This window comes from Homo sapiens, chromosome 8 (assembly GCF_000001405.40).
Source record: "Homo sapiens chromosome 8, GRCh38.p14 Primary Assembly".
NCBI lineage: Eukaryota > Metazoa > Chordata > Mammalia > Primates > Hominidae > Homo > Homo sapiens.
Genome location: NC_000008.11, coordinates 56,955,628 through 57,027,716, shown reverse-complemented (window position 1 = coordinate 57,027,716; position 72,089 = coordinate 56,955,628). Strand labels below are relative to the sequence as shown.

The window sequence follows — 72,089 nt, the reverse complement described above, 5'->3', positions numbered from 1 at the left end:
ACTAAAACAGTGTTGACACATAGCAACAAGTACTATATCTTTGTTGAATGAATAAAAATAGTGTAATCCCTTTAACACTGTGGAAGAGAAAAGGGTGGCTTTGAGGGTATAAAATCCATACATTATATAAACTTTTTTATTTTAAATAATAATTACACTGGGTGATGTAATATGGCCAGAGCTGTGGTGCTGTCAGGAGACTGTTGTATTTGGCAAATCTAGATAATTGACAATATGTATGTATAGAGTCTAATTATAAACTTCTAGGAGAATAGGGATCACGTCTGTTTTACTCAATTTTCCTAGCTTTTGCAGAGATAGGTCCGAGAGCCTCCTAACGGTGGTAAGGAGGACATCATTGTTACATGGCTGAACAGCAAATACTTCTTCAATACTTAAATTAAGTCGTTTTCCCTGAAAATACACACTGAAACTGAATCAGGAAATATACAGATCTGCGTAAAGAAAACATCTAGATGTTCTCCAGTTGAAACTGAATGAAGTTTCTATCGGAAAGCTATTTTATCAGATGAAAACATGTCAAAAAAAAAAAAAGAAAGCTATTTTAAATACGTTTTATGTTTATATCATATAAGCATAGACAAGTAATTTTTGTCTTTATGTACTAACAGGCCATCAACTTTTGTTCTATATGAAACACAATACATACTTATAGCATCTCCTGCACTAACTCAAACTGAACACTGTCTTCATCACATTTTCCAAAATTATGTATAGTGAATAGTAAGGTACAGTATTATGATTTTCTTTCTAAATTCTGAGTCAAATGTAATATTTACATAGTACTTATGGTGCTTATACATCACATCCTTTCATTTTAGCAATTAGTAGCAACATTGCTTAAGAAATAGAACCAAAACTCTGGTTTAGATCTTTGTGATTTTACTGGGAGCATTTTCACTGAAAAAACAACCTCATAGCCATTAAAACAGCATTAGAATTCTCTCAAGTTCAGGCATTGACCTCAGAAATAGTAATGGGAGAGTAGGATAAATTAACTGAGTTGTAGATCACTGGACTTCAAATCCTCTTCTGCAGAACTTGACAAGATGTCCCTGGGTTGCTGGAGTGGAGCCTCACCCTTTCACTCCATTTCAGCCAGGACAACTCCACTTTCTTCCATTTCAAACTTTGGTATGTCATGTATGATTTGGTGCTGAATTTTTTAACATTGAAAATCTCTGTTTTCACTGTTAAATGCCTATGACAAGGTTAAGTGAAAGCCACAAATAGAATGAAGTGGAGGAGATAAAGAGTGTTTTCTGATATGCTCTTTTCCTTATGGATTTCAGAATAAAGACATTTATTCCAGCATTCATTCCTTGATTCATAAATATTTGTTGAGCATAAACTATAAACTTGGCACTCTGAGCATCCTTAGTATTAGCAAAAATAGAAAAGAAAATCTGAATGTTCATCAACATGGAGATGGTTGAATACGTTGTGGTACAACCAGTCTCTGGAAAGCTATGCAACTTTAAAAAATTGTAAGTTGAATTTGTTAATATTAACTTAAACTTTTTTATTTTAAATAATAATTACATTGCATGTGCTCACATGCTAGCTCAAGTCTCTCTTCCTTTCTTAATATAAATGGATGTTTGTATGTGTTGACATAACAGGGAGAGGGTATGGCAGAACACATAGAAAATTGCTTCTGTTGTTTTTCTAAAAGTTTGGGAATGAAGAGGGAGGGTTGGACACACATACAGGAGAGTTAGGGACTATTTATATATGTACACATTTCTGTATTGTTTGGCTTGTCATGATGAGCACACATTATTATATTAAATCCACAATGCAGATGCCAACTTTTAAACTAGTTTATTGTTTAGTGTTGTCATGTGAAGCTTTAAAAATTAACCGTGTGACCTTAAATAATAGATAAGAATTACTAAATAAACTTACAGTCTTTATGCTGAGGACATCAATGCATCCAATATAAAGAAAAAGTGTGATCATGTTCTCTCCACTTACTGAGCTCTAATCAGATTTGTTTGCTTGTCTTGATTAAATATTTTAAAACATTGAAAACAGTATCTACTTCTGTTTTAAATAAAATATGAGATATAGTTTACATATGATAAAATGTGATTATTTTAGGTTTACAGTTCAATGATTTTTTAAATAAAATATGTATACTCATAGAACCTTAACATGTAGCACTTTTTTTTTTATACTTTAAGTTTAGGGTACATGTGCACAACGTGCAGGTTAGTTACATATGTAAACATGTGCCATGTTGGTGTGCTGCACCCATTAACTCGTCATTTAACATTATGTATGTCTCCTAATGCTATCCCTCCCCTCTCCCTACACCCTACAACAGGCCCTGGTGTGTGATGTTCCCCTTCCTGTGTCCATGTGTTCTCATTGTTCAATTCCCACCTACGAGTGAGAACATGGAGTGTTTTGTTTTTTGTCCTTGTGATAGTTTGCTGAGAATGATGATTTCCAGCTTCATCCATGTCCCTACAAAGAATATGAACTCATCATTTTTTATGGCTGTATAGTATTCCATGGTGTATATGTGCCACATTTTCTTAATCCAGTCTATCATTGTTGGACATTTGGGTTGGTTCCAAGTCTTTGCTATTGTGAATAGTGCCGCAATAAACATATGTGTGCATGTGTCTTTATAGCAGCATGATTTATAATCCTTTGGGTATATACCCAGTAATGGGATTGCTGGGTCAAAAGGTATTTCTAGTTCTAGATCCCTGAGGAATTGCCACACCGACTTCCACAATGGTTGAACTAGTTTACAGTCCCACCAACAGTGTAAAAGTGTTCCTATTTCTCCACATCCTCTCCAGCACCTGTTGTTTCCTGACTTTTTAATGATCGCCATTCTAACTGGTGTGAGATGCTGTCTCATTGTGGTTTTGATTTGCATTTCTCTGATGGCCAGTGATGATGAGCATTTTTTCATGTGTCTTTTGGCTGCATAAATGTCTTCTTTTGAGAAGTGTCTGTTCATATCCTTTGCCCACTTTTTGATGGGGTTGTTTTTTTTTTTTCTTGTAATTTTGAGTTCATTTTAGATTCTGGACATTAGCCCTTTGTCAGATGAGTAGATTGCAAAAATTTTCTCCCATTCTGTACGTTGCCTGTTCACTCTGATGGTAGTTTCTTTTGCTGTGCAGAAGCTCTTCAGTTTAATTAGATCCTATTTGTCAATTTTGGCTTTTGTTGCCATTGCTTTTGGTGTTTTAGACATGAAGTCCTTGTCAATGCCTATGTCCTGACTGGTATTGCCTAGGTTTTCTTCTAGAGTTTTTATGGTTTTAGTTCTAACATTTAAGTCTTTAATCCATCTTGAATTAATTTTTTTATAAGGTGTAAGGAAGGGATCCAGTTTCAGCTTTCTACATATGGCACCATTTATTAAATAGGGAATTAATAAATGGCACCATTTATTAAGTAGGGAATTAATAAATGGTGCCATTTATTAAATAGGGAATCATTTCCCCATTTCTTGTTTTTGTCAAGTTTGTCAAAGATCAGATGGTTGTAGATATGCGGCATTATTTCTGAGGGCTCTGTTCTGTTCCATTGGTCTATGTCTCTGTTTTGGTACCAGTACCATGCTGTTTTGGTTACTGTAGCCTTGTAGTGTAGTTTGAAGTCAGGTAGCGTGATGCCTCCAGCTTTGTTCTTTTGGCTTAGGATTGACTTGGCAATGTGGGCTCTTTTTTGGTTCCATATGAACTTTCAAGTAGTTTTTTCCAATTCTGTGAAGAAAGTCATTGGAAGCTTGCTGGGGATGGCATTGAATCTATAAATTACCTTGGGTAGTATGGCAATTTTCACGATATTGATTCTTCCTACCCATGAGCATGGAATGTTCTTCCATTTGTTTGTGTTCTCTTTTATTTAATCGAGCAGTGGTTTGTAGTTCTCCTTGAAGAGGTCTTTCACGTCCCTTGCAAGTTGGATTCCTAGGTATTTCTACAACTCCAAAAGTTCCTTTTGTGCCCCTTTGCAGACAATAACCCTCTACTCTCAGATCTAAGCAATCACTGATCTGATTTCTACCATCATGGATTACTACTGCCTGTTCTATAATGCCATATAAATGAAATGATACACTATACAATCTATTGTTTCTGGCTTTTTGCTCAGTATAATGTTTTTGAAACTCATTCATATTGTGATGCCATTTCTTTTTATTTCTGAGTAGTGGTCCATTGTGTAAATATATCATAATTTTTATCCATTCACCAGTTAATGGATATTTGTATTATTTTCAGTTACTAGTTAGTATGAATAAAATGGCTATAAATTTTTGTGTCCATGTCTTTCGATGTCAACATAAGTTTTTACTTATTTTGGGCAAATATCTAGGAGTGAAATTACTGGTAAGTATATATTTAACTTTGTAAGAATCTGCCAAACTCTTGTCCAAGGTGGTTATAACATTTTACACTTCTACCAGCAGTGTATGAGTCCTAGTTGCTCCACATCTTTTCCAACACTTAGTATTATCATTTTCTATTTCTTTTTTTTTTTTAATTTTATTTATTTATTTATTTTTATTGATCATTCTTGGGTGTTTCTCACAGAGGGGGATTTGGCAGGGTCATAGGACACTAGTGGAGGGAAGGTCAGCAGACAAACAAGTGAACAAAGGTCTCTGGTTTTCCTAGGCAGAGTGTTTGTGTCCCTGGGTACTTGAGATTAGGGAGTGGTGATGACTCTTAAGGAGCCTGCTGCATTCAAGCATCTGTTTAACAAAGCACATCTTGCACCGCCCTTAATCCATTTAACCCTGAGTGGACACAGCACATATTTCAGAGAGCACAGGGTTGGGGGTAAGGTCATAGATCAACAGGATCCCAAGGCAGAAGACTTTTTCTTAGTACTTGTACAGAACAAAATGAAAAGTCTCCCATGTCTACTTCTTTCTACACAGACACGGCAACCATCCGATTTCTCAATCTTTTCCCCCCCTTTCCTGCCTTTCTATTCCACAAAACCGCCATTGTCATCATGGCCCGTTCTCAATGAGCTGTTGGGTACACCTCCCAGATGGGGTGGTGGCCGGGCAGAGAGGCTCCTCACTTCCCAGTAGGGGCGGCCGGGCAGAGGAGCCTCTCAGCTCCCGGACCGGGTGGCTGGCCGGGCGGGGGGCTGACCTCCCCACCTCCCTCCCTGACGGAGTGGCTGGCCAGGTGGCCCCCACCTCCCTCCAGATGGGGCGGCTGGCTGAGCCCCCCACCTCCCTCCCGGATGGGGCGGCTGGCCGGGCGGGGGGCTGACCCCCCCACCTCCCTCCCAGATGGGGTGGCTGGCCGGGAGGGGGCGCTGACCCCCCCCACCTCCCTCCCGGACGGGGCGGCTGGCCGGGCAGAGGGGCTCTTCACTTCCCAGTAGGGGCGGCCGGGCAGAGGCACCCCTCACCTCCCGGACGGGGCGGCTGGCCGGGCAGAGGGGCTCCTGGCTGGGCAGAGGGGCTCCTCACTTCCCAGCAGGGGTGGCCGGGCAGAGGCGCCCCCCACCTCCCGGACGGGGCGGCTGGCCGGGTGGGGGGCTGAGCCCCCCACCTCCCTCCCAGACGGGGCAGCTGGCCGGGCAGGGGGCTGACCCCCCCACCTCCCTCCCGGACGGGGTGGATGCCAGGCGGAGACGCTCCTCATTTCCCAGACGGGGTGGCAGCCAGGTGGAGGGGCTCCTCACTTCTCAGACGGGGCAGTTGCTGGGCGGAGGGTCTCCTCACTTCTCAGACGGGGCGGCCGGGCAGAGACACTCCTCACCTCCCAGACGGGGTCGCGGCCGGGCAGAGGCGCTCCTCACATCCCAGACAGGGCGGCGGGGCAGAGGCTCTCCCCACATCTCAGACGATGGGCTGCCAGGCAGAGACGCTCCTCACTTCCTAGATGGGATGGTGGCCGGGACGAGGCGCTCCTCACTTCCCAGGTGGGATGGCGGCCGGTTAGAGACGCTCCTCACTTTCCAGACTGGGCAGCCAGGCAGAAGGGCTCCTCACATCCCAGACAATGGGCAGCCAGGCAGAGACGCTCCTCACTTCCCAGACGGGGTGGCGGCCGGGCAGAGGCTGCAATCTCCGCACTTTGGGGGGCCAAGGCAGGCGGCTGGGAGGTGGAGGCCGTAGCGAGCCGAGATCACGCCACTGCACTCCAGCCTGGGCACCATTGAGCACTGAGTGAATGAGACTCGGTCTGCAATCCCGGCACCTCGGGAGACCGAGGCTGGCGGATCACTCGCGGCTAGGAGCTGGAGACCAGTCCGGCCAACACAGCGAAACCCCGTCCCCACCAGAAAAACACGACAACCAGTCAGGCGTGGCGGCGCGCGCCTGCAATCGCAGGCACTCGGCAGGCTGAGGCAGGAGAATCAGGCAGGGAGGCTGCAGCGAGCCGAGATGGCAGCAGTACAGTCCAGCTTTGGCCCGGCATGAGAGGGAGACCGTGGAAAGGAGAGGGAGACGGGAGAGGGAGAGGGAGAGGGAGACGGGAGAGGGAGAGGGAGACGGGAGAGGGAGAGGGAGACGGGAGAGCGAGAGGGAGACGGGAGATTCTATTTCTTTTTAATATTGCCCAGTCTAGAGAGCCTATAGCGAGTCTAGACAGTGTCTCATGGAAGTTTGAATTTGCATTTCTCTAATGACTAATGCTATTAAACATCTTTTCATGAGCTTTTGGGCATTCTCTTCTTTTGTAAAATTGCTACTCAAATATTTTATATATTTTTAAAAAAATTGGTTTGTAATCTGAATTGAATTGAATTACTGGAGTTTTTTATATATTCAGAATATAAGAACTTCATCAGATATATGTATTTCAAATATTAATGATTGTTTCTCTAGGTGTGTGGCTTGCTTTTCTGTTTTTTTAACATTCTGCTTTGCAGAGCAGGTTTTAGTTTTGATAAAATTTATCAATGTATTTGTTTTATGGTTTGTGTTTATTGTGTCATAAGAAATCATTGCCTGTCATAAGAAATCATTGCCTTTCATAAGATAGTGAAAATTTATTCCAGGAATTTTCTAGTTTTAGTTTTTGTGTGTAAGACTATGATTTACGTCAAATTTATTTCTTTGTATGGCATTCCATACAATTCAGTTGTTTTAGCACCATTTGTTGAAAGACTATTTTGCCCCATTAAATTATTTTGGCAATTTTGTAAAAATTTGATTGACAAAGTAGTGTAGATCAACTTAAAAATTCTTTATTCTGATTCATTGGCCTATATATTTACTATAATGACCATATCACAGTGACCTGATTATTGTAGCCATATAAGAAGTCTTGAAGTCAGGAAATCACAGTCCTAAATTTTGTTATTATGTTCTTTCTTCTTTTTTCAAAACTCTTTTAGCTTTATTAGGTTCTTTGCATTTTCTACATAAATTTTAAAATCAGCTTGTCAATTTCTATGAAAATATTCCATTGAGAGTTTGATTGAGATTGCACTGAATCTATAGATCAATTTAGAAAACATTGACATTAGAACAATGCCAAGACTTCCAATTAATGAGCATGGTATATCTCTCCATTTGTTTAGATCTTTCATAATTTTTCTCAGGAATATTTTGGCTGGGTGCAGTGGCTCATGCCTGTAATCCCAGCATTTTGGGAGGCCAAGGTGGGCAGATGACCTGAGGTCAGGAGTTCAAGACCAGCTTGGCCAACATGGTGAAACCCTGCCTCTACTAAAAATACAAAAATTAGTCAGGCATGGTGGCGCATGCCTGTAGTCTCAGCTACTCAGGAGGCTGAGGCAGGAGAATTGCTTGAACCAGGGAGGTGGAGGTTGCAGTGAGCTGAGATGCGCCACTGCACTTCAGCCTAGGCGACAAGAGCAAGACTGTCTCAAAAAAAAAAAAAGAAAAAATAAATATTTTGTAGATTTTAGCATACGGATCTTGACCATATTTTGTTAAATTTATGTAAATTTATGTTGATTTTTTGAAGTTACTGAGAATGTTATTTCTTAAATTTTTTTCCCAATCATTTCCAGTATATAGGCATACAATTAATTTTTCTGTATATTGATGTTTCTGTAAAGTTGCTAAATTCATTAATTAGATATAGTTGTTGTTTTGTAGATTCTTTAGAATTTTCTAATATATAATTATATCACCTGCCAATAGCTTTTTTTTTCTTTATTTTTCATCTATAAGTCTTTTATTTATTCTCTTTGCCATATTTAACTGGCCAAGAACCCTAGGACAATATTTATTAGAAGTGTTTAGTAGACATTCTTGTTTTGTTCCCAATTTTAGAGGAAAAAATATATTTTACCAAGAAGTGCTTTTTTAAAAATTTTAATTTAGAGATGGGGTTTTGCTATTTTGGCCAGTCTGGTCTCAAACTCCTGGCCTCAAGTGATCTGCCTGCCTCAGCCTACCAAGAAGTATTATTTCAGCTGCAGATTTTTCATATATGGTCTTCATCAATTTGAAATTGCTTGGGTTTTTGACAGTTTGTGACGTAAGTAGGAAATTAATTTTACCAAATGCATTTTCTTCCTATATTGAAACAATCATATGATTTTCTTTATATTTCATTAATATATAAATTATATTGCTTGATTTTCCAATGTTATAGCAACCTCTCACTTCTTTCACAAATTCTACTTAGTTATAATATATAATCATCTATACATATTACTGGATTCTCCATGACAACTTTGTTAAGGGCTATTTTGTCCATGTTCATCAGTGGTATTGTTCATAGTTTTCTTTTCTTGCAATGCCTTTGTCTGATTTTGCTATCAGAGTCATGATGGATTCATAAAATGAGTTGGAAAGTATCAACTTATATTTTCTGAAGGAGTTTACAGAATTATATTATTTCAATTTAAAAATTTTACTGATTTTAGCTTCTACATTTATTAGTTCCTTCTTTTACTTATTATTAAATTCAAATTGTTGTTTTTTCTAGTTTATGAAGTCAGAAGCTTAGATTATTAATGTTAGTCTTTTTTCTAACAGTAATTTAAAGCTTTACATTTTGCTTTATGCTCTGCTCTACTTATGTCTCACATGTTTTGATATATTGTGCTTTCTTATCATTCAGTTTGAAATTTTTTTAATGTTTCTTGTGATTATTTGACCCATGTGTTATTAAGGTGTGTGTGTGTGTGTGTGTGTGTGTGTGTAACGTTCTAGTGTTTGGATATATTCCATGTATCTTTTGGTTATTGATTTTTAACTTGAATCTGGTATAGTCAGAAAACATTGCCTGTTTAATTTCAATCTTCTTAAATTTAGTGAAAATTTTATTTCTTTCTTCATTATTTTAATGTTTCCTTTAGACTGCTAATTCTGTCACCTATGTCATTCTTAGTCTGACTCTATTAACTGATTTTTCTCCTCTGTATGTGACATTTTTCTGCTTCTTCACCTCTGTACTAATTTTAATTGGGTGCTTATTATTGTTAATATAATGTTGTTTGTCTAGTTTTGTTAACTTCTTTTAAAAATTGTCACATTTTCTTCCGGTAGGCAGTTAATTTAATTGCAGAACAACTTGACCCTTTTGAAACTTGTTTTTAGGTTTGTTAGGATGAGTTTGGATTAGCCTTTACTCTAAAACTACTTTGGTTCTCCTCTTAAGTAATGACAGCTCTTTGGTCTCTACTGAATGTTCTGGTTGTTCAGCATGGTTGCTTTAGCTGGTTGGCTAGAACTCAATATCCACAACCAGCCCAATGTTATCTACAGTAATGTTCTGCCCTGTATAATGTTTCCTTTCTCATTCACTTGGGGTCACTCTATACCTGCAGAACTGAATAATCAGTCAGAAAGTCAAGAGTACTCAATGCAGGTATCTGGAACTGTTTTTCTGCATCATCCCTTTTACTTTGGACTCTTTCTTATGAATTCCTGTCACCTAACCTTCCCCAGCTCAAGGAGGACTCCACATTCTTCTTCCTCTGGGCTAATTCTGTGCCTGCACGGCCCTGGCAGCAAACATCTCTCTAAATTTTGCATCTTCTGGATCTCACTGGACTTTCCCTCATATGGCCCTGTTCCTGCTTCACTCCTTCCTGTGCCAAAATTCACTAAATGCCTGCAGCAGAAAACAGAGATGACCGCAAGCCTCACCTTGCTTACTTCCCTTCTTTTGGGAGTCAGGATCATGAGCTTCCTGTTGTTGAATGTCTGAGAAGTATTGTTTTTATATATTTTGTCCAGGTTTTTTGTTGTTTAGGCAGGAGTGTGAATTAGTCCCTGTTATTCAATCTTGGCCAGAATAAATGTCTCCTAAACCCTATCTTAAAAATCTAAATAAATGATCCAAAGATTTTTCAAATGATGTTAATAAAATCTACAAAAGCAAAATACAAAAGCATCAATAGAAACTCAAGCAATCACGAAACAAGATAAATTCTTCAAACTTATCCCCAATCAGTAATATATAAATTTTTGTTTTAAATCCTTAATGTATTTAAACATATATTTAATAGCAAAATTATGCAGGCATAGTTTTATCTATTTTATAACTTTATTTTATGTAGCTGTTATGATACTCGTATAGTCTAATTTCAGTGCACTTTAACATTTGTTACTTCTTGTGATCCTAATATAAAACCCATGAGATAGGTAGAGTATCGCTAAACCTGGAAAATAGGTATCTTAATTCCAAATCATTATCAGACTAAACAAATACAATAGATTTAAAAGGCTCTAAAGTCTTTCTGGTTCATATAAATTACCATACTTTGCAGAAACTGCAAATAATAGGGAAGACCAGTAAAACTGAAAGAGGCAGCTGAGGGTTTACATTGAAATAATACTTGAATATCTGCCCGTCTAGGGGGTTTGTCACTTTTCAAATATAAATATAAATGCAGGACATGAGAGTAGATGAGCCTTTACAGGGAAAAACAAAAAGAGGAGTTGTCTAACACCTTAATTCATCTTTTGCAATATTCCTAAGTCAGAAAACACAATAAACATAATAAAAATAATGGTAGCTTTTAATTAGGTACCTGCTGTATGATCAGCTCTGTATTAAGCACTCGTTATAGAATTTAATTCTCACATCAATGCATGTGGTAGCTATTATTACTAGCCACTTTTACAGATGCACAAACTAAAGCTTAGAGGGATTAAGAACCCAACTGAAGTTTATGTAGTTTAAAACTGAGTGAGCCTTCATATGATCCAACTTGAATTTCTGACTTTAAAGCCCACACTCTTAACCATAATTATATCACTACCTCATTAGAAACAAAACAAAACAAAACCCTGCCTTATGGCTTCATGTTGAGACAGAGGTTCTTAATTTTTTCTTTGCCACATTCCTGTTTATGTTAATGATCATAGGGTTTATCATGAAGCTCATATGACCCAAGCAATATTAAGTTGATTTTAAAAACTATCTCATGGAAAACTTGGCAAAGGGTGAAAGAAAAGTAGCCAATTCAAATGCATAAGGATATATGTTTCACAGATTTGAAAAAAATCAAAGTGATTTCTGGTTTCAATAATTTCTGAGCATGCCAATTCCCGAACCCTTATATTGTAAAGCCCCCCAGTGTTGAATAAAATATAACAATGACCTTTAATGCATATCTGAGATAGCAGGAGTTAAAGGAAATAGCCAGAAAGGAAGATCAATATGCCAGATTATATATGTCTATCAAGATATTAAAATCAGTATGAACTGTTGGTTCTCTATTTGAAAATCAAACCTAAAGAAACAATAGAAAGGAAAAAGAAGAGGAGTTGAGAAATTAAAAAAAAAAAGGGCTGAAATCAGTCTGGACTTGTGAGTGGATGGGCAGCTACATCTTGGTTGAAGGATGGCCTCAGTCTCACAGTCTGTACCTTGGTGACAGCAGTGAGAGGAAAGCTTAGAGAAAGGCTTTAAGCTATAGTCTGGTCTCTTCCTGAGCTGTCTAGGGGCAAGCGTCACTTTCTGCACTCAACAGAAATTAAAGACAAAAGCCCCAGATTACTGGTGTTCATAGAGTAATACCAGGGCAGTGCAAAGCCTGAGATCACAGGTGAGCCACATCAGGCATTCTCTCCTCTAAGCTCTCTTTTCAAATCCCCAGGGAGGGTGAATCAAAACCCAGGAGATTGTATTCCCTCCATCCATCTTCCTTATGTGTTGTCAGTGGAGTGATTGCAAATCAGAATTGCAAAGAGTGGTTCTGCGGTTCTTGGGGCTCTTTGCCCTGGCACTGATCCCCTCCTCTCTCCTTAATCTCAATGGAAGGGATCCAGACTGGGGTTTGGTCTCCTGTCCTTCCTCAAGAAACTTTGCCAGACATAGTAGCTGATACATCATATTATCATGTATCAGAATATGACTTTGTGAGCTAAAATATCTAAATACCAGATGGATACAAATACTATAAAAGAAAGACAACAAGTTGAACTACATATAATACACAAAGCAGAATTCTGATCAATCCTAATAAATAATTATCAATATGCTTAAGGCAATAAACAAAGAAGTTAGTACTATGAAGAAAGAATATGAGCAGTTAGTACAGAAGCTAATTATGCAGAGACTGGTGGAGCATTATTAGACTAGAAAATGGGTGGGCATTGATATTTACATACACACAAGCGCCCTCTCATCGAGGGCTGCACTTTTGTGGCTGAGAAAAACAGTTCACTAAACTCAGGGAAATGTTTTCTTTCTGAGTTAGGGTAGAAAAAAGTTACCTTTTAAAAATTCCAGAAATGAGTATCCATACTCTGCATGATGTGAGAAATTCCAAGCTGAAAAATCAACGAAAAAAATGTTCCTTTATTAGTGATACTGATGGCAGCAGGGGCCATCTGGAGCGGCCACTGCCATCATGCCAGCTGTAGCAAGGAGGCACAGCTGGGGCTGCACACTCCGTGGAGCTGGCAACAAGTGGGAGCCCCACCCCTTCCAAGTTGGTGGAGCAGGAGCTCCCAAGGTGCAGCCGCAGCCGCTCCAAACACAGCTGCTGACCCAGGCCTCCCACTCCGTAGAGCTGGCAGGACTGCTGCAGCTGCCCGAACCTCAGCTGCAGACCCAGGCCTCCTGCTCCACAGAGCAGGCAGGACCCCCATCCCCCCAGGCATAGCGGCAGCTGCCCAAATTGTGGCTGCAAACCCAGGCATGCCTGCACTCTTGGGAGCTCGGGAAGGACCCCTGCCCTCGCTGGCTCAGAAATGCCTGTTCCCACTGCCTGGCTTCTCCCTGCTGTCAGCACCTGTTCTGATGTCAGAGCAAAGTCAGGGCTGATCTTGGGCACTGTGACAGCCCCATGGGGTGTGCACATGCTCAGGGCAGAGCTGACATGCCAGTCCCTGCCGCCTTGTCCCCCTCCAGATTTTGGGCGCCAATGAGCATAGGAGGGAAGCCGCGGAGGGTCTGAGGGCAGCTCACACTGGCCTGCAGGCGCCCCTTGGCACCTACAGCCTCGGCACCATGAACAGCAGCAGGAGATAGACAGGTTCCTGGGTAGAAGGGGGCAGGTCCCCAGTGAGCCTCCACCTTCAGGCCAGGGAGGGCCTGAAAGCTGGGGGCTGGGCTGCCAGTGCCACAGACCAGTGTGGAGATATGTGGTGCCTTTTCCAGGCCTGCCCATGACCACCCATGGGCCAATCAGTGTGCACTTCCTCCCCTCTGAGGCCCAGAGAAGCCCCAGCTCAGCCAGAGCTGGTCAGACGACAGGATGAGCTGGGGCAGAGAGGAGCTACCAACTCCAGGGCCTCCTCTCTGCTGAGAGCTGCAGAGATGACTGGATGACCTCCCTGCAGAGAGGATCTTCCCACTCCAAGTCTCCTCTCTGCTAGGAGCTGAACACTCATCAGGACATCCTGTCTGCGGAAAGGAGCTGCCCCCTGTGGGAGGCTGAGCTGTTCCATTGCTCAATAAATCTCCTCTTCGTCTTGGTCACCCTCCACTTGGCTGCATACCTCATTCTTCCTGGGTGCAAAACAAGAACTTGGGACCATCGAATGGCAGGACTAAAAGAGCTGTAACACAAACAGGGCTGGAACATGTTCCTTGCTCACCATGTTGCAGGTGAAGAGGAGAGAAGAGCTGTGGTCCTTCAGGGACCCCAGACCCGGGGGCTCCCGAAGCCAGGGCTGTGATTCCCTCTTTGGGGCCCTATGGTTCCTGGCATCTCCAAGCTTCTGGGTGCCACCGGGTTTCCAATGCCAGTCGTGGAAGCTGCTTCCAGTGCACCTAGTCTGGCTGCATCCTTGCAGAGAGCCTGAGCCCATGCTAGCACCTGGAGTTGCCTGCCCCGCTGCAGCAGCTGGCATGTCTGACTGCACAGTGGCCAGACCCCATGCTTGCTCACACACCCGTCACAACTCCATGCCTGACTCACCCTTGGCAGGTGTGGGACCCAGGCCAGTAGTATAAGCCAAGCACGGCCTGACAGGCCAAGTGGGCGAAAAAAGCCCAGGGGGCTTGAGCAAAACTTGGGCAAAGGCACCACGGGTCACAAAGGTTTCTAGCCAGAAAAATGACACCTCGAAGATCCTGTAACAACACCCCTGAAGAATCTGGCAGAAGTGAATGTAAAACTCCTCCTATAGTCCAGAGTACATGAGAATCTAATAGACAAACCTCTACTGAAGATACACTTAAGATAAAATATTATTAAAAACTTGAGGAAACAGTCACCATGAGCAAGAGTCAGCAGACTTACCACCTCAAGGGCGTGTAACTACAGAAACAAACTAAAAAGATGATTTTAAAAGCCTATGTTGAAAATAATTTAAAATAACAGAAATATTCGAGACCTAAGAAATATTTTATTCTTTCTTATGAGATAGTTTTTAAAGTCAACTTACCAAAGTATAAAAAAGGGGAAAAAGAATAGAATGCTAGTAATAAAACATATAGCTAGTAAAATTAAAAAATAAATGGATTTATTAATAGCAGATTGGGTTATAAATTGATGGAATTATCCAAAATATAACCCAAGATTTATTAGAATGAAACTATTACAGAAAGGTAGAGACTAGGTAGAGATAAGATCTATCATATATATGTATAACTAGAGCCCCAGAAGAAGAGGCTGTAAATCATTGAGAAAACAGATGTATTTGAAGATAGAATGTCAAATAAATACTTTTCAAAAGTTACTGGAAGACAATCCTTAGATTCAAGAAACACACAGTTTTTTTTTCTAAAATCTTTTTATTATTATTATTTTTGTTTTTATTATTATACTTAAAGTTCTAGGGTACATGTGCACAACATGCAGGTTTCTTACACATGTATACATGTGCCATGTTGGTGTGCTGCACCCATTAACTCGTCATTTACATCAGGTATATCTCCTAATGCTATCCCTCCCCGCTCCCCCAACCCCACGACAGGCCCCAGTGTGTGATGTTCCCCATCCTGTGTCCAAGTGTTCTCATTGTTCAATTCCCACCTATGAGTGAGAGCATGCAGAAGAAACACGCAGTTTTAAACAAGATGAAAATAATCCACATTTGGTGGTACTTATACACCATGGAATACTAGGCAGTCATAAAAAGAACAAGATCATGTCTTTTGTGGGAACATGGATGGAGCTGGAGGCCATTATCTTTAGCAAACTAATGCAGGAACAGAAAACCAAATACCACATGTTCTCTCTTATCAGTGGGAGCTACATAATGAGAAACTCATGGGCACAAAGGACAGAACAGACACTGGGCCCACCTTAAGGGTGGAGGGTGGGAGGAGGGAGAGGAGCGGAAAAAATAACTATTGAGTACTAGGCTTAGTACCTGGAAGATAAAATAATCTGTAAAACAAACCCCTGTCACATGAGTTTACCTATATAAAAAACCTGCACATGTACCTCCAAACCTAAAATAAAAATAAAATAAAAAAGAAAGCAAGATTAAAGAAAAAAAAGAAGGAAAAAAAATCCACATTTAGAATATGATGAAACTACAGGACAACAAAGAAGAAAAATATTAAAGAAACCAGAGTGAAAAAATAGCTTACTTATAAAGGACAAAATATTATACTTTACATAGGGCTGACTTCACAGTTTTGAGCAAGGTCTTCAAACTACTGAGGAAAAATGTCTTCCACATAGAATTTTATACCTATATTCATTTGCTAGAGCTGCCATTGAAAAATACCAGTCTGGTGAATTAACCTCTCTATCGGCATCTCTCTAAGCTTGCCTGTGCTAAACAGAGTTTAAAAAATGGATTATTAGCAAATTCAGCTATTTAACAAATATTTGATTGCCTGTTACAGACCAGATACTACTAGTTATAAGTATCACAAAGATAAATAAGAAACGTTCCTATTCTGAAGAGATTACTGGTTTAAAAGGAGAAAAATGTTATCAGAAAAGGGCTTCTTTTTCCCTTTGTACCTTTCACTCACTGGTAGTAGACTAAGTATTCTAAGCTAGTGCCCCTCAAACTCTAGCAGGGATAAGAATCACCTAAAGTTCAAACTCTAAATTAGAAGGTCTGCATTTCTAACTGGCTCCCAAATGATGCTGATGCTGTTGGGTCTGTGGACCATGCTGGAATACAAAGTTCTAGGCCAGGCGCAGTGGCTCACGCCTGTAATCCCAGCACTCTGGGAGGCCGAGGTGGGCGGATCATGAGGTCAGAAGATCGAGACCATCCTGGTTAACACTGTGAAACGCCGTCTCTACTAAAAATACAAAAAAAATTAGCCAGGCGTAGTGGTGGACGCCTGTAGTTCCAGCTACTCGGGAGGCTGAGGCAGGAGAATGGCGTGAACCCAGGAGGCAGAGCTTGCAGTGAGCCAAGATCGCGTCACTGCACTCCAGCCTGTGCAACAGAGTGAGACTCTGTCTCAAAAAAATAAAAAGTGTCTAGCAGGTACTCTTTCAAGTTGCAGAGAATTTCTTTGGTATTGTGGTATTCTGATTCAAACATTTTAAAATGCTCCACTTTAGGAATCTAGTTACATATGCTATATTTTCTAAATTGACAGTTCTGTTTGTTTTATAAAAGTATGTCTGTTAACTTTAACAGTTCACATATCCAATCGAATCGACACAATCCACAATTGGATTAACACAATGTGGATTGTGTCAGTTTGACTGGAAAGGTTAAGACATTTTCTGGAAACTGTACTGTTGGCTAACAAAGAGCAAGTGATCATCTCGGCCTCAGAGTATAGTGTGCTTTCCTAATTACAATGCAGGCCCAAGCTACAGCAAGTGTCGCTTCAATAACAACGTTAAATCGGAAGGATGTCAGGCGTATGCCAAACACATTGCAATGAAAAAAACTGTTTTGCAAAAATTGCTCTATCCCTCTTCCTCTCAACTTTTCTGTCTTTCCTTTTTTTTCTTTTTTGGCAAACCCTTAGAGCCAGAGTGTCTTTTCTTAATAGCCTCTGTTTTAGAGTCTTATTCATCTTCCTCCATTAAGAGCTTACTGGGAAGGAAATGCAGGCACTTTAAATCTTATTTGAATTGTTATTCACTTATTTTTAAAAATCTTGTTATAAAACAAAAGCCACATTCAATGTTATTCACTTATGACCATATTATAGTACCAAACCAGAATGTTTATTTTCTGCTTGCCTCCATACTCAGAATATTCTGGAATTACCTTTTTCCTACACATTTCCTATTGTTTTCCTCTAGGCTAAACCAGCTATTTAGCAGTGAATTTTAGTGACAAATTTGGCTTATGACTCATATTGTTTGGTTAAAATGTAATCTGTATATTCCATTGTATGGAAGGTTAAATTATGTGTTAATATGCTTTCAAATGTAAGCTAAGCTGTAACAATCACATTGTCTAGTAGGAACTTTCCCAAAGGATGAGTACATCTTCAACAAAAGAGTACTAAATTTGTTTCTATCTAGCTTTCTGTATTTTGACTCTGTCCTATATCCATGCAGCGTCTATATAAGCATAGTAATAACACATACATTGAATAAAAGACAGTGTTGCTCCACAAATAGAGCAGGACTGAGTGGGGTCTGGCTTACCTAGGGAAGAGCTCAGATTGATGCAGATTAGAGGAGATGCAGATCAGAGGATACAAAGGAACAGATATGGAGGATAAACAAGTCTAGAGATCTAATGTACGACTTAAAGGCTTTAAGTAATCAAATACACAGTTTTAGGTTTCATACTAAATGAGTAGATTTTAGCTATTCTTGCCACATAAACGAAGGGTAACTATGTGAGATGATAATCTGCTCCACTATAATAATGGTTTTACCATCTACATGTAATCCACAGCATCATGTTGTATACCTTAAATATATACAATAAAATGTATTATAAATAATTAATGCAAATTAATGGAAGCCACCTGACTAATGTATAGTGACTCTAGTTTGTAACAACTCATAAATAATTAAGAATTTAGGCTGGATGTGGTAGCTCACACCTGTAATGCCAGCACTTGGGGAGGCTCAGGTAGGAAGATTGAGTCCAGGGGTTCAAGACCAGCCTGGGCAACATGGCAAGACCCCCATCTGCACAAAAAATTTAAAAATTAGCCAGGTATGATGGCTTGTGCTTATGGTCCCAGTTACTTGGGAGGCTGAGGTGGGAGGATCACTTGAGCCCAGGAGGTTGAGGCTATAGTGAGCTATGATCATGCTGCTGTACTCTAGCCTGAGTGACAAAGTGAGACTCTGTCTCAAAAAAAAAAAAAAATTAGAAAGAATTTTAAGAGAAAATAACTTTCAACCCAATCAAGCTGTTATGTATAAGAGTTCAAAGCTGAAAAAAGCAAGATTAAATACTTCAATAATTCAGAAATCTTAGAAGTTACCCTTTTATTAAAAGCTACAAAGCTTTTATTAAATGAGATAATTTCTCTTACGTTCTTATCCAAGGTCTAGGTATGAATTAAATGCTCAATAAACGATAGCATTATTTATAACTAGCTAAATGCTTTTCTTCCTTTTTCTATTTAGTATCTTATGTTTTAAGATAATGTATTTTTTCATCATATATTTTTATTATATATGAAATTATAAATATTTAATAAGCATCAATGGAATTAGACCATATAATTCCCACGATTCCTAGATTTCTATGCATAAGCCTCTTACCTTTCTTTTTTTTAAGAAAAAGAAACTCATTAATAACCTAAGAGCCTGGTAACAAGAAGTAAAAGTAAAGATCTAGTCTATAGCAAAACTAACCTCATGAAGCTATAACCCAAATCTTTGAGCCATGGCTGTCATGATGCACATGTAATTAAAAAGTGACGAGTGGTAGTGGCTTGAGTGATTTTTTTACATTTTGAAGAAACAGCTTCAAAATGGACTATCTATCTATCTATCAAGATATATTCTAGATCCATAACCCATGAGCTTATCCCTTCTGTGTACACACACACACAGGTGCACACACACACACACACACAAACACACATATATATATAGATATATGTAGATATCTGTATCCCAGTTCCATCTGAGATTTTCATTAGAATGGCCTTTACTGACCATATTTCTATCTGCATTTTGGTATGACCACTTAACCAATCTCTAAGGAATTCCAAACTTTCCCTAGTCTTCTTGCCTTCTAAGGATCTTTCCAGAACCCTCTTTAATGTTCCATTTACAGAAATATAGGGTTTTTCTAGCCTGCTTTCCCAAATTCTTCCAGCCTCACCCCATTATCTGGTTCCAAAGCTGCTTCCATGTTTTCAGGTATTCATTACCATCAACACCACATTTCTCAGTACCAATTTTCTATCTTAGTTTTCTGTTGCTTCTAACAGAACACTGAAACAGAATAATTTATAAGGGACAAAATTTATTTATTACAGTTCTGCCAGCTGGGAAATCCAAGGTTGAGGGGCTGCATCTGGTGACAGCCTTCTTGCTGGTGGGGACACTCTGCAGAGTCTTGAGGGGGAGCAGGTAAGCAGGATGAGCATGCTAATATGCTAGCTCAGGTCTCTCTTCCTCTTCTTACAAAGCCACCAGCTCCACTCTCATGATAGCCCATTAATCTATTAATTTATTAATTCATAAGTGGATTAATTCATTCTCCCCTTAAAGGCTTCACCACTCAAAACTATCACTATGGGGATTAAACTTCAACATGAGTTTTGAAGAAGACAAACATGTGAAACATAGCATTCTGCTTCTTGCCTTGATCCCCTTTTTTCCTTCCCTCTTTCTTTTTTCTTTTTTCTTTTTTACTTTTTCTTTCTTTCTTCTAAAAAATCAGGTTTCTCAAGGTTTCCTTTATATGCAAAAATTCACCGATTTTAAGTGCTCAATCTGATAATTTTTGGTAAGTGTATAGAGTCACATAGCTACCCCACAGTCATGATGTAGAACACTCCTGCCACTCCAGATGTCCCTTCAGAGGCCCTTGAAGTCAATCCCCTTCTCCTAGCCTTGTCCCTGGGAAACTTGTTTCCTATCTGAAATATGAAGAGGAATGTTGACAGTCTAAAAAACAGCTTGGTAATGTAAATGTTCCCTATGGCATCTTGTTCTTAATCTACAGTGATTGCACGTTGTTGGTCATTTCCTAATTGGCATCCGGAAGAATTGGAAATCATTAAAATCTGCCTACCTTCTGTCCACTTCCATAGCCACCAGCTGGACTCATTATCTTTGTTGATTTGCTCCATGTATATCAAAGATACACTAGCTCCATGTTTCCAAAGATATGTCATGCTAATTGGCATCTCCTCAGAGGTTGAAAACACACTCTGTGCTTAAACAGAAAGAGATGCACAGATGCAATTAAATGTAGTAAACTCCAACTCCTACTTATTTTTCTATTACCCTTTGGCTAGATTTTGATAAAGCTTTGTTTCTGAAAGATTGTTATGTTATTAACCTGTGGAAGTAGGAAAAGATAAGTAATAATGAGTGAATGAGGCTCGAGCAATGCATCTAGAGGATGGACAATTGCAGTATAAATATGGTGAGATGAATAAAAATGCATTATACACCATTTGTTGAGCATGTGTCAAGCACAATTCTGAGATACTAAACCAGAATATGCTGTGATTTTCACCCACAGGCATACATCCAAGTAGGGGAGACAGCCAGGTAATCAGGCAAAGATGATAAGTGATGCATGCAATGAGAGCAGCAACACTATTTACTATGGGAGCACACACAAAAAGCAGGCTGAGATATTCTGAGAGAATGCACTGAAAGTGGATGGAAAGGTGACAGAGACAGTGGGGCTGCAGGAGAAGGAAGCTCGGAACCCTGCACAGGGTTGCCAAAGCACTAGGACTCATTCCTGGCCCTAAACACCTTCTTTTCTTTTCTTTTCTTTTTCTTTTCTTTCTTTCTTTCTTTTTTTTTTTTTTTTTTTTGAGATGGAGTTTCACTCGTCACCCAGGCTGGAGTGCAATGGTGTGATCTTGGCTCACTGCAACCTCCGCCCCCTGGGTTCAAGCGATTATCCTGCCTCAGCCTCCCGAGTAGCTGGGATTACAGGTTTGTGCCACCACGCCTGGCTAATTTTGTATTTAGTAGAGACAGGGTTTCACCATGTTGGTCAGGCCAGTCTAGAACTCCTGACCTCAAGTGATACACCCATGTCAGCCTCCCAAAGTGCTGGGATTACAGGTGTGAGCCACAGCACCCGGCCCCCTAAACAGCTTCTAAGGAAAGGGTAAGTGAAATAACTGCAGTGTGGCTCACTGTTACCATGGACCTCTGGGATCCTAGCTGCAGGAAATCTCACAATACCCATGGACATTTGACTTGGCAGGGGGACCTGCCCAGAGAGTCAACAGAGACAGAGCTTGAGTCTGAACAAAACCTAGGAGGTTTGGTGCAGAGACAGCGGCAAAAGAACACAGCCATAGACACCCACTCCCCAAGGCTCTCCATACTCCTCTAGGTGGCTCAGGCCTTTGTTAACTGCCAGACCTAGAAAGAGCTGGGCTGTCTTCCTCCTGGAACTAGGGCAAATTGGAGCTACATGTCTCCTGTCTACTGGCCCCTCCTAGAGTCCCTGCCTGGCTGCTTGCAATGGAGTGAGCACATAGCACAGCCTCCACTGCTCTGCTGGTGTTCTGCTGAAGACCACTGCTGTCGTGCTTTTACTGATGGCCCCCACCACTCTACTGGAGCACTTTTGCCAACAGCCTCCTGACACAGTACGCTAGCAGTCCTTACCACCCCAGGGAGTGCACCACCAGCAGCCTCTGCTGTCCCCAAAGGAGTGCTTTAGCTGGTGGCCCCCCAATGGAGTGCTTTTGCTAGCAGCCAGAGAGCACCCCAGCACCCCTAGCACAGCTGGTACTTGACTTTGAGGGGCCAGAGAATAAAACCACAGGACTGGTGCCAGCCCCCAGGGTTAGAGAGTACAGCCTAGGAGTGTCAAGCTGAGCCAGAAACAAAGTCAGAAAGTCAGTAAACTATACCCAATTTACGCCAGTCAAACCCTCGAGAGAAATAAAGAACAGTTTTATTAAAATTGTTGCAAAAATCAAGGAGGAAGGAGTCCTCTTTAATGCATTTTATGAAACCAGCATCATTCTGATACCAAAGTTGTGCAGAGACACAATGAAAAGAGAAAATTTCCAGTCAATATCCCTGATGAACACAGACACAAAATTCCTTAACAAAATACTAGCAAACTGAATCCAGCAGCACATCAAAAAGCTCATTCAACATGATCAAGCAGGGTTTATTCCTAAAATGGAAGGTTGGTTCAACATACACAAGTCAATAAATGTGATTACCACATAAACAGAATTAAAACAAAAACCACATGACCATTTCCTTAGAAGAAGAAAAGGCTTTTGATAAAATTCAACATTATTTCATCTTAAAACTTTTCAACAAATTAGGCATCAAAGGAATATACCTCAAAATAATAAGATCCAAACCCACCACTAAGATTATAACTGATGAGCAAAAACTGGAAGTATTATCTCTGAGAACTGGGACACGACAAGGATGCCCACTCTCACTGCTCTTATTCAGCATAGTACTGGAAGTCCTAGCCAGAGCGATCTGGTAAGAGAAAGAAATAAAAGGTATCTAAATAGAAAGAGAGGAAGTCGAATCATCTTTCTTCACAGACAATATAAGTCTATACTTAGAAATCCCTAAGCACTCCACCAAAAAGCTCCTTGAACTGATAAATAACTTCAGTAAAGATTTAGGATACAAAATCAACATACACAAATCAGTGGCATTTCTATACACCAATAATGAGCAAGCTGACAGCCAAATTAGGAACACCACTTACAATAGCCACAAAAAGAACAAAATACCTAGGAATACAGCTAACCAAAGAGGTGAAAGAACTCTACAATGAGAATTGAAAGACACTGCTGAAAGAAATCAGAGATGACAAAAACAAATAGAAAAACATCCCACCATTCCATGCTCATGGATAGGAGAATCAATATTGTTAAAATGGCCATACTGTCCAAAGCAATCTATAGATTCAATGCACTTCCTATTAAGCCATAAACATAATTTATCACAGAACTAGAAAAAACTACTCAAAAATTCACATGGAACCAGAAAAGAGCCTGAATAGACAAAGCCATCCTAAGCGAAAAGAACAAACCTGGAGACATCAAGCTGCCTGACTTCAAACTATACTGCAAGGCTACAGTAACCAAAACAGCTTGGTACTGGTACAAAAACAGATACATAGACAAATGGAGGAAGATAGAGAATGCAGAAACAAAGCTACATACCTGCAACTATCTGATCTTCAACAAAGCTGATAATGACAAGCAATGGGGGAAAGGAATCCCTATTCAATAAACAGTGCCAAGGCCAGCTCGGTCGGGGACACCCTAACCCAGAGGTGCCAGGGAAATTAAAGACACACACACATAGAAATATAGCATGTGGAGTGGGAAATCAGGGGACTCACAGCCTTCAGAGCTGAGAGCCCGGAACAGAGATTTACCCACATATTTATTGACAACAAGCCAGTGATAAGCATTATTTCTATAGATTATAGATTAACTAAAAGTATTCCTTACAGGAAACAAAGGGATGGATCTAAACAAAGGGATGGCCTCTGGCTAGTTATCTGCAGCAGGAACATGTCCTTGAGGCATAGATTGTTCATGCTATTATTTGTGGCAGATTGTTCATGCTATTATTTGTGGCTGAGGAACGCCTTTAAGTGGTTTTCCACCCTGGGTGGGTCAGGTGTTCTTTGCACTCATTCTGATGCCTTCAGCGTGGGCATCATGGCCATCACCAACATGTCACAGTGCTGCAGAGATTTTGTTTATGGTCAGTTTGGGGCCAGTTTATGGCCAGATTTGGGGGCCTGTTCCCAACAATGGTGTTGGGATAACTGGCTAGCAGATTGAATCTGAAGCCCCCCTACCTTTTACTATATATAAAACTCAACTCAGCTGGGCGCCGTGGGTCACACCTGTAATCCCAGCACTTTGGGAGGCTGAGGTGGGTGGATCACCTGAGATCAAGAGTTCGAGACCAGCCTGGCCAACAGGGTGAAACCCCGTTGCTACTAAAAAATACAAAAATTAGCCAGGCGCAGTGGCAGGTGCCTATAATCCCAGCTACTTGGGAGGCTGAGGCAGGAGAATTGCTTGAACCTGGAAAAAGGAGGTTGCAGTGAGCTGAGATTGTGCCATTGCACTCCAGCCTGGGCAACAAGAGTGAAACTCTGTCTCAGAAAAACAAACAAACAAACAAAAAACTCAACTCAAGATGGATTAAAGACTTAAATGAAGTCCTTACACTATAAAAATCCTGGAAGAATACCTAGGAAATACCATTCTGGACATTGGCCTTGGCAAAGAATTAATGAGCAGTCACCGAAAGCAGTTTCAACAAAAACGAAAATTGGCAAGAGGAATCTAATTAAACTAAAGAGCTTCTGCACAGCAGAAGAAACTGTCAACAGAGTATACAGACAACCTACAGAATGGAAGAAAATATTATCAAACTATGCAGCCAACAAAGGTCTAATATCTAGAATCTATAAGGAATTTAAACAATTCAACAAGCAAAAAACAAGCAGCCCCATTAAAAAATGAGCAAAGGACATGAATAGACACTTTTCAAAAGAAGACATACATGTGGCCAACAAAGGTATGAAACAGTGCTCAACATCACTAATCATTAGAGAAAAGCAAATCAAAATGAGATACCATCTTACACCAGTCAGAATGGCTATTATTAAAAAGTCAAAAAATAACACACGCTGGCAAGGTTGCAGAGAAAATGGAATGCTTACACACTGTTGGCAGGAAAGTAAATTAGTCACTTTGATTTTGAGATTGCTCAAAGAACTTAAAACAGAACTACCATTTGACCCTGCAACCCCATTACTGGGTATGTACCCAAAACAAAATAAATTGTACCACCAAAAATACACATACACTCATTTGTTCATTGTAGCACTATTCACAGTTACAAAAACACGAATCAACCTAGATGCCCATCAATGGTGGAATGGATCAAGAAAATGTGGTACATATGCACTGTGGAATACTACACAGCCATAAAAAGGAATGAGCCATATAAAAGAATGAGATAACACTCCTTTGTAGCAACATGAATGGAGCTGGAGGCCATTACCCTAAATGGATTAATGCAGGAACAAAAAACCAAACACTGCATGTTCTCACTTGTAAGTTTTGAGCTAACCATTGAATATACATGGACACAAAGATGGGAACAATAGACACAGGGGACGATTAAAGGGGGTGGGAGGTTGGGGTTGAAAAACTACCTATCAGGTACTATGCTTACTACCTAGGTGACAGTATCACTCATACACCAAATCTCAGCAATACACAATATTCCTATGTAACAAACCTGTACATGTGCCCCTAAAACTAAAACGTTAAAAGAAACAGAATATGTGCTGTATTTTAATTTGAAATGAGTATTTTGTTTATTTAAATACCAAAAATGTTACACTGATTGGAGTTTTAAGACCTTTAGAATGCAGGAATGTTTTTATTATATTTTATACAGAATAAAATTTGTATTTACCACACACAAAAACAAAAGCAAAACACGAAATGTCTTGTGGTCAAGCAGGCTTCTTAAAGATTGTGATATCTAAAACCAGCCTTGAAAAATATAAGGCGTATAAAACTTGAGAATTTGTCAGGGCTGTTCATAGTAATAAGTGATTCATAAAGGAGAAATAGAAGAATATTTAAAATTAAGTTGTATCAATCAAAAGCACTCAAGAAGTGAAGAAAAATAAAAATGCAATCTGAATCATATGGAAATCAAAAGTGGTTCAAAGAAATTTTAAAAAATGAAAAAAGAAAGAATGAGAAAGAACACTCTGCACCCCACTATGGAGCAGGCACGATAGCAGGGGCTGAAAACTCGGGCTCTGCATTTGAGGGGCTAACGCACTTACTCTGTTCCCAAGGATATTTGCATCATCCATATCTGGGCATTTGGTGGAAATCATGCTAAATGGGAACTGGGAGACCACGTTTCTCAATTTGGCCTAGCCTTTAGAAAACTCAGTTTACTCACCTATACAATCAAGAGATTGAGCTAAATTATGGCTCTAGCGCTCTAACCTCTAAAATTTTCTGATTTGATGTGCACTCAGCAGATGTTTATAACTTTGTCATGAGGTATAATCATGTCATTTATTGAGGAACTTTATTAGAAGAGTAACAATGGCCATATCTGCCACAGCCCTCTGCAAAGGAAAGTACCATCAGGCCATTACACTTCTTCAAGTTGCTATGGCTTTTCCCATGTGTGTGGAAGTCAAATACAAATAACCTTGCTACTCTGGCTGAAATGATTTGGCCAGATGCAAGACAGCTATGTGAATGTATGTGAGAACTACAGAGTGATAAGGAGCTTGGGGTGAAACACGACCAGTATGAATGACCCAACGGGAGCTCTTCATGCCAGTGTGAACATTGATACGTGGAAGAAAAAGGTCGAGCACAGTGGCTCACACCTGTAATCCCAGCACTGTGGGAGGCTGAGGCTGGCAGATCACTTGAGGTCAGGAGTTCGAGGCCAGCCTGACCAACATGGTGAAACCCCATCTCTACGAAAAATACAAAAATTAGCTGGGCTGGTGGCGCATGCCTGTAATTCCAGCTACTCGGGTGCCTGAGACATGAGAATTGCTTGAACCTGGGAGGCGGAGGTTGTAGTGAGCCGAGATGGTGCCACTGCACTCCAGCCTGGGTGACAGAGGGAGATTCCATCTCAAAAAAAAAAGAAAAAGTAAAAGTGGGTCAGTAGAGTTGCTTTTGTATTCTACATGACTATGAGTCATTCCTGAAGAGCTTCAGGATCTGCTGAACATGACAGTTTTAGAAGCGCTGAGAGACAGAATGACTCTACAGTTGCTTGCCTTCCTGGGCTCCTCTTTACTACAGATATTTGTTCACAAACTCCCATCACCCAGAGAAATATGGGTGTGTCTCATCTTTTACAACTGTGAAAACCTCAGGGGCAGGCAGGAGGATGTCTCCATCTGAATGGGGCTTATACATGAAGACAGATGAGTAAGCAGCTAGTTCATCTCAAAGAATGGGTTATTCAGGAAGACCTTACAGAATAATACAGTTTTAGCAGTTGATGTGGCAAAACTATATATTTTCTATTTGGTTTAGGACTAAGATAAAGAAATAAATTGGGAAAGTTGGTTTTACCACTTAATTAATTTGGGTTGTGTTTTATTTATTGAATTATGATTAGAATTTTCTTCAAACTCATAAAAGCAAAAAGAGTTTTTTTTGCTATTAGAAAGACTGGCTTTATTATTAATCCTTTTTAGGTCAATTTCTGGGCATGCTAACATGAAGTATTTGAAATAACATGACAAGGAAAAATTTATCTTGTAGTTCAACTTTGCTTAAAAGTTACAGGAAGTTATAAAAAATCCCTAAGTCATCTCTGAAAAAGTCTGAATTTTAAAAAAATGTCCTTTTTCATATGATTATCCTTTAATTTTCAATTTTTTTTTAACTTGAGGGTGTAGTGAAATCTCAATGTGGACAAAATTATAGTTCTGTATATAAACCACAGAAGTTTTTTCCAAAACGTGGGGATTGCGACTGTCAAGAGTGTGAAGGTTCTGAGACTTTACTCTGCTTGCGGCTAACAAGTGAGTCTGCTAGCCACATGGATGCTGGCGGAAGTCACTAGACTCCAGGCTCAAGACAAAGCAATTGTGCCATTTAGAGTGTCAGCATTTGCACTTGTTCCTCAAGCCCCAGCTTCCACAGGGTGACACTAAGAGGGTCTCAACTTGTGCACACACAATTGGATGCATTCCAGGAAAGGAACTCTGAGTTGAGGAATCCTAAATCTTTTATAACTAGCAATAAACCTGCCCTACGTTTGCCCCAGAGCGAGCCATCATTTACATTATAATGTAAATAAAACCAACTTGTCCTTTGCTCTAGAGGGAAACACCATCTGTGTCTTCCAAGGCTGTATAAACATCCTTGAAAAGATAACATTGTTGAAAAGGGAGTCAGTCCCTCTGCAGGAAAGACATTGAGAAACACAAGAAATCACAGAGATTTGTCTCTCAACAGTGACTCATTAATGGAACCATCAAATCAGTTTGAAGGGTATAAAAATATACAAGAATATGTCATATATCAGGGTAAGTACTGTTTAGTGAAGCCTTTGTTTGCTATATCTAAATGTAAAACTTATTTTAATTCTCAAAAAGTTTGAGAAACACTTGCTAGGACATGATGGCTATATTGAGTTCTTACATTCTAGGTGACACAATTTGTCTTGTTTTGTGTCTAAATCTGTGTTATAGCAATATGTATTATGTTGAGATTTTTACGTAATATAAATTATGAACAAAATTCCATAGACTACATATCCTAATTATGATTGATGAATAGCATTCAAATGCTATTTTCTGCAGATGAGAAAATTTTAGATATTATATATATATATATTTTTTAGAGACAGGGTCTTGCTCTATCACTCAGACTGGAGTGCAGTGGTGGGATCTGGGCTCATTGCAGCCTCAACCTCTTGGAGTCAAGCGATCCTCCTGCCTCAGCCTCCCACGTAGCTGGGACTATAGGCATGCACCACCACTCCCAGCTAACTTTTCTATTTTTTGTAGAGACAGGGTTTTGCCATGTTGCCCAGCCTGGTCTCAAACTCCTGAGCTCAGGCAATCTACCCAACTTGACCTCTCAAAGTGTTGGTATTACAGGTGTGAGCCATTGTGCCAGGACTATATTTTTTTTAATAAATGAAATTTTAAGGTGATAATTTTACCTCAGGTTTTAGATAGGTAGTGAGCAAAATGTATATGTCCAGATCACCTAGAGAATAAAATACAATGTGAGAAATTTTACATTACTCACTGATTTGGTGCTTTGCAAGCAATAAGATTTAATGAAGAGTACAAAAAAAAAGTTAACAAATATTTGATATCTTAATGGTGCCAAAGCATATATATATATATTTTTTAGGCTGATTTGTATGCTGGTGAAACAAGTGTTTTGAATAAACAAAATGAATGTTGGGTCCTTAATGTGTTTGTTAAATTCATTTTTTTTGAGAAACACTTTACAAAATATACAACATTTAATTAAAAAGTAGCTTTTAAAAGTCCAGTTTCATAAATACTTACTGAGTTCTTGCTATATTCATAGGATCTGAGTTAAGTCAGAAGATACAAAGATATGCAAATTACTTACCTGGCTTTATGTTGTGCATATGGATCAGAGTGATTATAATTTCAAAGGGTTGCAACTATTTCCAGTTTTCTATTGTATATATAGTTGTCCCTCTTTATCTGTGGGTTCCACATCCATGCATTCAATCAACAAGATCAAAAATATTTGAAAAACAAAATACCAGTAAAAATAACAATGCCATGGTAAAAATAATACAAATAAGCAATATAGTATAACAACTATTTACATACCATTTACATTGTATTCGGTATTACAGGTAATCTAGAGTTGATTTAAAGTAAATGGAAGGATGTGTGTAGGCTATATGCAAACACTATATCGTTTTTTATAAGGAACTTGAGCATCTCAAATGTTGGTATCTGTGGGGGTCTTAGAACCAAACCCTGCGGATACCAAAGTATGATTATACCTACAGAACTGTCTCCAATAAGAATTCAATATTACTATTGCTAGGATTGGGACCATAGTACAATGTTATAATGCTAACATAATTATTTTACATTAATTTTAAAAGTTACACATTTAATTGTTTATTTCTAAATCTGGGAGAAACAATTTTAAGAATAGATGTAGATCCTGTTTTAGAAAAAGACTATCCACAGTCTTGATATATGAAAGCCACTGTTTCTGAACTTCAATTATCTGCCAAAGAGAGAACTTTAATGGCAGAAGCAAACACCATATCACTGGATCTACTAAAAAAACAGAATTATTGTTTCTATAGGATATAATCACTTAAGGAAAGAATATGCAAATAATAATCTTCTTGGAAGTTTTATATTTTCAACATGTAAAATGCCATCAGTTCATTGTTTTCTTTCTCAGAAAGGTAGTAAAAACACTTTTTTTTTTTGAGATGAAGTCTGGCTCTGTCGCCCAGGCTGGAAGGCGCTCACCACCACGCCCAGCTAATTTTTTGTATTTTTTTTTTTTTTTTTTAGTAGAGACGGGGTTTCACCGTGTTAGCCAGGATGGTCTCGATCTCCTGACCTTGTGATCCACCCACCTCGGCCTCCAAAAGTGCTGGGATTACAGGCGTGAGCCACCGCGCCTGCCGTAAAAACACTTTTAATGAGGGTTCAACTACGCTGAACCTTTCATTAATTATATTGTACCCCTCCAATGCATATTTAAAGGAAAAAATACAAGGAAACTAACTGGCAGAGATTAATTTTTTGTTTTTTTTGAGATGGAGTCTCGGTCTGTCGCCCAGGCTGCAACCTCCACCTCCTGGGTTCAAAGGATTCTCCTGCCTCAGCCTCGCAAGTATCTGGGATTACAGGCGTGTGCCACCGTGCCTGGCTAATTTTTGTATATTTAGTAGATATGGGGTTTCACCATGTTGGCTAGGCTGGTCTTGAACTCCTGATCTTGTGATCTGCCTGCCTTGGCCTCCCAAAGTGCTGGGGCGTGAGCCACCATACCCGGCCAAGATTAATTTTTATAAAAAACATTTTCCAGGGTAAATTTGAAGGTCAGGAGTCATTGAAAGGAACCAAAATGTCCTTAACATCTAAGATGCTAATAATGTTTCATAAACTGATATTATTTATTCTGTACACATGGAGACTATAAGGAAAACTGGTATTTGTAGGAAAGGTAGCAATATCCAGACATTTAGAAGAGGTCCTATGTCTGATGTAATCAGAACTAGTGTGGGCCAGTTAACTGAGAAAACTGCATTAAAGTGGAGAATTACAGAAAAAAACTAGACAGCTTAACAATTGAACCTAAAACAAGTAAAAATATATCCACTTGTCTATCTTTTAAGGCAGGGTTTTTCATTGGGTATAGTTTCTAGTTGCAGTTTCAAGTTGTCTTACTTGCATCAGCCTACATAATTATTTTGCTTTAATTTAAAAAGTTAACACATTTCCTTTTTTTTTCTTTTTTGTTTCTTTTTTTTTTTTTTTTTTTTTTTGAGACGGAGTCGGAGTCTCACTCTGTCGCCCAGGCTGGAGTGCGGTGGCGCGATCTCGGTTCACTGCAAGCTCCGCCTCCCGGTTTCATGCCATTTCTCGCCTCAGCCTCCCGAGTAGCTGGGACTACACGCGCCCGCCGCCACACCCGGCTAATTTTTTTGTATTTTTAGTACAGACGGGGTTTCACCGTGTTAGCCAGGATGGTCTCGATCTCCTGACCTCGTGATCCACTCACCTCGGCCTCCCAAAGTGCTGGGATTACAGGCATGAGCCACCGCGCCCGGCCTAAAAGTTAACACATTTAATTGTTTATTTCAAAATCTTGGGGAAAACAATTTTAAGAATAGATGTAGATTATGTTTTAGGAACAGACTGTCCACAATCTTAATATGAAAGCCATATAATTTTCATGTGTATGTATGCATTGTTTGAAGCTTCTGACAACTTGATACTAAAAAAACAAGTTTCTTTCAATCAAATTCCTATAAAGGTTTTCTGACATCACTGTACCACATGTAATTAATCAAATGTTTTCTTATTGTCATAACTTCTTTTGTCGATTAAATGTTATCTGTTAATACCCATTCTCTATGATCAATTATCACTTGAGTGCTAGAACGCCTCTTGGAGCTACAATCTTTCAAGTGACTCCTTCTTTCCACATACCTTGGCATTTTCTCCCTCAAGTCTTAAATCCCTTTTTTGCAGTAGAAATGCTCCAGAGCTTTTAGTATTTCCCTCAGTGGTATACTGTGTATACTGCCACACTGAATGTGACCCTATATTATTCTCCAATATCCTTGGAAAATATTATTCCGTTTATTTTGAGAAATCTCAGACTTCCCAATGATGCTTTTAATATTGACATGATTACTATCCAACTCATCTTTTTGCTGCTGTCATAGTGTAGGTTGGGGTGGTTCTGTTTAACTTAAACCTTTATATTTCAACCCTGATGTTTATCTTTATCCCTGGGATGGGTTTTGAGAATTACTCTGTGACATTCACTTTTAGATATTTGAAAGCAGCTTTGCTTCATTGCAAAGTTACTCTCAAAAGCTGACAAGAAAGGCAATGCTAGTTCTTTAAGTTCTGGTGCTGTCAATACTCTAGGGATTGTTCTTTCACTGATTTGTATTTGTACTTGATTTTGTGCTGTGATTCTGGCAGGGAAATCACAGTGCTTTTGTTGTATGTGTATAATCTGGCAGTGCTTTTGTTGTATGTGTATAATCACATGCAAATTCTAGGGATGCCCTGAACTCTAAGTAAGCGGTAAAGGTCAGGCTCTACATGACTTGCTTAGCAATGGATGTTTAGAAGTTTGGTATACTTGCAGTTTTTCAGGTGGTTAATTCTAAAGTCCACTTAAAACCAATGCTGTTTTGCTATGAACAGTAAAACAGGCTACATTTTAAGTTGATTTATATAGATATTTTAACATTTAAGAACAATACTATACATCTTAATATTCACTTTTAAGATTAAAGATAAACTCATGAATACTTATAAAGTATTCACTATCATTCTAGCTAAGATCGGTGTTATAGTAGAAGGTAGTTATTTCTGTCAAAATACTTCGAGAGCCTACGCTGACTCAAAGATTACATGTTCTAGACTGACCATCTCCGGATAACCTCTATTTTAAGTGGACTCTGTCAAGCAATTCCTCTTCTTAAGCTCTGGTAGGAGAGCCAGGCTCGAGTACCCTTGGAAATGAGAGAAGCCTGGTTTGCTTTCTTTCATTATGAAAAACCCGGATCAAGGCATGTTTTTCAGCTGCTTCGAGGATGGTTTATTCTGGCAGGTGGAGGAGAGAAACTCTATACACACATAAGCATTTAGGGCACGACAAAGATGTCAACAGAATGAAGAGCCAAGTACAATTCTTCCCCTCACCGCCCAGTTCCCCGTCCTGCCGGGAAGAGCGCGGAGAAGCGACTTAAAGGTACAGGCTGTCTACACCCCCGCTGGCTAAAAAAGCTTGCAAATCAATCTTTTAAAATGGTTTATTGTGTTTTCCTCCATTCCTCAATAATCTGAGAGTGATGAGAAGACTAGACTGTTACTGTGGGTTTATTACAGCCAGCCATAGTCGTACAATGGGATATTTAATTTAAACACCCACAAGGCACTCAGCACAGCACACTGTCCTGTGCGGATTGCTGCTCGCCACTTCCAGGAATACCTTCCCACCCAGACCAAGGAAGGCAGCTCAGTCCAGCGCCTCCTGTCCCGCCCCGCCCCGCCCCAAGGGGAGGTGCCCAGCTCTCCCCGCCCCTCGCCCTCGCCCTCGCCCCGCCCCGTCGCGTAACCCGGATACACACCCACGCTCCCCTTTCACCTCGCGGCCGTAGGCTAACGTGGAAGTCGGACCAGCCGGCCGGCGGAAGAACCTAGAGCGCGCTGCCTGGCGAGTCAGGCGCGCGGGGCGGCGTTGGTGGTCTTCGCGGCGCAACTCGGCCTTTCCTGGGAGGGAGTGATGGGGCGCACCGGGGCCGGGGAGCGGGCGCCAGTGTAGCCCGCGCGGCGCCTGGCCCGGAGCGCGGCGGCTGCGGCGGCGGCGGCGGCGGGCGCTGGAGGCCTGTGAGAGCCGCAGCCCGGAGCGCCCGGCTTCCCACGCCATGGCCCCCATGGGCATCCGCCTTTCCCCACTGGGGGTGGCAGTGTTTTGCCTGCTGGGGCTCGGCGTGCTCTACCACCTCTACTCGGGCTTCTTGGCCGGCCGCTTCAGCCTCTTCGGCCTGGGCGGCGAGCCTGGCGGCGGCGCGGCGGGGCCCGCGGCCGCGGCCGATGGGGGCACCGTGGACTTGCGCGAGATGCTGGCTGTGTCAGTGCTGGCCGCAGTCCGCGGCGGCGACGAGGTGAGGCGCGTCCGCGAGAGCAACGTCCTCCACGAGAAGTCCAAGGGGAAGACGCGCGAGGGAGCCGAGGACAAGATGACCAGCGGCGACGTGCTGTCCAACCGCAAGATGTTCTACCTGCTCAAGACCGCCTTCCCCAGCGTCCAGGTGGGAGCCCACGGGCGGAGCGCCCACTCGAGCCGGGTAGCGCGTCTCGGCCCGTCGACTCTTAACAGTATGGGATGTGGAGCTTCTGGTTCCATTTTGTAGATGTGGAAATTGAGACGCAGAAGTTAACGTGCACAAGGTCAGACAGACAGCAGAGGAGCTGGGTGAGGTTGCACGTAGTCTGACTCAGGGCCCGTGCCCTTTTGGCTCGTCCTGGGTCGGGTGTGCGCCGTGTGTACCTGGGATCAGAAGGCCTTGAAACGAAAAGGCTGACAAAGTTAATTGCACCCGCAGCTTCAGGCTCCTCTGTAGAATTAAGGGGTTGGCTAAAATCCACCAAGACTCTCTATCCTTCCTTGATTTCATCCCTAGAAGGGTCGAAACTGGAGTACACATTTTCTGGGTGGCCTGCCAGTAGCCAGCTGAAAGACCGAGTCTTGTTGCAGAGCTGTTAGTGTGCGGGGCATTTGTGTGTGCGTGTGTGCGCTCGCGGGAGTCGGGGTGGGGGGGTGGGGGATGAGTATGCTCATTTCGCTGTCTTTTTGTCAGGACGCTCTAAAGTTTATAGTTTGCGGGCCCTTTAAGGAGGTACTTAGAAATATACCAGCTGTTGGTCCTACCTGGCCCTTGATTAAAGATCCATATTTACTCCAGAGAATAAGAATTAAATAACATTTGGCTTTTCTTTGGGTAGGTTTCTGGGAAGGGAGTTGACATTTTCTTAAGGAAATCCAGACATTTTGGATTTGTTATTAATACTTTTTGAATTCATCATTTCACTGGAGCTGCTATTGAGTTGAATAAAGCATATTTAAAATTTGCAGTTCCAGAAACTGCAAATTTTGTTGAGGAAGAGCTCAGCATAGCGTAGCAGCACCTTATTAACGTATATCTTAACTCACCTAACTGTAGTTTTGGCTACTGGGAAGAAAAATTGTCTTCACTGGAATTTTATTAGATAAACAGTGATGTGCAAACCCAGGCTTCTTTGGAAGGTGACTGACCTTTTACTGCTGATCTTGAAAGAGTTAGGAGAATATTGTCATTGTTTAGTTATGTATTTTGCATAAGGCTTCTTCCAGTCTATCATAATATTGCTTTGGTTTTGTTTTTTATTCTCCTCTCTTCCTCCCTTTTCTTTCGTCTTTTTCTTTTTCCAGTGGAAAGGAACATTGTATTTCCTAACATGAGCTACTGGATACCAGATGTAATTAACGTTAGAATTTTTTTTTTCAAATTTCTACTTAAAACACAGAATATTTCCACTTTTTCTTCTTCCCTACTCTGTTTTTATCATCACAAATAATACTTAAATTTTTTTGCATCTAGATGTAAGGTGTGTTTATGAAATATTTTACCCCCTTTCCAAAACATACGTGTTTCCTTCCCCAAGAATTTATAGAGGAAACAGGAGATTCAGAGAAGTTGCTATTTAATGGTTATAACAGTACTAATAATAACCATTTATTGAATATATTTTACATGCCCAAATACTGGCTACACAGGACTTCATTTGATCCTTAACAGCAACTTTAAGAAGTAAATTTTATTTCTGCCTACTATACAAACGGGAAATCTGAGGCTCGTGACACTCCAGCTTATATGAACTATCCCACATTTTAGCTAGATTTTTAGAAGGCTATTTAAAACTTATAATTGTAGAAGCTTAAAAGCAGTAATAGTGAAATACAGCAAGCAGAGTTGATTTTTCTTTTTTTAAGTAAAAACAAAAGTATCTTAAATGTTGAAAACACATCTGTATGTGTGTGCATTCTCATTTATTAGCAAACAATAAGGGAATGGCTGCCAAGGGCAGTGAGCTGCATTTTATTAACATAAAAGCTAAGCTTTTGGAATTGCAGATGTTGAAGTCTCTGGCTTAATATAAAACAACTTCTTGTTTTCTTGTGACTATTTGAATGTTTGCATGTGCTTCTGTAGTATTCATGTTGGGTCATGACTGAAGGAATAGAAGAGGTTTGTGATCATTTATACAGTGTCAAAGTAGGGATGGTGTCATGTTGAGCGATCTCCTTATACCCCTGTGTTATAGGCTAGAGGCCAAATATTGTAGCCAACTAAGTGGAGAATCAACCTAAAAGGAGTCTTTCTCCTTTTTTGCCTTCCCCTCTCCTAATGCCCAGAAGTACAGTCTTAAATCCCTGGTTAATTTTGAAGCCTCACCCCAAATTTCTTGGTAAGAAACTTAAATTATATCCCACTTAGTTTACTTCCTAGTGGAAAAAGACCATTGAGAAGCAACAGATACTTCTTTCTTTTATCCTAGTGCCCTATGTAAATGTAGAAAGATCTGTTTTCTCCCACTACTTTCCTATGTAGAGTCTGAAGTCTGAGCTTTCGTATGTAATGTTCACTCCTCAGTAAAAGGATATACCAGGGGTTATCCTAGAGCACTCAACTGGAGACAGTTTTGTCCCCTAACTGACATTTGACAACGTCGGAAGACATTTTTGATTGTCACAACCAGGGGTGGGATGCTACTGGCATCTAGTAGGTAGAGGGTAAACATCCTATAATGCACAGGACAGCCCCCTATGACGAAGAATTATCTGCTCCATTTGTCAATTGATGCCCAAGTTGAGGAATCATACTCCAGAGAAGTGAGTGCTATCCTAACAAAACTCAGATTTCACCTAGGCTCCCTGGATTTCCTTTTGTCTTCAGTTTTCTTCAGGTTAGAGATCCCAGAGAGTCCTCTGGGCAGCTAGTCTCCTCTTCCTAAACACTTTGGCAATGCTTGACTTCATTGTGTCAAAGTAATAGTAACTCCAGCCATTTGTATGGCACTGTCTCTTTATCCTTGCAGGTAACAATGAAAATGAAGGCTGAAGATACTTTTGTGGAGTGGGTTTGCAGCCACAGAACAGACAAACTGAGATTTATAGTTTTGATTTAATGTACAGGGGACTGTCTGTTTGAGGGGCTCCTGTCCTCAACTTGATTTGTTCAAAGTTTTGACAATGACTTATTTGAAGGTAAAGCATGGTACTCCAAGCTGGTAGCAGCCACTTGGGTCTGTGCCTTCCTTGACCTATAAGATGGAAGTTAAGCTTCTCTCTTTCAACAGAAGTATGTCCCAGAAAAGTTTGAGAAGCACTAATATAGTGCACAGAGCACTTGCATTGACATGTTGTGCAGTCACCAGCCTAGGTGGTACTGGCCAGTCATTTAACTTTTTTGAGCCATAGTTTCCTCTTCTGTAAAATCAGAATAACTAGTAATTGGTGTAGACATAAGCACTGAAAACAGAGGAAAAGAATCTAGTTCAAAGGAACAGGCCCAAGAGAGATAGTAGGACAGCTAATTCTTGTAATCTAATGAGTTTGAGTAAAATGCACTTGGGAGAATTATTGTGGAAGAGATTGGAAAGGTAGGTAGGGGCTAGGTCATATTCCAAGCTCAAAGGAATTTGGACCTAGTCCATGGTTTACTAGTAGAATACTAAAAGAAGGCCAGATTTAGCTGACTTTTCTTGAGGCCTGCAATAAGCCATACTTTGGGCTTTGGGCATTTGGAGGTAGATAGGAACTAGTTAGAGACTGTTAAAACAGGCCATGGGAGAGATGAGGACCAGGACTCAAGCAGTGGGGAAGTTATGCTGAGCTTGTTTTACTAGCTAACATTTGCATAGCCTTCTGCAAGCCACAAAAATTGAATTAAACTTCTTAATGACATTATTAATTTTATCTTCACAACAACAAAGGAGGTTAAGTACTACAGCCTCTGTTTTTCAGATAAAGACTTGGAGAGGCTAAATAATTTGCCAAAGATTGTCCAGCTAGAATTTTTTTTTTTTTTTTTTTTTAAAGATGGTGTCTCGCTCTGTCGCCCAGGCTGGAGTGCAGTGGCACAATCTCAGCTCACTGCAAGCTCTGCCTCCCAGGTTCATGCCATTCTCCTGCCTCAGCCTCCCAAGTAGCTGGGACTACAGGTGCCGCCACCACGCCCAGCTAATTTTTTGTATTTTTAGTAGAGACGGGGTTTCACCATGAGAATAATCTTAGAGTCACTGAGATTGACATAATGGTCAGAGAATCATCTCAGGTCTGTCTAATTCTCTATATAAGGCGGTATAGCAGATGTAACAAGTATACTCTTAACTACAGTGTTAAAAATGAATGGAAGGACTCAGAGTAGTTGCTTGGAGGATGGTTTGGAGGGGAGCAAAGTAAATACAGGGAGACCAGTTAGGAGGCCCTTTTTCAGGTGAGAGCTTATATCTTTTGAATTAGGGTTATGGTTGTAGAGAAGATAGATGTAGAAGGAAGTGAAAGAATTTTTAGGGATATGTCAAAAATAACTCCTCTGTAGCTTTCACAATTGGGGTTTTGTTGCTGGTGAAGGGGAGTGGTGGTTAAGTTGGAGGACAGATTATGAATGCCATTTTAGACTTGCTATGTTAGAGATGCCTTTGATATGTCCAAGGTTAGCTGTCAAAGAGTCAGTTGAATATATGAGTCTGAAGGTCTGAAGAAACATCTGAACTGAAAATACAAATCTGCGAGTCATCGGTGTTGTGATGTTAATTGAAACTGGTTGTGGACAGAATTGGTTAGGGAGAGAATATAACATGAAAGGGGAATATCAGGGCCTAGAACCAAGGATAATGAAGACTGAAAACAATCATTTAACAAGAATAGTAGCAACCAACCTTTATTAAATGCTTACTCTGTGTTAAGCACTGTACTAAGTTTGTTTTACCTTTTCTCTTTCAGTCTTCTTAAGAACCTTACAGGGAGCTAGATCATTGTCCCTTTTTACCAATGAGGTAATTGTAGCTCAGAAAGTTTAGGTGACTAGCCTAAATTATTCATATACCCAATAAATTGAGGAGTTGGCATTTGAACTCAGGCAACCTATGATTAGGAGGTGAGGAAATGGAGACTGTGAGTAAAGACAAGTTTTGTGAGAAATTGGGCTTTTAAGGAAGTTGGCTGGGGTGTTAGGTGTATTATGTTTCCTAAGAGAAGGTTCTGTGCTTTCTTTTTGGTATATTTGTTTTTAAGATATGAGACACTACAGCATGTTTAATTGTTTATAGAGCTATATTTGAAAGACAATAGTTGATAGTAAAAGGTTTCTGTAAAGGTGGGAAGAGAATAGGACAGGTAGAGGTACGTTTATTTATATGTTTAGAAAATAGTTATTGAGGCCTGGCGTGGTGGCTCATGCCTGTAATCCCAGTACTTTGGGAGGCCGAGGCGGGTGGATCATGAGGTCGGGAGATTGAGACCATTCTGGCTAACACAGTGAAACCCCATCTTTACTGAAAATACAAAAAATTAGCTGGGCGTGGTGGCGGGTGTCTGTAGTCCCACCTGCTCGGGAGGTTGAGGCAGGAGAATGGCTTGAACTTGGGAGGTGGAGCTTGCAGTGAGCCGAGATCACACCACTGCACTCCAGCCTGGGTGACAGAGCAAGACTCCATCTCAAAAAAAAAAAAAAAGAAAATAGTTATTGAATGCCTACTGTATTGGTCAGGGTTCTCCAGAGAAAGAGAACCAATAGAGATTTATTATAAGGAATTGGCTCGTGTGATTAAGGAGGCTGAGAAGTCCCTTGATCTGTCAGCTGGAAACCTGCAAGCTGGAAACCCAGGAAAGCAAGTGATGTGATTCAGTCCAAGTCCAAAGGCCTGAGAACCAGGAGAGCTGGTGGTGGTAGTCTCAGTTGGAGGGCAGGAGAAGACTGATGTTTCAGCTCAGCAGTAAGGCAGAAGAAGGGGCAGTCTTTCTTCTCCCTCCTTTTGTTCTATTCACACTCTCAAAACATTGAATGCTGCCCACCCACATTAGAGAGGGCAGTCTGTTTTATTGAGTTCACTGATTCAAATGCTAATCTTATCCAGAAACACCCTCACAAATACAACCAGAAATAATGTTAGCCAAATCTCTGGGCATTCCATAATCCAGTCAAGTTGCCATATCACACCTATGGTATGATAGGCACTGTGTGAGGTTAGGATATAATGATTTATGGAGAAATGAAGTAAATGATCGATTCCTTCTTAAGGCATTAACCAGAAGTCCCTTCAAACCCCAAAGTAACTGAACTAGCATACTAATGGCATTGATTGTGTTTGGGGGCCTTGAACTTTGACAATACTGATGGAGAATAGTTTCCTTCCCCTTTCTGGAATTTAAAAGACTAGCCTAAATACACTTATGTGTGTATATGTATTATATGTATATGTATATGTGTGTGTATATGTCCATATAATTAAATAAAATCTTTAAATAGACAAACTTGTCTTAAGAACCTTTGTATAGCTGGTTCCCAACTTAAGATGGTTCAACTTAGGATTTCTTTACAATGGTGCAAGAATGATATGCACCATTCATTGTAAAGAAACTATACTTGTAGTACCCATACAACCATTCTGTTTTCCAGTTTTAATAGAGCAGTCAATAAATTACATGAGATATTTAACACTTTATTATGAATTAGGCTTTGTGTTAGATGATTGTGCCCAACTGTAGGCTAATGTTAGTGTTCTGACTACATTTCAGGTTGGCTAGGCTATGCTGTGATGTTTGGTAGGTTAGATGTGTTAAATGTATTTTTGACTTCAGATATTTTCAACTTATGCAGTACAAATGCTTCTCAATTCACAATGGGTTTATCAGGACGTAACCCCATTGTAAGTTGAGGAGCATTTGTATTACATAAGCATTTGATTCCTGACCCCTGACTTGGTTGTACTAATTTTAAGGTATTGTTTAGCATATAGATTAAACATTTTCTGTCCTCACAATTACGGAACACTCCTACTATTCTGTACCTATTCTCATCTAATGCTGCCTCATTTAAGCTGTGCTTTCCCTTCAGATCTGTACCTAGCTATTACTATTTTATCCCCCAAATTATTTTTCCTATTTCCCCTACCTCCCATCCAGTAACAGCAATGTTTTTTTTGTTTTGGTTTGTTTTTTCTCAGAGTTCCTGATGCAAGGTTGAGGTTTAAAGGAAGAGACTCAAATTAAATTGATTCACACGTGTGAATTTCTTCTGGCTCTTAAACTACTTAGGAGTATTTACTTTTATAAAAGGGAAAATGCATTAGTCAGGAAAGACTGAGTAGGAAATGCTGTAGTAACGACATCCTCCAATTCTCAGAAGCCTGACACTCTCCAAAGCAGTTGTCCTCCATGTAGTGACTGTGACCTAGTTGATGTTGATATGTGATTCTGCCATGTCAACATAGCAGGGAAAGAGAAGAGATTGGAGAATTGGGCAGGAGCTTTCTTTTTATTGCCTAAGCCAGAAAGTGATGCGCATTCACATTTTTGTCCATATTTTGTACATCTACATTTTTGTCTATATTCTGCTGGCCAGAATCACTCTCATTTGCCTCTAACTACAAGGCACATGGGAAGTATAGCCTTCCAGATGTTCAGGAAGGAAAAGAAAAGTGGACATTGTGAGTACTAGAAATGCCTACACAGAAGGCAAGTTAACCTAAAGAAATCCCTACTTGCTATACATAGAGGCTAACAAAAGGATCTGAGAATGTTTTGATAATTGCCAGGTGTAGGTGGAGACTGCAAGATGAGCTATTATGTATCAGCATAGACCAAGATCAGTTTAGTGTTTTCTGATTTCTAGAACCTTTTTATGCTTACCCTTCTAAAATTATAGGTTCTCTAAAAGCTGCATTGTTCATTCCCACCATAATGGGCTTCTTTGGGAGTGATTGGCTGGGTGTCGGGAGGGGGCAGGGATTGGCCAGGGCTGTTAGTAGGTATGGGTTTTTGGAGCTTGGGTTGATTTCTTATGCTTCAATTCCCTGTTGAGGTCTTTGACAGGTAGTAAGGATGAGGAAGGAAGAGTAGGTTGAGTGGAAGAGGATTATGGGGAAGAAATGAAAAACTACAGTGGCTGAGAATAATATTGTCAGTTAAGATGTATTTATTGAGTACCTACTTTGGTTTAGACAATGGGGATGGAGCTACAGTAATGAAGAAAATTTGTGTCCTTGCACCCACAGAATTTACGTTCTAGCTGATCAAGATAGTAAATGTAAACAAGTAACGTGGTTTCTGATAAGGGCTTTGAAGAAGAAAAAATAGGGTCATGCTGGGAGAGTGTCTGGTGGTCCTTCTTTATCAATGGTAGTCAGGAAAGGCCACTTTGAGGCAGTCTCATTTGAGCCGAGACCTTAATAAGAACCAGGATGTCATGCAGAGATCTGGGAAAGCGTGTACAAGCAGAAGAATACAGTAAGTACAAAGGCCCTGAGGCTGAGTGACCATGAGAAGACTAGTAAGTCTGGGGTACAGTAAATAAGGGTGCAAACAAGAGAGAGATTACGGGATAGCACTTACTGCTGTCATTACCCAGATCATCTGGAACTTAATGTTGTAGATTATGATAAGGAGTCTGGATTTTATCTCTGCATAATGAGAAACCATTGGAAGGTTTTAAGCTAGGGTGCCACGGTCTGATTTAGGAAGATGGCAGGTTGCTGGGTTGAGAAGGGAAGCTCTGTAAAAGCAGTGATTTTGTCTGTTTTGTTCATTACTGTATCCCAATGTCCAAAGCAGTTTAGCGTATATAGCCATTAGATGTTGAATGAATGGGTAAATGAATATATTGTAGGAGGTGAGAACAATTGAGGACTATTGTAGAAATCCAGGTGAGAGATGGTGGCCTAAACTAAGATTTTCTTGGTAGACATGATGACATATTTAGAATTGGGAGGTAGAATTTCCAGGACTTACTGACTGATTCGATGTGGCACGCGAGAAAGGATTGAGGAAGACTTTCTGGTGTTGACCATAGCAACTATTGATAAGGTTGTTTACATTGGTGGGTAGTAGATTTTTCAGATTTGTAGGTATGTAGTGGTTGCGGCCGGTTATAAATAGCAGTTACTCAAAAGCAGATTAGGTATTTGTGCTAATGTTCTTGTTCTCCTGCTGTTTCTCCCTAACCCGATTCTCAGTGAAGATCTTTTCAAATACTGTTCTATAATGTGTTCGCTCATACTCAGCTGCAAGTACATGGAGAAGCTGACTTGAATTGTGCAAAAAATCAGTGAAGCTCAGTAGTTGCCAGACTTGGCACTGCCGTTTTGTAAGCTACAGTGGTTAAGGCCCATAAGCTACTTCGTCTTTTCTAGGAGTCATGTTTCTTTTTTTTTTGAAGTTTATTCCTTTTTGCATGGTGTTACTGTTATCTTCATTCATCTGAGGTAGTCTGGCATTGTTGTTAAGAGTGGTTTCTGAAGCCAAAATGCCTCACCAGTGCCACACTGTCTTAATTATTCTGGTCTTGATATCTGGTAAGGTAAGTCACCACACCATGATGGTATTTTTTTTCCCCTCTTCCCAAAATGTTGTGTTGCTTCTTGACTTTTTGTTCTACCATGTAATTTTCAGAAATGCCTTGTCCAGTTTCCAAGGAGAAGGTTAAAAAAAACCAACAACAACAAAAAACACTGGGGATTTTGATTGGAGTTGCATTTATCTGCAAGCTCTTTTAGATTTTCTCAGTGCTCAATAATCAACTTCATATTATGGATTGGTTTTTCTTTCTAAACTTTGTACCTCCCCACTTGCTCCTCTCCCCCTCCCTTTAGCTTACTGCAATGACTAGGACCCTCTGCACATTGTTAATAGCTGTTATGATGGAGGGCAACTGGCTCTGTGTTGCAGCCTGCGAGGTCCTTCACCATCTGGCTTCCATTACTCTCTGACCTCAGCTCCTTAGCCTTTCTCCTTGGCTCACTCTGCTGTAGCCTTGCTGGCCTCCTTGCTGCCCTCTGAACACACCAGGCACATTCCCACCTTAGGATCTTTTCATTTGTTATTTATTGGGCTAGAATGCACTTCTAGATGCCTGCCAGGCTTATTTTCTTTAGATCTCTTCAGTCAAATACCACCTTTTCAGTGAGGGGCTTCTCTAGCTACATTACTTTTTTTTCAAAACAACTTCATTGCAGCATAGTTTTTATATCTTACAATTTGTCTATTTCAAGTATACAATTCAGTAATTTTTAGAACTGCCAAATTGTACAACTATCATCATTAATCAGTTTTAGAACATTTTCACCACCCTAATAATACCCCTGACCCCATTAACTGTTTATTCTTGTTTTTATCCCTTATCCCAGGCAACCACTAATCGGTCTTTCTCTATAGATTTGCCTTTCCGGACATTTTACATTAATGGAATCAAACAGTATATGATCTCTTGTATGTTGATGCTTTCACAAAGCAAGGGGGTTCATCCATGATTTAGCATGATCAATACTTTATTCGTATATATGGCTGAGTAACTTTCCATTGTATGGATATACCAAATATATTTATCCATTCATCAGGGTAATGGATAAACTACTAATTGATGGAATTAGTAGTTTTCTGATTTTAGCCATTATGAATAATTGCCTAGCCACCCTTTCTTAATACTATCTACCCCTTTTTCTTAAAGAATAACCCTTCCACTACTCTCTAACAGTCCTTTCTCTACTCTCCAACAACACTCTTTCTGTCCTTTTGGTCTTTATTTTTTCCTCCTTATCACTATCCAGCATACTACATGTTTTTTCATGTGTCTCGTTGTTTATCTATACTAGAATCTAAGTTCCACAGGGCAGAAATTTTTGTCTCACATTGATCACTGTGGTATCTTTAAGACCTGTAACTGTGTCTGTCATATAGTAGGCAATCAATAAGCATTTGCTGAATTAATAAAGACATAAGTGAATAAATTGAATGTTTACTTTGCTCTGTACTGAGAAATATTTAAAGATTTACCAGGCGCGGTGGCTCATGCCTGTAATCCCAGTACTTTGGGAGGCCGAGGCGGGCAGATCATGAAGTCAGGAGATCGAGACCATCCTGGCCAACACGGTGAAATCTCGTCTCTACTAAAAATACAAAAATTAGCTGGGTGTGGTGGTGGGTGCCTGTAGTGCCAGCTACTCGGAGGCTGAGGCAGGAGAATCACTCGAACCCGGAAAGTGGAAGTTGCAGTGAGCCGAGATTACACCACTGCACTCCAACCTGGTGACAGAGCGAGACTCCGTCTCAAAAAAAAAAAAAAAAGAGATATTTAATGATTTAAGCGGTTTGATGTTTCTAGAATATTAGTATTTTTAACCTCTCCTGTGATAATTTGGGGTGTTTCAGGGTACCTTCTGGAGATTGGTGATAGTTATATTTTTTAAAATCATGTCTGTGTCTCTGCAACTTTCTGAAGACTATAGGTGAGAGATGTTGTATTGACAATACTCATGTATTGTCAGTGCTGTAATCGCTTTGGCACTGTAGCGTGGGGTCTAGGCATGGCATCACATGTAGCATAAACATGACCTACTCTGGAAAGGGAGCTTGTCAGAAAGCACAGGACCCAACAGCCTGTCCTGCTGAGAGTGTAAGTCCCTAACTAAAATCAAAATTTTGGGGACATTTTTTCTTGTGTGTGTGTATGATGATGTGATAGAAGTCTCATGGTGAGGCAGTATTCATATAAGATTGATGATCTGTTATTAACTTAATTCTTAAAGAACACTCAATTCTTAGATTTAGTCAATTGGTATATGCCAGTTTACAAAAGTAAATGCAGTTCTAAAACATTTTTTTATTATTATTTATTTTTTGTTTTTTTTGAGATGGAGTCTTGCTCTGTCGCCAGGCTGGAGTGCAGTGGCGTGATCTTGGCTCACTGCAACCTCCACCTCCAGGGTTCAAGTGATTCTCCTGCCTCAGCCTCCCGAGTGGTTGGAACTACAGGCACGCACCACCATGCCTGGCTAATTTTTGTATTTTTAGTAGAGATGGGGTTTTACCATGTCGGCCAGGATGGCCTTGATCTCTTGACCTCGTGATCCAGCCGCCTCGGCCTCCCGAAGTGCTGGGATTACAGGCGTGAGCCACCACACTTGGCCAAAACATTATTTTTAAAACACTGTTTTACAAATTAGACTAATTTTAGGATGCATTAAGAAGCACACTGTTGAAAACAGTGTTTTTTACATAGGATGGGACAGGGGCGCACTTGACAATGTCCGGAGACATTTTTGTTTGTCACACCTGAGGGTGTTGTTGCTGGCATCTGGTGCGTTCTAGTGGCATTCAGCCAGGGATGCTGTTAAACATCCTACAATGCACAGGACAGCCCCACAACAAGGAATTATACAGTCCAAATTGTCAGTCGTGCCAAATTGAGCAATCTCAATTTAAAGGAATCTGTAATGTGTTTGTAAATGAATAGAATACTTACATAAAGTATTATACAAACACATGTATATATATGTTATATGTAGAAATAATATATAATATATATTATACAGAGAGAATATATATGTGTAAGGGGGGTTTGTGTGTGTGTGTGTGTGTGTGTGTGTGTGTGTATATGTATGTATGTAAGGGTGTGGGGTAAGGAGAGAATATATTCCTTAAGGAGAGAATATATTCCTCTATTCTCGTAACAACCCTTCCTCTACTTATATTTCTCTCCTTACCCCACATCCTTACATATCTGTATGGTAAGTTAAATTTATTTTATCTTTTAATTTTGTTCCTTAGTTAAAAAAAAAAAGGTAGAAAATTTGACTGTACCTCCCTATTCTATGATACGTCTTTCTTCTAACTCTAGTTGCTTGTGTTGTGTTCCAGAATATTGTCTATTTTCACACTTTAGAGCTATTATCTTTCATAAAGCATTGTTAAGGTTTAAGTAGCTTGTTTCTTCAATGCTCAGTTTCTCTATATTTCTCTATATCCGAATTATCTGTCTTGATTAGTCAACAAACCAGGCTTGAATATTAGATTGGGAAGCATTTAAAGACCTGATGTCATGGATTTTTTTTTTTCATTTTCATTTTCATTTTGCAATATGGAGCATCAAAAGAAATAAAAATAGGGATTTACTTATTTATAATTTGGGTGATTGTTGTCTGAAATACTTTTGTAGTTTATCAAATAGTGATTGTTCGTCTTACTTTTTTTAACTGTCACCTGTTTTTAATGCAGATTAATACTGAGGAACACGTGGATGCAGCTGATCAGGAGGTTATCTTGTGGGATCATAAGATTCCTGAGGATATCCTAAAGGAAGTAACTACTCCTAAAGAGGTACCAGCAGAAAGTGTTACTGTCTGGATTGACCCACTTGATGCTACACAGGAATATACAGGTAATTTTTAAACTGAACTCAAAACATTTGATTGACGTTTAGTAGTAGAGAACCAGAACCAAGGCATACTTCCTATAGGTGATAGTGGCTCACTGATTGTTCAGTAAAGAAGCATTTTTAACAGTAGTAGCAAAATGTTTTATATTGGACACCTATAATTGAAGAAACTTCTTTAGCCAGAATTTAATGTTTACTCGGGATGTTAGGAATTTAAGTTTTAATGCATGTACATCTGACTTTGGAATTCAAAATAGTAAATTTCTAGGTACCCAGAAGGCAAGTAAGTAACAAAACAGAACTACTGTCCCTCCAGTCCCCTTTTTTACCTAGTCCTAGTCAGATTTTATTTTTGTAGATCCCCTCTCAGGCCTTGTTTCTTACCCACAGGTAGCTAATTTCTGCCTTTTCACTCTTCATTTGGTTTATATGTTACAGTTTATCTATTTATCCTGATAGATGGTAAGTTCTGTAAATGTGGAGCCTTCTACCTTTTTACCTTTGTATTTCAGTGCTTTTGCACTGAACTTGAACCATAACAATCAATACATAACTTTGGAGAACAGGGAGAAGACACTAGATGTATATATCTAATAGTAACTAAAATTACAGCACAGAACTTTTCAGGAGTAGATAATAGAAATATGGAATATCGAGAAATTTGTTCATAAAAAGTTCTCCTAAACTGAGATTGGCCTGTTCATATAGTAATAACATTTAGTGAGCACATCCCTCGTGCAGGGACTTTCTTAAGCATCTAATTTGATTTTTTTTATTAAAAGTTAATTTATACCTAAAGATGAGTGCTTAGTTATTGTTTATATTATACAGACAAGGAAGCTGAATTTAAGTAATTTACTCAAGGACATTCAGTTAACAAAATGGTGGGCTAGGAGAATAACCCAGGTAATGCCTGTAGAACCAGAACTCTTTTGTTTGTGTGATTTTTATAATATAAAAGGGTCTTGACTCTAAATGCAATTTGTTTTAAAACTTTTAAGTTCAGGAGTACAAGTGCAGGTTTGTTACATAGGGTAAACTTGTGTCATGAGGGTTTGTTGTACAGATTTGTTTCAACACCCAAGTATTAAGCCTAGTATCCATTAGTTATTTTTCCTGATTCTCTTCCTCCTCCCACTCTCTATCCTCTGAAAGGCCCCAGTGTGTGGTGTTCCCCTCTATGTGTCCATGTGTTCTCATCATTTAGCTCCCCACTTAGAGAACATGTGGTATTTGGTTTTCTGTTCCTGTGTTAGTTTGCTAAGGATAATGGCCTCCAGCTCCATCCATGCCCCTGCAAAGGACCTGATCATGTTCTTTTTTATGGCTGCATAGTATTGCACGGTGTATATGTACCACATTTTTTTTTTTTTACCTGGTCTATCATTGATGGGCATTTAAGATGATTCCATGTCTTTGCTATTGTGAATAGTGCTGCAGTGAACATACACATGCATGTGTCTTTATAATAGAATGATTTATATTCTTTTGGACCAGTAATGGGAATGCTGGGTCGAATAGTATTTCTTTCTTCAGGCCTTTGAGGAATTGCCACACTGTCTACCACAGTGGCTTAACTAATTTACACTCCCACCAACAGTGTATAAGCATTCCTTTTTTTCCACAACCTCACTTGCATCTGTTATTTTTTGACTTTTTAATAATAGCCATTCTGACTAGTGTGAGATGGTATCTCATCGTGAACCAGAACTGTTAGCCACTCCTTTAAAGGGGCTCTTGCCCTCAGACTCTGTTTGCTTGAAGGGATTGTTGTTTTGGAAAGATATTTCATGTATATAAATTTTTTAATGAACTAAAGTGTAATATTGTATCTTGAATTTATGCACATTACTTTGACATTTGTGTGTGTTGTTTTGTTTTTTTTCTCATAGAGGATCTTCGAAAGTACGTCACTACTATGGTGTGTGTGGCTGTAAATGGTAAACCCATGCTAGGAGTTATACATAAGCCATTTTCCGAATATACAGGTATGAAATTTGCTAGAACTTTCAAGAATTATTGTTATTGAACTGTTTGTCTATAGTATTTACTGTCATGTACCTAAATTTGTATCCACTCCTATATTAGTTTCCTAGGGCTGCTGTAAGAAAAAAACACAAATTATGTGTCTTAAACAACAAAAATGTAGTGTCTGACAGTTCTGGAGCCTAGAAATCTAAAATCGTGGTGCTGAAACTGTAAGGGAGTATCTTTTTTGTTTCTTTTAGCTTCTGGCAATTTGCCAGCATTCTGTGGTGTTCATTGGCTTATAAGTGTTTATTCCAGTGTCTGCCTCCATCATCATATGGCATTCTCTCTGTGTGTCTGTGTCTCTTCTCCTCTTACAAGCACACCAGTCATATTGGATTCAGCGCCCACCCTACTCTAGTGTGACCTCATCTCAACGTAGTACATCTGCCATGACCCTATTTCTAAATAAAGTCAGATTTCAAGGTGCTGGGAGTGAGGATGTCAACATATCTTTTTGGGGGACACAGTTTAACCATAACAACCCAGAAAGTTAAGGTAAGCATTGAGATGAGATTATACTGGATTAGAGAAGGTTCTTAAGCCAATTAGAGTGTTTTTATAAGAAACAGAAAGGACATAGACACATGTGGGATAAGATGATGTGAAGGTGGAGGCAGAGATTGGAGTGATGTCTTTAATAGGCTAAGGACTGCAGTCACCAGAAGCTAGGAGAGAGCCATGGAAGTTATTTTCCCTCAAAGCCTCCAGAAGAAACTAACCCTGCTGACCCCTTGATTTTAGACTTCTGGCCTTTAGAATTATAAGAAAATACATATATTTTTATAAGCCACCAAGTTTGTGGTACAGATTGAGTATCCATTATCTGAAACGTTTGGGGACCAGAAGTGTTTCACATTGCAGATTTAATGTATTTGCATATATATAATGAGATATATTGGAGATAGGACCCAAGTATAAACATGAACTTTATTTATATTTCATATATAGCTTGTTTACATAGCTTGAAGGTAATGTTATACAACATTTTAAATAATTTTATGGTTGAAGCAAAGTTCTATCTGTGAGCTATCATGAGGTCCAGTATGGAATTTTCCATTTGTGACATCATGTCAGTGCTTTCCTGGATTTTGGAGCATTTCAGATTTTGGAATTTTGGATTAGGGATTCTCAACCTGTAGTTTTTTATGGCAGCTTTAGGACACTGATACAATGGGCATCCCATACTACCATCGTTTACTGCAGTCATCCCCATTGTGTCTTAAGGGCGTGACTGATAATTGCATAAAAAGGCTGTCTGTGAAGTGGGGAGAAATGGAAAGACAAAGTTAATTTTTGATTACTCTAAAATTATGTATTTGTTTTGCTGAATAACTGTGAATCCCAAATTCTGGCTGCTCTGAGATTGGCTAAACATCTATTTGAGTGTTGGCTCTGTGTTTCAAAATCAAGTCCACTTTGTGCTATCTGACCTTTTTTCTTCTTTTCATAATTCAAATAATTTTTAAAGTTGATGGTTTGATAAGCTACAAAAGATTTATGCCATTGCTATGACAATATACTGTAAGATTAATTATATAATTGCTTTATGGCTTATGGATTACCTTCACATATTTTCCTTAATCCTTACTGAATTAGTTAGGATACACACTAGGCCGTTAATTTAGACTGCTGTAATGTACACCAAAATATATGAGGTTGAATACAAAGTAGTTTATTTTTCTCTTCTCTAACAGACAGTATATAAGCAGCCCATGACTGCCAAGGTAGTTCCCTGGTGCCAGGCATGCAGTTCTATCTCTATTGTTGCTTTGCTGTTGTCTTCCTCTGTGTAACTGAGGATGGCTCACCACTTCAGCTGTATTTCACCAGTGGAAAGGGTAAAAGGGGAGACGTGGAGGACATTTCCCACTAAGGGTTTGACTTGTGAAGTCAAACATGCATCTCTTCACCTCACATCCCATTGCTATCTAGAACCTAGTCGCAAAGGAGGCAAAAAAATGTAGTCCTTATTTTCAATGGCCATCCAAACTAAAATGTAGGGATTCTGTCATTGAAGGAAAACAGGGAAAGTGGATGTTGGAGTACAGCATAGTACTGCTACACAGAGAGAGGGACACAGTTACTAAAATCAGTACTCTCACTTACAATTGAGGAAATGAGACTCAAAAATTTAATACCTTCCTCAAGGTCATTCATGTAAATTAGTGGTAGAATCAACCATAGAAATTTTATTCAAATCAGTGTCACACCACTTTCAAAATAATAACTCCATAATTTCTAACATTTATATCGTGTTTAACAATTTGCAGTATACTTAATGTTATCTCATTTGAACCTTTCAGTAACTATGTGACAAGGAAAGACATTATCTTTTTTTATAGATGAAAAAATGGACTTAGGAGCTCCTATCATGAAACCATAAGTTCAAAATGTTACTCTAAGAACTAACCACTCCTTAATAGTATCTTACAATTATTTTGTATTTTCACAGTTTATAAAGTGCATTGACATAAGTTTTTTCAGTCTTCAGTAACTCTGGAAGGAATATAAAATGGAAATTATGACTTTTTTTAATTAAAAAAACAGGCATATAAAAGTTAAAGACAGAGCCTAAGTCTTTGAATCCCTCTTTTTCTTTTGACACTGTCCCTTATTATCTCGCTATATCAGTTAGGATGGCATTTAGCTACACACAGTGTAAATCTGATTACAGTGGTTCAAGAAGGGTTTCTTTTTCTCAACTAACAAGGCCAAAGCGTAGGTGTGCTTTAGTGGCTCCATAATACGTATAAGGATCTGACTCCTCTCTTTTTGCTTTTTTTTCTTAGAAGGTAGCTTTTTGTTTGCATGTTCACAAAGGTGGCTCCTCTCATTTACCACGGTTCTCAGTTCTAGGCAGGAAGAAAGGAGAAAGAAGAGAGACAAAAGGTCTACCCTAGATATTCTTTGTATGAGGAAAAAAATATCTTGAAGTCCTATCCATTAAACCCCTGCTTCATTTTATTGGCCGAATGTCACATGGCACCCTTAGCTGCAAACAGAGCCTGCTATTCCAAAGAGAATTGGAAGCTCAATAAAGGAAATGAGGAAATTGGTATTAGATAGGCAAATAGATTGACATTCTCTGGGCATTGATTTCCACATCTGTACGTATTAGAGGGAAGAATAGGGATAATAAAATGCCCCTTTTTAGAAACCTTTATTTAATAAGAATATATATTCCTCTCTCATCTGTAGGCTTACCCACCTTAAAGAAGCCAAATGTCCCTAACTTAGCAAAAAGTGGTTTCTAAAAATGTCTTTTTAAGTTAGTAATATAATACCCCATTCTTCTGTAATGCGGCTAACTTGCCCAATGTACTGGAACACAAAGGTGCTTGCTAGTCCGCAAACTCTCTAAAATAATCAATACGTTTAGAATTATGTTGGGTTGACCTTCCATTCCCACACTGAATGTTTGCTTGTGCCCTCCTCCTGGAATGTTATTTTCAGATCCAGACGGTATGTTGATGTTGGAGGAATACCAGTTGTTAAGTATCGGTATGTTTACCAGAATTTAGCTACACTTCACTATAGTGGGAACTAGATATTATTGTTGTTGGCAATAAGAGCAAAGCTTATAAAAATTTTTATCAGACTTAATTAGAATTAATTCCTTGAAATTCTTAGAATCAAGAGATACTTGAATAGTATTTTACTGAAGTAATATATAAATGTATAAGTAAGTGTAGTACAGTAGACCCATGAACAGTGCAGGGGTTGGGGCACTGATTGTTGAAAATCTGTGTGTAACTTTTGACTCCTTAAAAACTGAACTGCGAATAGCCTCATTTTGACCAAAAATCTTAACAACATAAATAGCTGATTAACACATATTTTGCATATTTATGATGTACTGTTTCTTACAATAAAGTAAGCTAGAGGAAAGAAAATGTTACTGAGAAAATCATAAGAGCAAATATATGATTGAATAAGAGGGAAATTGCTTATCCTAAAGGTCTTCATCCTCTTTGTCTTCACATTGAATAGGCAGAGGAGGAGGAGAAAGAGAAAGGATTATTAGTTTTGTTGTCTCGGGTGGAGGAGGTGGAAGGAGAGGCAGGATATACTTGATGTAATTTTGTGAAAATATGTTGTAATGTCTGTTTGACTTTTTTACTTTTCATTTCTCTAAAAATTTTACTATATGGTACCAATCCTTCCTTATTTGCTTTAGTTTCAGTGACTGTATCGTAAAATGGTCCATGTCATAAAAGAAGTCAAAAGCAGTCTTGAATAATGAGAACCTTTCTTCCAGATTGTCTAAAATCAATTTATTTTCTGGCACTGCTTCTTCTACATCTTCTTTCTCATCGTCTAGCCCTGGTTTGAAGCACTCATCTCCATCAAGTCGTCTTCTGTTAATCCTCTGGTGTGGTGTCTGTTCACTCTTGAATGTCTCCAAGATCCCTATCTTGAAACCCTCTACGCCCCACCTTTTAAAAATAATATCTGCACTCTCATGATTTTCTTGATTGCCTCTGTTGTAAATCTTGTGGAGACATGCACAACATCTGGACAGTTTTTTCCAGCAGGAACTTATTATTTTGGGCTTGACGAATTCATGGGTTTTCTATAACAGTGGCATCTTTAGTGGTGTAATCCTTCCAGACTTTGAATGATTTTCTCTGTCAGGGTTCTCTACTATTGGTATTGACAGTCCTTTCCATAGAGTACTTTGTATAATGAGCCTTAAAGGTCCTTATGACCTCCTGCTCTAGAGGCTGGATTAGAGACGTAGTGTTTGGGGGCAAGTAAATCACTTGATGCTTTTAGTGTTGAACTCATGGGGTTCTCGGTAGCCAGGGGCATTGTCCAGTACTCAAAGAACTTTAAAAGGCAGTCCCTTACTGGCAAAGTACTTTCAGACTTCAGGGTCAAAGCATCAGTGGACTCAATCCAGAAAAAGGATTCTTGTTGTCCAGGCCTTCTTGTTGTAGTCAGAAGACTAGCAAGCAGCTGGTGTTTTATCTTTTCCTTTCAAGACTCGGGGGTTAGCGGTTTTGTAGATAAGGGCTGTCCTGGTCATAAACCTGACTGCATTATACAAAACAGTAGAGTTAGCCCATCCCTTCCTGTCTTAAATCCTAGTGCTCATTTCTCTTCCTTACTAATAAATGTATTTTGTGGCCCCTTTTTTAAATTTTTTTTTTTTTTCCAGAATAGGACACTTGTCTGCATTGAAAACCTGTTCAAGCAGACAGAACTCAGTGATTTTCTTAATGGCATCTGGGGACTTGTCTGCTGCCTCTTGGTTGGTAGAAGCTGCTACTCCTGTTATCTTGGCATTTTTAAAAACCAGACCTCTTTCTAAAATTATCAAACCATCCTTTACTGGCATTAAATAATCCAGCTTTAGATTCTTCACCTTCCTTTTTTTTAAAGTTGTCATATGACTTCATTTTTTCTTGAATCATACTACAGTCTTTAGGCATGTAGCAGTTTTATACCCACATAATAGCTGCATTTTCAATATGAGATAAAAAGGTATTTCATTAAAAAGTGTTAAGGTTTTTGCACCTGTTGGTGTGTAGCTTCAGCAATGGCTTCATGAGTTTTCTTGTTTTTTTTTTCCCACAATTATTCTTACGCTGTATTCATTTATCTTGAGATAGCAGGCAGCCACAGTTACAGACCTCAATCTGTGGTGTATATCAAGCAATTCAACTTTTTCTTGTAATGTCATGATTTTTCTCTAGGTGGGAGCACTTCCGGCATCACTAGTGGCTCTTCAAATGAGTCTCATGGGTGTTATTCAAAGTTTGCATTAAACACTATGAAATTGTACTAAACACTATGAAAAATATGCAAAACCCACAAAAGATCACTTTTTACCATGATGAGCAGTTTGCCGGAGAGACAAACTGCTCACACAGAGATGATTACATCACGTAGGGTTTCTTTTTTTTTTTCTTTTTTTTGAGACGGAGTCTCGCTCGGCTGGAGTGCAGTGGCGTGATCTCAGCCCACTGCAGGCTCCACCTCCCAGGTTCACGCCATTCTCCTGCCTCAGCCTCCCGAGTAGCTGGAACTGCAGATGCCTGACACCACGCCCGGCTAATTTTTTGTATTTTTAGTAGAGACGGGGTATCACCATGTTAGCCAGGATGGTCTCGATCTTCTGACCTCATGATCCGCCCTCCTCAGCCTCCCAAAGTCACATAGGGTTTTAAGTGGGTGCTCATGACACTTGGGCCCACACAGTAGCATTGTGGGGGGGGGGGTGGTACAAAATTATTTCAGTAATACATACTATAATTTTGTGCAGTTTATGATTTTACATTTGTTTACATTTCTCTTAACTGTGAATGGCACTACGTATGTATGGTCTGTAAGTGCTTGTGTGCTTAAGTTTTGGTAAGTTTTAACTTCTTATACTTTGTGTATATTTTATGGTAGTAAATGACAAAATAAGCTAGTTCCAACATATTTTATGCATTCATAACATACCTAGCTTTTTCTTAAATTTTTAATATTTCTAGGCTACTTAATTTGTCCGTGAATTTTTTTCAAATCGTCACAAATCTCCAAAAAGCTTACCAAAATATTTATTGAAAAATATCTGGATGTAAGGGGAGCCACACAGTTCAAACCTGTGTTGTTCAAGGGTCAAGTGTATATTCACTCGGTGGAAATTTTATAGCTATTAATAATAAATTGTTATTTCTGAAGTAGGTGTAGGAACGTACCAACCAACCACTTTTTATTTCCTACTGGGCTTTTTTTTTTTTTTTTTTAAGCTTATCTTACAGGTAAAATAAACACATTTTGTAGCTGCTCTTCTGCCTTACCACTATACCTCATTATCATCCATCATTTACATTTATTTAAGCACCTACTGTACTAGACACTTGAAATAATTATGTTCATGTAAGTGTTACTAATAAATGTATTGAGTTTATGTAACATGAAGAACATTTTTAAAAATACTAAGTCAGCAATTCTTACATTATTCTGGTAGTATGTACTGAGATATGCTATAATATTTTTATTCTCTTACACAATACTGACCTCTAGAGATAAAGCACTGTAAATTCACTTCTTAGTAAAACTGGTTTTTGGAATATTTATGAAAAGGATTAAGAGGATTTTTTGTTTTGTTCTCTTCATTTTTTTTTACTTTTATGAATAATTTCAAACAAACGTAAAATTATAATGAATACTTATATACCCCTTCATCCTGATTTAGCAGTTGATAACAGTTTTACATATTTGCTTTCCTATTTTTTGGCCTGTGTACCTTAAAGAAAATTATAAGGATCATAATAAACATTTTACCCTTATACTTCAGTATGCATCTCTAAAAAGTAAGGAGATTTTCTACAAAAGGACAGTATATTAATATAATAAAATTAACAGTTATTTCCTAATGTCATCAAATATTTACATTTCCCCGATTGCTGCTAAAATGGATTTTACAGCTGATTGCTTCAAACCAAGATCCAGTCAACCAACAAGCATTTATTTTGGTTGATAGGTTGTTAAGGTTTCTTAATCTAGAACAACCCCTAGGCCCCTTATGCCCCCCATGACATTGATGTTGGGAAGCTTAAGTCATTTCTCCTTTAGAATGGTCTGTCTTTTGGACTTGTCTGATTGTTTCCAAAGGGTGTCATTTAACTTCTTTATTTTTATATCCTCTTATAAAAAGTGCAGATTAGATCTGAATCCTTGATTGGATTGAGGTTAAGCATTTTTGTCATGAATACATTGTAGGTATTTTTCACATACTTCCTACTGCATCATATTACACAATACTTGTCTCGCCATTCATGATGCTCAGATGATTAAAGTGTTCATGACCTGATCTCTTAGTTACAAAATTTTTATTTTTTTGCTACTAGCAAGTAATCTGGAGAGATTTTGACATCATTTGAGATCCAGTTTTATTAAACCTTTTGCATAATAGTTTTAAGCTCTATTAAAGATGTTATAAAATGAGATTTTCTGTTTCTGTTGTTTCTACATATATTAGCATGAATTCTTCTATAGAGAATTTTCTCTATTAACTGGAATTAATTTGTTTATCCTGAAATGTTTCTTCTAGAAAAGCGGGATAAATGTTTAATTCTTTTACTTTATTTACCAATTTTCAGAGTAAGGAGTTAGAGTATAGAACCCTTCCAGCGGTAACATGTTTTTCCAGGAAGGAACAGGCTTCCTCTCTGTAAAATATTCTTATGATCTTAATGAATTTTATATGTTCAGTGTGGTTCAGACAACTACTGTTATTTTAAGTTAAATTTGTTCTTTTTGTTGCTTTTACTAATGCCTTTATTTATCCTTTTTTCTTTACATACTCATGTAGTCCTTTTCTTTAGACATTGTCTCATTGTCTCTTGGTTCACTACTATAAGCGTCAGTGAAATTAGCATATTTCATCCTTGACCATCATTTCATTTTAGACAGTTGTTTTTTTTTGATGTTTACTTTTCGACTCTGCTGTTCAGCTTGTCAGAGTTAAATGGTGTCCTTTAACTTTTATCAGCCAAGTATGAGAAAACCATTTATACACCTTTATTCTTTTACCTTATTCCCATCTTTGGTTTCCCCTTAAATCCACAGTTAAATTTGTTCAATGGTAACCGACAATGCATTTGCTAAGAGTTTCTCAGTCACCCCTTGGTTGGATAAAGCTTGTCCTGTAATAGATTACCTTAGAAGAGCTAACTCATGGTATGATCTTCCCTGAGTACATGCTAACAACTTTGTCTATAGTCTTGATACTTAAAAGACTACTTGGCTAGTTATACAGTCTTTGGTTCACTCTGTATTAGTTTCCTCGGGCTGTCGTAACAAGTTAACCACAAACTTGAAACAACAGAAAATTATTCTTTCAAAGTTTTGGAGGCCAGAAGTCTGGTATCAAGGAGTCAGTGGGGCCATACTTTCTCTGCAGGCTTGGAGGAAGTTTTCTCTTGCAGCTTCTGGTGGCTCCAGACATTGTTGGCATTCCTTAGTCAGTAGATGCATCACTCCAGCCAGTCTCTGCCTATCTTCACATGACAGTCTCCTTTCTGTCTCCCCTGCTTATAAGGACACCAGTCATTAGATTTAGAGCTCACCTGTCATTAGATTTAGAGCCCACCTTACTCCACTATGACCTCAGCTGAACTAATTGCATTTGCAAAGATCCTGCTTCCAAATGAGTTCACAATCTGAAGGTTCCAAGTGGACATGAAGTTTGGTAGGATACTGTTCATTCAACCCACTAAACTTCAATGATGTAACTATGATGTCTTTTAGAATTGGCATTCTGGGCAAATTTCCCATGTACTCAGTATGTCTCTCAGTGTAGATGTTTAGGTCCTCTCCTAATTTTTTTATTTTGTTAGAGACAAGATCTCACTCTGTTGCCCAGGCTGAAGTGCAGTGGCATGATCATAGCTCACTGCAGCCTTTAACTCTTGGGCTCAACAAGTGATCCTCCGACCTTGGCCTCCCAGAGTACTAGGATTATAGGCACAAGCCACTGAGCCCAGACTAAGGTTCTCTTTTGTTTTTTAGGGACATTTTCTTGAATTGCAATTTTAAAGATTAGCTCTATCCCATTAATTTTTCTTTTTCAGGGACTCCTTATATATGTATGTTGACTCTTTTTTGTTTTTTTTTTTTTTAATCTATCACTTTCTCTGTGATCCCTTTTATCTGTTTACTTGTTTCACTTTCCTTTTTGCTTTTCTCATTGCTTGCTATACTTTTGGAGAAGTCTGTTGCCCTTTGTGTGTCCTGTGATTTAGTGCTAAGCCTGCAGTGATTTTGTTCTTTTCTTTTTATTCAGTTTCTTTTCTGTGTTATATGAGCTCCCACTTTACATCTTGTTATTGTTTGCCCATCTTTTCTGAGTTGTTGATCTTGTGTTTCATGGCATTTATTCAATATATTGTTGCTTATTATTTTTAATCATGTTAGAATATTGGTTTATGGTTTTTCTCTGCATTGTGGAAATTTGAGTATCCTGAAATGTTTTAATCTATGTTCTCTATGTTTTCTTTTTATATTTTTCAGTGGACATTGCAGTTTTATACTTCTTATCCCTGTTTGGGCCAGCTATTGTGGGATTAATGGAAGGTTGGTGGCAGGAAGGGAGTTTGGATGATTCCCAGTTCAGGAGCTTTCATTTCTGTTAGTGTGGGAAAGGCTTTATCTTCATTGTCAGTATGGTTTTTGGTTTTCAGAGCTCTTCTTTCTTGTTTGATCTGACCTTGTTTCAATAAAGCCCCTATCTTAATCTCTTCCTTCTCTTCAGCTCTAGTTGCTACCTTCCAAATCCCAAAAGATGTCTTACATCATCATCCCCTCCCTTGCTGCCACCAGGGTGTTCTCAAGACTACAATTCTGGTCCCGTATCTCCTCCAAGCTGCTGCTTGATGCTTTGTTGCCAAGTTTCAAGCCTTTTTCAATACTTCCCATTTTAGATGGAACCTCTTCCTTCTGGGGAGAAATCCTGGCTGCTGTTATCTGAGTCCTACAGCCACTGAGAGTTCTCTGACCTCTTAACTCCTCTGTGAAGCTCTTGCTATAATCCCCACACTAGGGTCAGCTCCAGCGCTTATCCTGCTGTTCTTCAGTGTTTACCTCCCTACTTTCTCATACGTTTGTGTTGGTAGCTCTCTTCTGTCTCCTACTTACTCTGTAGGTACAGAGCATGGGTATTTCTATTTGTTCTTCTTGTTGCTGTGTATAGTTTTTAGAAGGAGGTATGAGAAGAGTCCAGGAGACTGCCATCATTCTTGGGGAACTCAGAAACCCAAACTCAGCTAATGTTTTTGATTTTTTTCTCTGCAGCCAGAAATAAGCTGGTGATGCAGCTGGTTTCATTACTAGCCATGGTGGACTATATCTTGCCCTGTAGTGAGTGACTGCTAAAACAACAATCTAATTGGGATAATTCTGAGTAAGTTTGTTCTCTTGTATAGTTTTATAGTCAGTGAAGAAAACTTCCAAACCAGGAAAATCATCTGAAGCCATCTCTGACATCCCCTTCCCTTTTAAAAATTCTATTCTATTTTGAAATCTAAGGCTTTTTCTTTAATACTCTCTGATAAGGCTGATATGTAAACCTAACTCACCTCTTTTAACTGTTTTCTGTTTATAAAGTCACTTAGGAGATTGAGCTAATATTCAAATAATTGAAACCATGAGTATATAGAAGTGGAGGCAGTATAGGAGAAAATGCATTTTAAAATTGGAGTTAGGGAAGTTACTTGTGCTTATGTTGCAGGTTGGGTTCTCCAGGAATCAGACTTGGAGCTGGAGATTAGCTTCAGGGTGTTTATTAGGGAGTGCTGTTGGGATCACAACTGTGAAAGAGAGGGAAGGAAGTTGGATAGATGCAGGGAGAAGTGGAGTTGCAGTGTCATCCCAGTGGAGCATGGGAATCCTTAAGCCAAATATTTAATAGTCGTTGTCTTTGGTTATGCAAGATAACATGAACTTTTTTAGTTTTGTCTTAATACATGTCTATTTTACAAATACATATATACTACTTTTGTACTCTGAAAAAAAAAGCTTTCTGTTTTGGGGGAAAATACAAATAATTTTTTAGAAGAGAGCTATTTTGTCAGTCATACATAGCACTTTGGGTTCTGAAGAATATAACCTTTAGTTTTAAAGCTTCAGTGCCATTAATGGATATTATATTTGCTTTTCAGCTTGGGCAATGGTAGATGGTGGTTCAAATGTGAAAGCCCGCTCTTCCTACAATGAGAAGACCCCAAGGATCGTTGTGTCTCGTTCCCATTCAGGGATGGTCAAACAGGTCGCTCTTCAGACTTTTGGAAACCAGACTACAATTATCCCAGCTGGTGGTGCTGGTATGTTCCTCTTCCTGTGTGGTCCCTGGAGAATGTTCCTGGCATGGTCAAGGCTATGTTAGGAGACTAATTTGCTTGTCCATGCTTGGGAGGAAAGTGAGGAGGAGTGGTGTACTTTCAAGACAGGCTTGGTCTCCTGTTTGGTAACCTCGAGGGTGGGATTTTAGTCACTCTGCCCTTCTTATTAGAAAGAAGCAGTCTCACAACAGTGGTTTCTCTTTCTTGAATACACAAAAGCATATTCCCATTAGATCTACCACTAATTGCTTTTTATGCAGTCTGATTTCAAAATAATTGTCTTACTTAACTGTGGGAATATCAAGGAGAGGAAGAAAGATCAAGCACTTAAGATGCTTCATATGGCAGAAAGACGCCAGGAGTCATCATAAGTATTATTAGAAAGGCTAATCCCTGAGTCACTTTTAACACCCCTGAACTCTTTAACCTGCATACCTGGGATGAGCAAGAGAGGCTAGTGCGCACCCACCTTATCGTATATTCTCTACTATTGTATTATAGTCAACCTAGTTTTTTGGAAAAGAAACCGATAATAAAATTTGAAGCCTCATGAGCCATATATATACAGTCTCTGTTGCATACTATTATTTGATTTTCTTTAATGAACTTTTGAACATATTTTTTAAAGATTCTCATCTTAACCCTGTAAGAACAGGCCATGACCCGGATTTAGCTTGAGGGGCTGTTTGTCAACTCCTGTTATGAGTACTGTCTAACATGTCAGAAATGTTTTAATTCAGGTTAATAGCAAATTATGGTCAGAAAACAAATGTGTTGGAAAACCTTCTCAGCACACATAAAGGGAGAAGTAATACTTCTTTTTTGTTTTGTTTTGTTTTGTTTTTTCTTTTTTTGAGATAGGGTCTCATTCTGTCTCCCAGGCTGGAGTGCAGTGGTGTGATCTAGGCTCATCGCAACCTCCGCCTCCTGGGCTCAGGTGATTTTCGTGCCTCAGCCTCCCGAGTAGCTGGGACTACAGGCATGCACCACCATGCCTGGCTAATTTTTTATTTTTAGTAGAGACGGGGTTTTGCCACGTTGCCCAGGCTGGTCTTGAGCTCCTGAGCTCAGGCAGTCTGCTTGCTGTGGCCTCCCAAAGTGCTAGGATTACAGGCGTGAGCCACCACACCTGGTCAATACTTTTTAACTTTTATGCCTAATAATTTTAATTTTCTGTTCTATATATCTGCCTTCTTTCATATGGCTTCATTATTTTCTTAGAGGCTCTCTGTTAGGTTGGTTAGGAAAAGTAATGTCCAGAATACCCAGCAGGGATGAGATGACTAGGTTCTAGACCCAGTTTCTTCTGCATTTGTTTTATTACTTTAGTTTTTAAATTCTGCCTCATTACAAAAAGGCTTTAGAGTGGTAGTGTTACTGTTAGTTCTCTTTCACATCGGGCCTACTTAGATGTTTAGGTAAAACTTGTGTGTATAATATGTCATTCCATAGAAAATGGCACGTAATGAATGTGTCATTCCATAGAAAATAACCACAATGTAGATTTAAAATTTTTAAATTGTAGGTATATATTTGGTTACATTTGAGACTAGCTTAATAAGTTACTTTGCAGGCCGGGTGCAGTGGCTCACGCCTGTAATCCCAGCACTTTGGGAGGCCAAGGCAGGCAGATCACGAGGCCAGGAGTTCAAGACCAGCATGACCAACACGGAGAAACCCTGTCTCTACTAAAAAATACAAAAAAATTTAGCAGGGCATGGTGGCACGCACCTGTAATCCCAGCTACTCAGGAGGCTGGGGCAGGAGAATCGCTTGAACCCGAGAGGTGGAGGTTGCAGTGAGCCAAGATCGCGCTGTTGCACTCCAGCCTGAGTGACAGAGCGAGACTCTGTCTCAAAAAATAAATAAATAAATAAAAATAAACAATAAGTTACTTTGCAATGTATTTTTGTTCTGAGTTTAATGTTTATACAGTTACTTTAAAATTTTTTTAATTTGAAATAATTTTAAACTTAAGCAGTTGCAGAGACTGCAGCAAGCTCCTGCACACTCCATCCTGCTATTTTAACAGGATACTTAATCAAAAAAGTATGCTACTTTCTTAAAATTTTTTGAATAATAACCTAAATTCTTTGTTTATCTTTTAGGTTATAAAGTTTTAGCACTTTTGGATGTGCCTGATAAGAGTCAAGAAAAAGCTGATTTATACATCCATGTGACATACATCAAAAAGTGGGATATATGTGCTGGTAATGCCATCTTAAAAGCCCTAGGGGGGCATATGACTACCCTGAGTGGTGAAGAAATCAGTTACACTGGTTCAGACGGCATTGAAGGGGGACTCCTTGCTAGCATCAGAATGAACCACCAGGCCCTGGTCAGAAAACTCCCAGATCTAGAAAAGACAGGACATAAATGAGCATAACTGATTACAGGGTACAGTTCTTCACAGCTGAAATGGTTAGCCTGAGATGCTGGAAGCTTCAAAGGATTGGTGGAGACTATGCATGGTTAAGGCCATCCCGAACTTTTTAAAGTATTTATGAAGCATCAGAGACTTATTTTCCCTGTAATAGAATGCAAAATCAGGGAAAATGGGTTGCTTTGTGTCTCAAGTATTGTCTTTATTTTTGAGACTATTTTCATACAGTTGTCATACACAAGGCGCATATATATATTTGTGAATTAAAATCTGTAGCTGAGTCTACATTGTTATGAGTCACCATTTTCACACAACATCATGAATCTTCACTGTTAGTACTTTCATATAGAATTCGGTTGAAGGAAAGATTGATTTTTGTGTAGATGTTTAATATAACTTTACAACTATATCTCATTGAAAATAAAGTCATTGGGGATTTTTACCTCTAATTTGGATGGAAAGCACAAGAAGCCACACATTCATTAATATGCAACAAATGTTGTATTTATGTTACTGAATATTTCTATGGATTAAAATAGAAAAAGTTTAATTGATTTTTTCTTTTAAATTTTAATAACAGGTTCACCAGCTGGTAGAAAATAGAGACACATGATGATTTGCATTGTAATAATTTCTGTGTGTATGTGTGTGTGTTGTTTTGTTTTTATAAAGAAAAGTGTGTTTGTACCCATGAGTTCAGCATTTCTGCCATCTTGCTATTTTCATTTTCCCTGTGGAAGATGCATGGTTGCATCCTTTTCCTTCTGACCAACACTTAGTCTTTAACTTTGTAAGGTTCGGTTTAAGGTTTCAGGGTTAGCACTATAGTTTTGGTTCATTTTCTCATTAACGATAAAATATGCTGTAAGGCACTATAAGAATATAAATGATTCTATTACAATTGAAAGTTACTTGACATTACATGAATTGAACTGCCTTTCATTATCTTCAGACACTTTGTTTTAGTATTTTTTTTTAATTTGCTAGGTTTGTATATAGAAGATCCTTTCATTATCAAGAATGAGTATGGTTGCTTTTGCCATGGTTGCTTTTACTATTAATAAATGTATCTAGCCTACCCAAACTCTGTAGTAACTTTTGAGATTCTCTTAATTTCCCCTCAGATTAAAATAGAGAAGGTTGAAGGTACTTTTTGATGAAATTTTTTTCTAGTCTGGTTAGAAAAAAAAAGTTGTGACATATTCATTGTGTTACCGTAACTAGAACCTTGCTTTGTGAACTGTCTTTCATTGGGATGTATGGTTTCTCTCAATGTGAAATCTGGAAACTTCATGTAAACTACCCATGCCGTTATTTCATGTGACTCCAGTGCCCTTGTATTCCATAACATGCTGATGAGAGGGATTTCTCACGGTTTCTTTCTTTGCTAAATTTTTTAACCATAAAGCAGCTTACCCTTTATTTTCCCATCTTGGAAGTAAAATTGACCAAAGAATGTACGTTCTAGCCTGGTGGAATGTGCATACTTTAGGTTTGTATGTTACATTGTCCAAAGCCCTTTACTTTCTTATTAGTAAACTGAATCTAATATGACACAAATGTTTTCACCCAATCTCTTGCAACTGGTCAAATTCGAGAAGGTGTTGGGCCTTAGCAGTAGGCCTTTTCAGTGAAAATTCATTCAAAGTTTTGGTAGGTGGAACACTTGATATTTAAATAGGACTTGAAAATTTTGAAAAGAGTATCAGAGACCTCATTTTTTTCCTTTGCAATAAGCTGAAGAAACTTTCTTTTTCAGGAGAGATGGCAAAGGTATATGCTGTTGCCAGAGTCCTGTGGTATAAGCATCTGTTTTTATTATAGTATGTCAAAGTTAGGGAAATGGGACTGGCAAGTAAAAAATGGAATTTAATTTCAATGTTTTATGGGAACTCTGATTTAATGGGAAGCAAACTAGTTCATATTAGCAGGAATTATTTTATTTTTTCGAGACAGAGTTTCACTCTCGTTGGCCAGGCTGGAGTGCAATGGCGTGATCTCGGCTCACCGCAACCTCTGCTTCCCGGGTTCAAGCGATTCTCCTGCCTCAGCCTCCCAAGTAGCTGGGATTACAGGCATACACCACCACACCCAGCTAATTTTTTTGTATTTTTGTTAGAGACAGGGTTTCTCCATGTTGGTCAGGCTGGTCTCGAACTCCCGACCTCAGGTGATCCGCCCACCTCGGCCTCCCAAAGTGATGATTTTATTTTTATTTTTAATTGTATTAATCTGCATCTAGATAATGACTTTGTGAAGGGTGTGTGTTGTGTGCAAAACTTAAGGTATTGGTTGAGAGTTAAATACATTATTTTTATAATATGTTGGGTATAGTCTAGTTACTAATGATTTTTTTTAAGTACTTTTATAAAAAGTTCATTTTTAAAATTGTTTGTTTTTAAAAGCCAATATACGTTGCAGAATTAGGAACAGTATTTATATTTATTTACACAAGACATTGTGCCATAGCATCCTAGTAAAACACCTTCATGAATGAGTAATGTTATCTCCCAGAATTACATTAAAATTATTTCTAAAAAGTAGCAAAGTCATTACCTTTTGCTTTTAATGACCCACACCTCACCAGCTCCTGGTCTTTTCTTCACTGTTGCCCTTATTTTGAGGCAATTTTTCTTAAAATATGACTTTTATGCACCACATTTAGTAGAGGCAGTGACATCAGTGATCTCAGTACCCATCAGCTGTCCCCCTCCTCTGCCCTTCTTCATCTCTTCTACCTTGTGACCATTTCCCTTACCGGTTCATGTTCTCCTTTATCTCTGCTTTTCTTTCTTAGCCAGGATACTTCCCTCACAACTCTCACTCCCAAATTCTTTTAGATATACATTTTTCTGGATATTGGCTGCTGAAATCTGAAGCTCTGGTAAAGTTCCTAGTATCAGAGATCAATCCTGGAGGAGGCCTAGTTCACTATTAGATTACAAAGACTCCTCACAAAGTAAAGGAAAATCACCTTCAAAACCACAACCCTTTATGTTGTCAAGTCTAATATGAGTGTTTTTACGAAGTATTTCTTTCTACCCATTGTTCAAGAATGTAAATGTAAAAAAAAATACAAGAGAGTTGGGTAGATATGCATGCTTGAGGAAACTTGCTTTTACTGTTTTCCTACTTGTATCCCCAGTTCAGTTGAATTTACAAGGACCTACAAGATGGTCATGTTTGTCTTGGTATGTGCTACCCCAATTTTAGTGTTTCTTTCTTTATTTTAAATCAGTAATTATTCAGTTGATTGTTTATACTATATAATGAAGTAACAAAAACATTTTGGTTTGTATGTTTTAAGTAACAGTTGTGCAAATTCCTCTTGTTTGTTAGGTGCTCCCTTTGAATATTTTGTGAACTGTGTCAGAGGGAGAGGGGTGGTGGCTAGGAAGAGGGTCAGAAAGAAGCTAGAGGGAGGTCAGGAGAAGGGTAACAGGGAGGATGCAAAGCAGACATCTACCCTGGTCACCCCAGGATCAGGATATCTGTCCTTGTTTCATGTTGAATTCAAAAATTGGATCTCACTTAGGCTTTGAAGGTGACAGCCATCTCTGATAGCTGAGCATAAGTAAAGAAAGGTGGAGTGCCGATGCAGAAAGGAAAATATTCAGCTTTCCTCTCTTAGATCGCACTTTGAAGATGGCCTTTTGGAGACAATCTGACAGGTTAAAACAGGAACTGTTGGAATTATTCTAGCTGTAACTACCTATTGGCTATGTGTTGATTGATCCTAGAAAGAAAAAATAATTTTTCATTTTAGATCTTGATTGAATTTAAGATGTATTTATATGCCTACAAAAGGTCTGTCTTGTAACTGTTGTATAAAATAAACCTAATCTATGGTTTCATTTTTAATCTAAAAAAAGTTGTGCCTTAACAATAGGGCATTGTATGTTAATAAGGGAAAACAACCTTTTTAGTAGATGGGGGAAAATAGGAACTTTTTGCCATTAAAACTTAAGTTCTTTTGATGTTTTTAATATTATAGTTGGGGGAGATTCATTAAAATTAAATTGAAATAAAATTATTTTTGCATAACCTAGCATTTACAACTAAAGTATGTTTTTTATAAGAACTGGCATCTTGATGTATATAGGTCTGAAATAATATTTCATCTTTTGATTTTTAATTTTAATAATATTAGACCAGGATAGATCACAGTTTTACAAATCTTAGTTTTAAATAAATTATTTCAGTGTGCTGTTAGTCCTCTACAGTCATTTTGGTTTAAAAAGTGACTATTTATTTATGGTAGCATATCAATAATTTATTAATGTTAAAAAATACTGTGTATGACATTACAAACCAGAACAGTTCCTGGGGGAGAGGATTCTAATTGATTGGCAGTTCTGAGAGGGCAAGAAGAATGGAACTTTATACTTCAAAAGGAGGTTTTGGTTTTACCAGGTACTGCTTATGTAAATCGTTTATTTTTATTTCATCAAAGCCTGGCAAGTATATGCATTCCAATTTACCATTGGCAAAGCTTTATTTATTTTTAAGGTTGGATGTTGAATTAATTTTGTGGGAAAATGAGATTTGTAAGTAGTTTTCTTTCTAGATAAGATAACATAAACCAAACTTTCAGAAGTTAAGGATGATGAATAATATTGAAATGACTTGTTATATATTGTAAGGGTTCCCTTAAGTATCATAATTAACAATTTGTGGAAATTGAAAAAGCATAAACTGTGTTATTTGATTAGTAATATGTTCCCTTAAAATTCATTTTGAGGTGTATGTTATACACACAGTAAATTTTTGTTCAGGAATGACTTGCTCATTCTGTGTTTTTAAAAATAGGAAATAAGGCATAGTGAGTCATCATTACATCAATTAACCAAAAAATATTTCATCCCCTCCGTCACTGAAATTATCTACTTCAGCCACCTTTCTTATTCTCGTGTTAGGAGGGCACGTTTATGGACTTTTTAATTTCCATGTGCCATATTGTCCACTACCGGCAGTAGCCAAAGCTAGCTGTTTCAGTCCCACAGAAGAGACAGTGCTCTGCCATGATGACAGGGCACTGCTAGGGCTGGTTTTTCTTGTTTTTCCCTTTTGGCAGTGTGGACTTCAGGAACTAGATGTATATGCACAAGGGATTGAGTTTACACTAAAACTAGGAAATGGAGTTTTCAATCTATGTTCTTGCCTCTTCATACTTTTATTTATTTTTTGTCATCCTGCCTTATACTGGGCTAACAATGAGATAAAATAAAAATACCTTTGAATACTCTTTTCCCTTTCATGCATTTAAAGCCATGGAGGAACTAGACCATTAGCTGTTGCCGTCACATGCTTAGACACCAGTTTACTTAGCGTGTTATGACCTTCCTCACCCATACTACCAAATTTAAATGGGTCCCGACTTCACCCTCTGGAAGGAAGTAAACTCTTCTCTCCCCATGGTTTCAGAGCAGTTTTTACCTGCAAGCACCATCTCTGTATGTGCTCTTACTAGATTATACAGTTCTTGAGAGGGATTGCATCTTAGTGTTTTTGTATTTCCACCTCACCCCCAGCACATAGCCCAGTCTCTTGCACAAATTAAGTACTTAATGTGTGTTGAGCTAAATTGAATAAAGGATTATTAGCATTAGCATATTTTGTGCCTTGGTTGTATAAGCTGGTTGTTTGTTTTGTTACCTTTGCAAATATTTATGATTATCACCCCCCCACATACTAAATTGTTTTTAAAAGTTTTGCCTTTCCTTCAGATACTACCCCAGGCAATTTGCTGTAGATAATGTGATTGCTTCCAATGACATAATTATCCCAAACTCTCTGCCCCGGATATACTTTGCCAAACGAAATTTGAATTCTCTGAATAAATTGGTCATGTCTAAAAGAGATGGTGTGCTGCATCTGCTTTTTTTTGCGCCCCCCGCCCCCCCACCTTTTTTTCTCATTGCGGTAAAACACACATAAAAATTTACCATTTTAACCATTTTTAAGTGTACAGTTTAGTGGCAGTCAGTACATTTACAGTTTTATGCAACCACCTGGAACCATTTCCAGAACCTATTCATCATTTCTAAACAAACTATACTCATTAAATAGTAACTCTTCATTCTCCACCATCCTCGCCAACCACTGCTAAAATCCCTGTGCCCACCCCTGAGCCAACTCCTGGTAACTCTTCAGCTTTCTGTCTCTATGAGTTCATCTGATTTTGAACTCTTAAGTCATCTGTTTGAGAACAGATGTACATGACATACATATAAAACTAACTTGAATCCTTTCTGAGATTTTTAAAAAGTAAGATGGAGGATAAAAAAAGAACAAAAGACAGGAAAAAATTGTAGAAAGGTGGTAGTGTTATTGAACATCACAGTTTTGGTCTAGGTTTGGTTGTTTGCTTCACAGAAAGCCAATCACTGAGACAATGAGTATTGCCAAGGAAGAAAGGCTTTATTTATTTGGGTGATGTTAAGTCAGGGAGATGGGAGATAAGTCTCAAATCTCTCAAATCTGTCTCTCACTGAATCCCCCCAAATTCCTGACTAAAGTTACAGGTTTATGTAGCAGAGAAGGAAAACAGGAGGGGTGAGGAAATGGAGTGGGTCAACAGGCAGCAAGTGGTTGAATGAATGGTCTGGCATCTCATTGGATGGATGGGATGATTGGGTAAGATTCAGTTCCTTGCTATTAATACTATCTGGGAGGCCTGAAGGAACTCAGATAAGACAAATATAAGTTTCAAGCTTTAAGCCCAGGAGGGTCAATATGTTGATTGAAAAAAATCCCATAAACATCAGTTCTATTGGTTAGTTGGGCCAGTTTCACTAATAAAAAAAGTATGATGAAAAGGCTACACAGGCTTTTGTTCTTAAGTTTTGTAGGTGTTAGGCATCATCTAGCCTCTTTAGAATTTTTCAAGTTTCTTCTGAGGATCAATAAAGCAAGCTTCAAAATAGCAAGACCTCTCATTCCATCACTGGCAAACTGTTTCTCTCTTTAAGTCCATTGAGAGCAACATTTTATTACCCACAACATTATCTTAATTTCTTCAGCTATAGTTCTTAAGTATAAATTGACATTCTTTCCAATGTTGCATGACTGAAATTTTGCACATTAAATTTCCTAAGGACTTCTTGGAAAAAGTATTTATTGACTTTGCAGGTTAGTACTTCCCCATTGACAAAGCTGCATGTAAAGATGGCTGGGTTGGGGAGACTGTGGGCTTGCTCTGAACGCTGGCGAATTCTGCCCCAGCCTCTGTTGTCTAGGTGGCCGGTGTTCTGGAATTCACTACCACTTCTTCCATATACTTCCAAGAACACTCTCCAGGTCCAGGCTACAATTGCATATGGAGGCAAAAAAATACCAGAATATTACAAGAAGTTCATGACTTCTTGATGCTTTTTAGAGACCTAAGTAATATTTTACTGTCTATGAGTCCATTGGAGTATTGGGTTTATATGTTTAAAATATTGTAATTGCCTCAACGCCTATAATCCCAGCACTTTGGGAGGCCGAGGCTGGTGGGTCGCCTGAGGTCAGAAGTTTGAGACCAGCCTGGCCAACGTGCTGAAACCCCGTCTCTACTAAAACTGCAAAAATTAGCTGGGCATGGTGGCAGGCACTTGTAATCCCAGCTACTCAGGAGGCTGAGGTAGGAAAATTGCTTGAATCTGGGAGGCAGAGGTTGCAGTGAGCTGAGATCTTGCCACTGCACTCCAGCCTGGGTGACAGAGCAAGACTCCATCTCAAAATATATATATATATATATATATTTAAGAGTCTAGCTTCTTGTGTTGGAATACCTTTGTTCATGGATTACATAAAAACAAGTAGTACCTAGAAGAGTACAGATCACAGAAGGTAAGCTGGTAAAAAGCAGGAAAGAGTACAGTGGATATTTGATAATTACTTGAGGAAGATAAATGTAATGTGTCCACATAAAAGGGTGGTGAATTGGATTATGTGCATCTGAGGATGGTTAGATAATTTGTATAATATTTTTACATTTCTTATGTCAACCTTACAGCCCATGGAGGGGAAGGCAAATATTCCCATTTTAGAGATGGTCTTCATACTGGCCAATAGTGACTTCCCGAACTGCCCAGTGGGTTTCCTGTCTTGCTGTCTGGCTTGAACTTTGCTGTGGCTAATTAATGCTTTCTGGGAACTATTTTCCCCCCTTTGATTTC

At 39.0% G+C, this 72,089-nt stretch overlaps 1 protein-coding gene across 2 annotated transcripts, besides 2 other annotated features; it reads left to right on the top strand.

Annotated features, from left to right (window-relative positions):
• Positions 4,994-5,967: an enhancer, noted in NCBI's record as "H3K27ac-H3K4me1 hESC enhancer chr8:57934309-57935282 (GRCh37/hg19 assembly coordinates)". NCBI's record gives its function as "activates a minimal SCP1, AML or CMV promoter by ChIP-STARR-seq in naive H9 embryonic stem cells {active_cell/tissue: H9 hESC(naive)}" and the evidence as "EXISTENCE:reporter gene assay evidence [ECO:0000049][PMID:30033119]".
• Positions 33,734-34,293: a silencer, noted in NCBI's record as "silent region_19212". NCBI's record gives its function as "represses an Ori minimal core promoter by ATAC-STARR-seq in GM12878 lymphoblastoid cells {active_cell/tissue: GM12878}" and the evidence as "EXISTENCE:reporter gene assay evidence [ECO:0000049][PMID:35858748]".
• Positions 33,850-69,786, top strand: BPNT2 (3'(2'), 5'-bisphosphate nucleotidase 2). Of its 2 annotated transcripts, none has more exons than NM_017813.5 (5): positions 33,850-34,518; positions 47,520-47,682; positions 49,572-49,667; positions 61,365-61,526; positions 63,653-69,786. In NM_017813.5, the coding sequence occupies exons 1-5, from the start codon at positions 34,132-34,134 to the stop codon at positions 63,922-63,924; spliced, it is 1,080 nt and encodes a 359-aa protein (NP_060283.3). In that variant the 5' UTR covers positions 33,850-34,131; the 3' UTR covers positions 63,925-69,786. The 2 variants fall into 2 exon arrangements, with proteins under 2 accessions (NP_060283.3, XP_047277873.1); XM_047421917.1 differs by lacking the exon at positions 63,653-69,786 and adding an exon at positions 60,499-60,607 and having other exon boundaries at positions 61,365-61,453.

Coding starts and splice junctions, on each gene's coding strand:
- BPNT2 (NM_017813.5), top strand. CDS start 34,132: ATGGCCCCCATGGGCATCCGCCTTTCCCCACTGGGGGTGGCAGTGTTT. Junction 47,683..49,571: donor TGCTACACAGGAATATACAG/GTAATTTTTAAA, acceptor TTTTTCTCATAG/AGGATCTTCGAAAGTACGTC. Junction 61,527..63,652: donor TATCCCAGCTGGTGGTGCTG/GTATGTTCCTCT, acceptor TTTATCTTTTAG/GTTATAAAGTTTTAGCACTT.